The sequence below is a fragment of the Arachis hypogaea genome, chromosome 14, assembly GCF_003086295.3.
Source record: "Arachis hypogaea cultivar Tifrunner chromosome 14, arahy.Tifrunner.gnm2.J5K5, whole genome shotgun sequence".
NCBI lineage: Eukaryota > Viridiplantae > Streptophyta > Magnoliopsida > Fabales > Fabaceae > Arachis > Arachis hypogaea.
Window position 1 is genome coordinate 23,536,079 of NC_092049.1, and position 72,089 is coordinate 23,608,167.

Sequence of the window (72,089 nt, forward strand, 5' to 3'; positions counted from 1 at the left end):
CAATGATAAAAAATATTCTGTATTAATGCTAAAAATATTTTAATGGGCTTGCTGTATTATTTCTTTTCTTTTCGGCCCAATTGCAAAAACCTGCATAGCGAAATTTTTTCAATTAGCTCATTTGAATTAAAATCAAATTAAATAATTTTGCAACTAATTGTTTTAATAATGTTTGACCATCATTAATTTAAAATAGAGTTTTCCAAACTCATCAATCTCCCCCTTGATGACAAATATTATTAAAAAATTGAAGAGATCAAAGAATTAGAGTACTCCCTTGAATACTTGGATTCCTTCCTTTCTAATTGTTACATGGCTCCCTCTTAATGTATGCTATTTTACCAAGGGAAGCTTTACCTGTAACTTTTGAAATCAAGCTTAAGGCAACTATGTTATTCAACATATAAAATTCTGCAATGTTGAATGGCTTGATTTATGAGCAGAATTGGAGTGATAAACAAAACTTATTTTTTATCATAAAATTGATTTTCTGCTTAAACTAAACAATCAAAAAAAATAAAGCATGCTTGAGTATCTTAGAGTACTTTTCAACATATATTCAAAACTCAACATACTTTGGTTCAAGATAATTTCTTGTAAAAAGCATTTTCTTGCCAAAAAGGGTTTGCCAAACAATAATTTACACTCTATGAAACTGTTTCAGGTCATCATCCAAACTGAATAAAATTTGCAGATTATTAAACTAAAATATCAGAGCTTAAACAAATTTATCACAACAAAAAAAAATCATGATAACAATAACCTGCAAAATTAGTATCAAAAAATAAACCTAAAATAGAACAACACAATCAGAACATCACATGTACATGGGTAATCATGAATCAACTTGATTTCAGCCCCTGTTTTTTTTTTTTTTTTTGTTCTAGCTACTTTTCAAGCAAAGTAACCTTAACCTTTCAATTTTTCAGCTTTTCCTCCCCCTTTTGTCATCAAAGGGGACCTGCAAAGAAAGAACATGGGTATGCAAAATATCCAAAATATCACAGTAGCAAAATAACAGAGTATTACAGATCTAAAGTATCACAAGTCTAAAGTATCCATAACAGCCTACAATAGTATCAAAATAAGCCAAAACAAGCCAGAAATCACCAATAAACACAGTGATCAATCATCAGATAAATTGTACTCAGAGCCATATGCATCTTCATCACTGGCAGCCCCCATCTCTTCTTCAAAACTCTGCAGCATTAGACCCACCCTGTCTTTGCATTTTATCCAAGCCCGTTCGTTTTCAAAAGCTTGCTTGCGGGCTGCCTTGTATGATTGTACCATTAGTTTGGACATGTTGGAGAACTCAGTAAGAATTTTTTTGATCGATTCTGCTGTCTTGGAAGACTTAGGTGGCCGACTCTCAAACTCACTGTCAGAGGGTATTGATTTTTTTCCTTTGGTGCCTTTCATAACTCCTCCTCCCTTAATGAGTGAAACCTTATTCTCTACAGCTTCATTTGTTAGATCAATTTTAAAATATTCAAAAATGCTGGTGAGAAACATGCCATAGGGTAAGTTTACCTTTTTAGTACTTTTAACAGATTCCCACATATGCTTTATCATAAGGTATCCAAAAGAAATGGGAGAGGAAGTAACAATAGAAAAAAGTACAAGAGATTCAGAAACAGTTACTCTGTTGTGTGAACCACTTTGAGGAGTTAGAATATGAGTGATGATTCTGTGCAGCAATGAGTTTGTGGGATTGAGGGCCTTGTGGGTGGAGATGGTGCCATCCAAGCCAGACAAGTTCTCACAGATTTGTTGTAGGGCTAGCTTGTATGTGACCCCAACCTGAGAGTCCCATTTTTCAGTCATGTACGCTCTTGGATACATGTATACCCTCTTGGATACATGTACGCCTAGGGCAGCGCTGATTGACTCCGAGTTCAGAGTCATGTATACCCTCTTTACGTAGGAATGAATGGTACCATCGATCAGTCTCATATTAGCATAAAATTCTCGTACCAATCCAGGGTAAACATGTTTAAGAATATGGAGCAGAGGAGTCCATTTCAGATTCTCAAACAGAGGAGAAAAGTTGATTCATTTAGCTGTCAGTGAGTCCAGATTCACTAGGTATGAGGCACATAAGTGGTGTTTCTCCAATACTTTCTTCTGGAACTCATAAGAGGCACACGAATTGAATCTTGCTGGATCAAAGTGTAAATGAGATTTGTTGAATTTATTTTTGAATTCCAATGATTCCATATTGGCTGATTTTCTCGTGTTGTGTAACACAAAGCTTTTGGTCTTCTGTGAACTGCGTCCAGGGGTAGCCTTCTTCGGCGGTGATGGAGGCGATGAGGTGTGGGACTCCTCTTCCTCTTCAACCACGGGTTCCTTTTTTTTTTCTTGAGGAAGTCTTTGTTGCTATCACCTTTCTCCTCATGGTGTCCGTTTGCTTAGAAGATTAGAGGGTGATGATGAAGATGTAGAATTAATGTGTATATGAGTGTGGGTTTGAGGGGTGGAGGATTTTTTGGAGTGAAGGATTCGTTCACTTTTTCTTGGAGCATTTTTCTTTTTTATGATATTAAAAATGGAGAAGTTGAGAGAGAAGATGAAGAGAGAACCGAAGTGAGTGGAAAGATGTGGGAGATTAGAGAAGCATTAAATGCTAATTGGAGAGAGAAGTGGAGTAGTTAATATCCATTAAGGCGCAGTTATTAACCAGGGAAAGTTTCTTTTTTAAAATTAAAACTGAAAGGTTGGCTCCTTGAATCAAGGGATGAGAGAAAAAAAAAAGATTTGATTTGACAATAACTTCTCCTGTGTCTTGCAATGAAAAAATAAGCAATGAAAACCAATGAAAAAAATAAATAATGCAATTACATTGATTTTATCTTTTTTAACTCTTATCTGAGGTCTTTTACATTCTTTCCTGTGTCTTGCAGGAGAATAAGTGGGGTCTGTCTATAATAAGCTCAAGTCTTTTGAGCTTTTCTAATGTGCACAAAACATAATTTATAAATATACCTCATATGGGGGTTAATAATAATAACTATTTTTATACATTTACCCCAAACATTTTTTAAATTCATAAAGTGAAACCCTAATTCCTTTTTCTGTAAAGTGTAAACTCACCGCACCCTCCACTCCGTCCAGAACTATCACCACCCCACTCTACCCTTCTCTTGTTTCTGCCCTCGCCGTTGCCGTCCAGCCAGCACTCGCTGCCGGTCTCATCTCATCTCCCGGCGTCGTTCCTAGGCTCGCTCTCCCCGTCTCCTCTTCTCTCTTCTCTCTTTTCTCTTCTCTCTTCGAGTCGTCGTCAGTACCGTGGTGCTTCGTCTTCCCCTTCATCCTCCACTTCCAGAGATCCAATGTAACCTCAGTCTCAGGTATGAATTTGCTTAATAGATTTCATTTTTTTGTTCCAATACAAATTAAGAATGATTGTGTATATTCATGAAGCATGCCAAATTATTTTCCAATAACACAGTGAGTACCTATTAGTCTTCTTCGGTTCTTCCTCTCTCGTTCCGTTTCTTCCATTTCCTCTCTCCAGATCCACGATTTTCCACTTTTTCTTTTGTTAAATTATGATTACGATGGAATCTGTAACCTAGAACAGTGAATAATTTAAGATTATGAACTGGAAAGTATGTGGGAATTAGAAAATGTTATTTTCTTCCGTTGCTTATTTAGAGATTTTGTAGATATAAGATTAATGCATTTTTTAAATTAGTGGTTCATGAATGATGACAACTAAAATAAAATGGTCTCATTAATTTTGCTTATTTGATTCTGGAGTTTAACTATGTGGAGTTCATCTCTTTGTTTTAACAAGTTTTGAGAATCTTTCGTATAGGAGAAAAATAGGACCTATCAATTTGTTTATACGTTACACTCTGAATTTAGAAATATGTAATATTGAGTTCTTCGAGCAATCTTTTTCATTATTTCAAGCCAATGTGGACTTAACGTGAAATTTGTATAGACATCAAAAACATTTTTAATTTGAAGGCCTTGACTAATAGCTCATACTTCTAGGTGAAGTGATTCTCAAAAGTATAGGCATGAACTTGAAAATGCAATTGATATGTGACACTCTTTTGTATATACAGCCTTTGGAAAAGCTTTATTTCTTTATACCTGAAAACTGCATATGTACCTAAAGGAATCAAAATTGCACTTTTTGAAATCTAATTAGTGGTGTGAGCACTGAGCAGTGTGTTCATGTTATGGTTACTTTATATCTTAGGTTTATTTCAGACTTTGGAGTTCTTATTGACTTTGTAATTTGGGAATTTTGATAGTTTTTAGTTGTGCATGAATTATTCTTGAAAGGATATTACTATGATGTATATCATATATTGATTTTGATAGAGTTTAAGCTACCATAAGAAAATTTAGAAATTAGTATTTTGATTCTTTTTGAAAATTCAATGGTCATTGGTTAGTTTTGCTTATTTGATTATAAAGTGTATCTAATTTTTGCTTATTTGATTATAAATTGGTTAGTTTAAGGAAATGTCATCATATAATATCTCAATACCTTGTTAAAGTTTATCATCATTATTTGACATCTCCCATAATTAGATGGTTTTAATTTACCTCTGCAATTGACAGACTATAAACAAAAATTGGGTTTATATGCTCACTTATAAAATCTGTATGCCATGGGTCATATGCTCATTTATACTCTAATGCTTACTTGTGTTTCTCCTTATCATCGTTAACTTTGGATTTTAACAAATCTTGTCAGGTAACCAACTCATGGGAAATCAACTCCAAATTGGAAGGCTTTTGGAGTTCCTATTGTGTCTAAGCATTGCAATGTTACAAAAGGATCTGATCTCCGTGATCTCTATCTAAAGCTGCTAAATTCATTTCAAATTTCAACTGAAGGGTCCTTAGAAAATTTAAATTTGAATAACAAACTGGAAAGAATGGCAGAAACGGAGGGGACGGAATCACCTCATTTAAGTTCAAGTATGAATGGGAAAGATTCTTCTTTAGATGGAGGACTGGAGTTTTACATAACAGATGAAAAAGGGATTGTTAAGGATTCCAAGATATCAATGAATGAGCCACTGGAAATAAAGATACTTAGCTAAAATAATATACATGACAGTAGTTCATGAAGTTCTATCTTTGTTGGGGGGAAGCAAATCAAAGCAATTACTAGCAACCATAGTTTCTTTTTCTTTTCTATTTTTAATGTGTATTTTGCTGAGGAATTAGGGAGAATGAAGTGGAAAAAAAGAAGTTATCAGAAGTATGGACCATGTTTCCAATTTGGGGTTAAGGTGTGCCAGAACTCCTCTTTGATTGTTGTACTAATAGTAGTTAATGCAGCTTTAATCTAGCACAGGACCACTTTTCAAATTCTGCTCAACACTGGTTCTCAGTTGTAACCTTTCTTATTTTAATATCAAATAACCTGAACTGCAACTAAATATTTTGAAAACTAGTTTCAAATAACATAAATTGCAAAAAGCTCATCACTAATCAAGAACGAAGAAGCACAATATTATTATTGAATTAAATTAAATAGATTCAAATTCGGACGTCTAAGGCATGAATCCAAGTGGCCATAAACTAATGAATTGGATTGTCCATATCTTACAGGCCTATGAAGTAGACTTCTCAGCCTATATTACCTTTAATTCCCCTAAAACTTAGCCATCCTTACAACGCATGCAAGCAAAAAATAACATACATGTATACACTCTTACATGTACGTGATCACTTGTATATTATTGATTGATAATGAATGAGTAGTGGCAAGTGTGGATAGCATTGAATTGAATTGACAAGTGAGGTTGATGAACACTTATATATGCTAAAGACACAGGACAGTACCTATTCACAAAACAAATTTTTTAAAATTCATAGAAATTCTAAACACAAGCGGCCCCACCCCCTCTCTCCCTGTCTTTATTCCTTTTCAGTTATTCCTTTTATGGAATGAACTTTACAAACCAAGCAAGTGGCCATGAAAAAGCTGCAAATAAAACACAATATCCCCATTGAATCTATGTTAATCTCTCTGTATCAGCAAACTTCCTCAGGAATTCCACCATTGCAATTTGAAGAACAACTGTAATCCCAACAATTCCAAGGAACAAGTGATTTTTGTGAATGCCTCTGAACACATTTTGTTTCTCCATACTCCTAGCGTTAAACTCATTGAAAACTTGGCACAGAACAAAAATATTGAAAAGCATTAAAACTACAACAAAGTTCAAATTTTATTCATTTTATTGAAGGATTCAAATGCTTCAAAGAAATAACTATATGCAATTTTATAATCCTTCTCCTCAGCATGCAGTAGTCCACTCTGCAGATCTATGGCACCTTGCTGTGCCGGCGGCACATGAATAGCATTTGCAGCTGTTCTTGCTGCTGTGAGTGCAGCTTTTGCCTTTGGAAGGTTCCTTAATGAGAAGTGTAGCTTGCTTTCTAGCAAGTTTATGTCTCCAAGTAGAAGCTTGTCATCTAATCTTCTAACATCTTTGACCAAGCTGGAGAGTAAAGTCAAAGCTTCTGAAAACTCCTTATTTTCCATCAGAAGTGCTGCAAACCTTGCCTCAACTCTCTGCCTCAAAAACGTACGCTTCTCAGCACGAGTCCATTGCACCATTTCTTTGCAGAGTGCAATTTGAAGAGAAAATGTCCCTGGAATTTTAGCAACTGGACAAGAGCTGCAAAACACACATACACAGTGTCTTCCACATTAAAAACCACCAAAATGGTGAGATTGAAAATCCAATATCAGTAATGTCACTATCTCAAATTACAAGCTAAGATCCATTTCCAAAAGCTAAAGGAAACAATAATAACATACACAATTAGTATTATTGCAACTACTGAAAACCCTAAAAAGAGAAAGCTCACCGAGATAGATCTATCCAAAGAATGCGCCACAGATTTTCCAACTGATACGGAACTTGTTCCCAACTGGAGGCTCCATTAAAGGTCATCCTCTTTTGACTAAAACCCTAAAAAGGTTTGGGAAATTTGAGAAGAAAAACAACACACGAGCAACAGAGTTTGAGCCATGACTTGAAGAAGTAGGTCATGTAGTCGTTGTGGAAGAAGGCAGAGGACAGTGGATAGAGGAAGAAGCAGAGGGACATCGCGAAGAGGAAGAAGGCAGACGTAAAGGGGGTAGAAGAAGAAAAGGAAATTCATCGTGATGTGGAAGAAGGCAGAGGATAGTGGCTGGAGGAAGAAGCGGAGGAACGTCGCGAAGAGGAAGAAGGCAGACGGAAAAGGGGTAGAAAAAAAAATGGAAGTTCATCGTTTGGCGAAGAAGACAGAGATTCTAAAATTTTATAGTGGGCAATTGTAAAATATCAAAATAGTTATTGTGTTTAAGTGTAATTTTTAATAAATTATTAATAATTTAAATATAAACCATTAGATTATTTGTCATCTAATCTAACGCTTCAAATTGAATGGTGCATCAGATAAGCTCATAAGAGATGGGCTGATTTTAGACTGACCCGAATAAGTGATGCAACATATTTTTTTTATTCACTATGGTCGTCCCTAAATCAAAACCAATGAAAAATTTACAAGTAGAGAGAAGAAGCAAGTGATATACTTAGATCAATGTTGTCTTCCATCCTTATTTCTCATCCAGCAGCATCTTCTATTTTACATTTTATAATCTTTCTCTATGATTATTCATTGTATAACTCCTTTTTCCTTTTATGCTTTCTGGTCATTAATTATTCTTCTCTATGTTATTCTTTATGCTTTGTTTTTGTTACGGTTCATTTGTCTTTTTTCTCTTTTTATTCCATTCCCTTCCAAATTGAGTTAGATTAGTAAAGTTAGCACAGAAATTTAAACTTTTTCAAAAATTCCAAAACAAGGTTTACCATATTTTTATGATAATTATTAAAAGACTCTTATTCGATTAAGATTTTAACTCTAGTTTAATTAAGTTAAATTATAGTTATTTATTGGGTTAAACATAAACCACATGTTACCATATAAGGATAAAGTACACCTTGGATAGAAGGGTTTTAGCGTGTTTGCCTTTTTACAGATAAAGTATTGTATTTACAAATAGTAGCCACTTATATAATGATATTAAAAATATTTTTTTTTAAAAATATTTTTTAATAATTAAAATTCAACACATATAATTAATTAAATTGTATTATTTTTATTAAAATTAGTTAAAAAATTAATAAATTAAATTTTAAATTAGTCTAAATTAATATTTTTTTATAAAAAATAACTATAATATTTCTATTATAAAAAAAACTAAAATACTCATATTATATATATATATATATATTTATTTATTTATTTTGAAAATTCTAAATCCTAACCCTATGACGACAGGAAAGAAAAAGGCTAAAATTTAGGATTCTCAAAATTAATATATATAATAGGAGTATTTTAGTCATTTTTTATAATAGGAGTATTATAGTTATTTTCTATAAAAAATAATATTAATTTAAATCAGTTCAAGATTTGATTCACCATTTTTTCAGTCAAATTAATTTATCTGGCCTAATTTTGATAAAAATAACACAGTTTAATTGATTATATGTGTTAAATTTTAATTATTAAAAAATATCTTTAAAAAGAGACGTTTTAGGCATCTTTATCTGAGTGGATCCCTTTACAAATTGGGTTTTAAATTTAATTTTAAAGTTTAAAACTAGTTTAGATTTCTCATAAGATAGAGTAGTATACATTAAGTTCTAGACCTTGATTTATTTATTGATAAACAATTATGATTTTTGATGTATAATTTGTTTCTCTCTTAAAATGTACATAAAAATTAAAGACACAGATTAAATGGATGAAAATTTGATGAATACAAGCATGATGCAAGGACAATCTACCACAAAGCCGCCACACTTTGATGGTACAAACACCATTGAATGGAAAGAGTACATAGATATTTTTTCAATCAGTGGACTTCAAACTTTGGTTAATCATCAAGAATGGACCAAAGATTCCAAAAAAGATAGTAGGTGGTGTAGAAATAGAAAAATCTGAAGATGAATTTGACGAGGAAGACATGAATAATATGGGACTAGATTCAAGGGCAAAGTATATGTTATATCGTGCTGTGAATCCGGAGACATTTAAGAGAATCTCAAAGTTCGAAACAGCCAAAGAAATGTGGGATGAGATTCACAGGTCAAGCATTGTTTTATGTTATTGTTGATATATTCCAATTAAAACTTGTTACATGAATTTGTTTTCATTTCTCTTAAAATTATTTATAGTATTAATTTTTGCACTATAAGTGAAGTAAATCCATTAAATAATATATAAAAAATACTTAATTAATTAAATAATTAATTAATAATACTAAAATACTAACAAAATTTATTATTTTTGACTAATAATTAGTCAAAAATATTTAAAAGTATTGACTAAAAATATATAATTAAATTATTAAACTAAATATATTAAGTTGTTGACTAAAAATATTAATTAATATAAAATAAAATGATTGGTTCTTGAATTTTTTATTAATTAATTCATATATTGTGTGCATTTTGAAATTTGTTTATTACTAGTGCATATTACTTGGCTTTATTTGGCAGGGAAAAGTAGCAAATGTTGAAATGAAGTCAGCGACTCGTCCCCAACCAAACAACATGGCCCCCAATTATAATCAGCACGACTCTACAATAGATGATTTTCTACAGGATACAAGTAACGCATTACTCTTATCCCTCTCTCCAACTTGAAAATAATGCTATATTTAACACTCTTCACGTGCAAATATGTCAGATCTTACTGAATCTTACATGCATGTTCATGTGTAGTAGACTGTTAATTGTCTAAATAAAAAGAAAAACTATTTGGGAAATAATATACATTAGTCTAAAATAATTAAAAAAATATTTTATATTCATTAATTGTTACTATAATAATAATAATAATAATAATAATAATAATAATTTTAGATATAATAGGAATGTAATTATATATGTTATTGTTATATATACAAAATTATAAATATTAAATTAAATAAAGTAATTTTAAGTTATTATCTTCCTAATATTATTTTAAAAAATATATATAATATTTTTGTTTAAACTTGTATTAAGAATATAAGTTGGTAAATTATATGGTAAAGATGTAAGTTTATAAATTTTTTTTTATGAAATGAAAAAGAGATTAAAAAAGATAAGACCCACACTTTGAATAACAATAAAATAATAAAAAATAACTATAAAAGAAATTTATTTTCTCTCTCTATACCACTTTAATCTATATAATAGAGTGTCCCATATAAGTTTGGCACACATGGCATATGATTGCTATAGAAATGTGATTAAAAATTTTCATAATCAAGTTTTGCGTGTAATTTTATTCATTAATTTAGTCATAAAATTATTATTTTAATATGTATTCTATATAAATAGTTAATTTAATGATTGTTAATATACACGGATTGAATTTAATATCTCATTATTACAAATATATCAGATTGCATTAAGTAAAATATCATTAAGTTTAATTATGGGGACCGAATAAGATATGACACTAAAAATAAAATATAAATAATAAAAATACAAAAATTAATATTCTTATATTTTATTTGATGATAAACTAAATAAAAAATAAATAAATTATAAAAGTTTAATTTATTATTTTTTTTATACAAAAATTTTATGAAAAAAAATATAATAATAAAATATATAATTACAAAAAAAATAAAAAAATAAATTATATCCAATCCTTAATTAGTATTTCTATGCTTTTTCTATCAGAAAGAACACAAAATACACTAATTTAAAACCTTGGCCCTCACATATACAAAACAATTCAAAAATCCTATTAAGTTTGTTTATTAAGATAAACTAATTTAATTACATATTCAATTAATGCCTTCAAAAAAAAGTTTACAGATTCAACTAATAATTTTATTTTGTGAGCATGCCTAAGCATGAGTCTTAAATTTTATTATTATGGAGAGAATAACTAAAATTATCTTATTTAATTTGACATCTATAATTTTATACATGTAATATACATAATTGTAAATTTATTACTTTTAAAATTATTCTAACAAAATAATTTGAGCTGGTTTTCTATTTTGTTTCGCACATTATTGTAAACCTTTGTGTATCTAAGAAATTGGTCTGTTTTGATTTTGGCTTTGTGAAGGGGAAGCAATGAAAGGTTTCTTCAACCTGTGCGTTCTCCTTTACAAGCATGCACCGGAAGACAACTAGGAAGAAGCCAAGCTCATCATAGCTAAAGATGATAGGTTGAAATATGCAGCCATAGCAAGCGGGTTGTCTACAGTGCATGGATTCGGAGTTGGCGGAGCTTAGAGGAGGGCTTGGAGCTGCCCCTCTTCAGTTAGCTGCATTGCAAGGAAAATGTGACATGACTCTGTTTCTTTATAACATCACCAAACGAGTTTTAAGAGAAGATGACTTGCAACTATTGTTCTTCACTTGTATCAACACTGGCAACTATGGTATGCATCATCTTCTATGCATTTAGATCAATATTCTTGAAACTTTAACGGATTGTTTCAAATTAAATTACATTTTTAATACTTTTGTGAAACTAAATATACCTGACTCTGCCTATAGCCTATTAATAAACTTGCATGAAAAAAAAAACACTAGATTAGTCTGTTGGTATAAAATAGGACAATTTACGTAAATAAAACGATTGAAGAAAACGTTTACGCAAATATAACATTGGCGATTTCCAGACGCAAATGCAACAAACACAACTATATATAATCCGCTACACCCTGCACCGGAATTTAATTGCACGTAATCCGCTACAGGGTCTCGCGGATTACGTTCAGGGCGAGGTTACTCATAAACCGCTACACCCTGTAGCGGTTTATGACCAAGTGGCGTTTATGCATAATCCGCTACACCCTGTAGTGGATTATGTGTATAGTGGTGTGTCTATATATACCGCGTGAGGCTGTAGCGGAAATCATTTGAGTTATTTTGGAAAGAAAGTTAGGGAGAGAAAGTAGAGAGAAGGGAGAGAAAATTTAAAATATTTGAGTGGTTTGGAAGAATGGAGGATGAACGGCGGTTGTACCGGCTCGACGGCGTTGCTCACGTAGCCGGAACCATCGATGCAGAGGTAAGTATCTGTATTTCCGAACACTATTTTAATAAATGTATATTTTATTCAATATTAAGGAAGTAATTCATTAATTAGATAGATAGAGACTTAGTTTAGGTTTTGGTTTGTAAATGAAAATTTGAAATATAAATTTTGACATCTAACATTTAATAGTGAAGGTAGAGAGGTAAATTAGTAATTTCAAAACCCAAGTAGCTTAAGACTAGAGATACAAGCTATAGTTTGGTTGTTGATGTTATTGTTAGAAATTATTTAAGGTGTTCTTTATTTCTGAAAATGCAGCCAACCCGATGTGTGTATAGCGTCCGTAGGCAACAGAATATGCCGTTACAGGATAGGATCATACCTTACTTAGAGAGGGCTGGGTTGTACCACCTGGCTAGGCTGAACGCGCATTGGTTCTGGTTGGATGAACCTCTGGTCAGCGCATTTATTGAGAGGTGGCGGCTTGAGACCCACACTTTCCATATGCCATTCAGAGAGTATACTATCAGATTGTTTGGGAGCCTTACGCTTCGCTGGACATACTGGCAGTCATCCATCCGGAGATACTGATCGAGGAGCACAGCCAGTTATGGCGGGCTGTCACCAGCTTGATCTACTTTGCAGTTATTGAGTGGCATCAGGTAGACAGGGTCTTCTCACAGCTAGGGGGCATACAGCATTTGCCTGAGCCAGTGCTCAACATAGAGTATCTTCAAAGTAAGGACTGCAGGGGTGGACTGGCGCTGGCTAGATGACATGATGCAGGAGGAGCACGTTGGTGGTGATGACGGAGGCCAGGCAGATCATCGCCTTCGTCGATCTTCTGCTAGACGACGGGCTGCTCGTGGTGGAGGAGCACCTCCCGTCCACCACGATGACGAGGCAGGATCGTCCCGTTAGCACCCTACAGACGCTCATGCTGGTGGCACCGCAGAGGCTAGTATGGGTGGTACACTTTTTACCCACGTATCTAGCTCTCAGGTACTACATGGGTGTAGCACACAGCTGTTAGCCGATCTTGCTACCACTTCTTTCACCATGGATTTGGACGATCAGTTGGGTGGACCCCAGTTCTATGCGGATTTTGCTGAGATCATACGGGGTGACGACGTTCATCAGTACCAGAGCCCGATTCCAGGCGGCCCTTCAGACCCTACGGAGTATAGGCCACAGCCAGCGGATATGGCTGAGACCCAGGTTCCTGAGACCCAGCTCCCGGTCGACTTGAATGAGCCTGCAGGCAGCCCGTACGACACTTGGTTCGGGATGGGGGGACGCCACCATCTGCATTTGGAGTTGGGGCACAGGAGGCTCGGCTGGGAGATCGACGAGCGGCTAGGGTTAGGCGTCCGACTCGATGTGGCACAGTCTCGCACCTACTTGGTCCATTCGGAGGCGACCATGATGTTGACGGTGACCAGCAGTAGCGTCCGACTCTCTTAATTTCCGGCAGTTATCCATGTATGAATTATGACTTATTTATTTTCTGTTAGGGTTAACGACTTGTGACAGTTATATCTGTATTAGTTATGTAGTAGTTATACTTGTATTATTTTTGTACGAGTTACTGCGAATGACGATTGTATTTTGTATCAATTCGTGCTATTTACATCATGGGTTTAAACCCTAACATAAAAACACCACTATACACATAATCCGCTACAGGGTGTAGCGGATTATGCATAAACGCCACTTGGTCATAAACCGCTATAGGGTGTAGCGGTTTATGAGTAACCTCGCCCTGAACGTAATCTGCGAGACCCTGTTGCGGATTACGTGCAATTAAATTCCGCTGCAGGGTGTAGCGGATTATATATAGTTGCGTTTGTTGCATTTGCGTTTGGAAATTGCCAATATTGTATTTGCGTAAACGTTTTCCTCAATCATTTTATATGTGTAAATTGCCCTATAAAATATAGGCAGCTATTCCAAAGATGTCAAAAACATCTTCTTTGATCTTTGTTTAAAAAATGTGACATATTTGTTTTGTCACATTTTTATAGTATATGAAAATCAAGCCCTATAATCTATCATTCAATGGTCAAAATAAAATATCTTTATATAAAGATAATTATAAAATCTTCGTAAGAGTATCCACCTAAAATATATCTTAAAAGACAAGTATTGAAGAGTGTGTAGTTAATTTTTAGAGTACATATAGTCTTTTTCTATGAAGTATGGAACTTCGTTGAGTTGTTGTGTCTGTATGTCGGACACATTTAGGACACGACATTTACTGACGCTCGCCGACATGCGTGTCAGGCTGTCAGCTGTGTCCAACCGTGAGTATTTTAAAAAGTAAAAAATTCTTGGACACACCTAATATCATCTCGTGTCAGCATGTCCAATCTTATTCTTAACATATATTCTTGAAAATAAATTTAGATATAGTATATATTATTATTTATTAAAGCAAAAAATATTTTAAATATTTGATATAATTAAAATAAGACGTTAAAAATAATTAAAAAAATTAATTTATATTTTAATATCAATAAAATATCATAATATCATTACGATTTATATAAAAAATACTTTATATTTTATATGTATGCGTGTCCCCGTGTCTTATAAGATTTTAAAATTCGCGTGTCAGGGCGTCCCGTGTCGTGTCCTTGCATCATAGGTCTTTTTTATTAATAAAATAAAAAAATAAGGAAAAAATCCTCTAAAGTGACAATGTTAGTAAAGTGGTAAAGTGATGCTTTAATCACCTTTGAATTTGTAACATTTATTATGTGTGAGTCCCACTATCTTAATTTAATGGTAATTAATGGTGTACTTTTTTCTCTAAAGTGACAATACAACTTTAGAGGATCCAGATCCAAAAATAACAAAAATATAATGTACACACAATTATAATACTATTTCTTCCAAAGTTTAAGCAAATTGAAACAAGTAATTAATATGAATAGTTATATCTCTAATATGCTCTTTTAAACAAGAGGTTTTTTTTGTTTGCTTGATTTTTATATAGATATTCTTTTCTTATTTTATTTATCTTATGCTCTGATATTATGTCATGATATTATTTTTTTTAAAAATTTAAATTGACTGGATGAGATAACATAAATAGATATATCTTTATTAATACACACAAAAAAGTAGCTATTATATATTTATGTATAAATATATATAATATAATTTATTTTTAATGTATATTTTATATTTTAATATATATTTTATACTAATAATTGATTTTAATGACTAGTTTTAACGTATATCTAATATATTTAAAAGAATAAATTATCACTTTTACAATGAAATATTTGCACGCCAATCAAAATAGATAGTTCGTTGATTAATTTTGTTAAACTCACCCAATTTATAATGCATATCAAGTTAGGTTTATTGGTGCTCAAATTTTAATAATTTACTTTTAAAACTTGTTTTATGAGTTTCTGAAGACAAAAATATAAGCTTTTAGTTACGTATTAGAAGGCGAAAAGAGAAGTGAAATTATATTAATTTAAAATCTGAACTTCTAAGTAAGTAGATTTTTTAATTATAAAGTCCTTATTTTCATTTTTTTTAGTTCTTTGCTGATGTGATTTTTTTTTAAAATCCGTGGTCGTAAAATTGCATTTGAATTTTCAAAGGAAAAATATTAGGGCAGCAACTTTTGTGATTTGTAGCCATCAAATAGCCATCAATAATGGTTTTAATGGTGTGAGATTGGTGTGAGATTTCATCCAATAGCTCACTTTTCTTTACTGGTTACATGCTGGCCAAAATTTAACAGAGCTCCCCTACACTTTTTCTTTTCAAAATTCATCAATAATTTTGCAGGTTTAGCCTTAAAAATGGCGAAAAAAAAACCAAATGCTAGCTTTTACAAGGGACGAGAACGAAGAAACAGCTTTGCATCTGTTAGCTAGAAGCTCCTTGGAATCTTGTTGTCAAGGTTTAGAACACCAAGACCACATTATCAACCCTGGTAAATCCTTATAAATATTGAAAATTTAATTACGACAATGTAGATAGGTTCCAGTGTTGTTTAGTTGTTATTTTGAACAACATCACTTTATATCACAGGCATGAAGCGACAAGTGATTTTTCAGCTAGTTAAATTTCTGTGGCAGACGTTTATCTTCGAGAGTTCTTCAAAAGATGAGATATTCGAATTCATAAGAAACCCTCCTCATTTGTTATTTGATGCTGTAAAAGTTGGTAACTTTGGATTCTTATAAGAGCTTATTAGTGCGTATCCAAGCTTGATATTGGAAAAGGATAGCAGAGACCAAACTATAATTCACGTAGCAGTTACGAATCGCCATGCAAGCATCTACAATCTCATTCGAGAGATTGGTTCTCAAAAGGACATCATAGCAACTATGACGGACACAGAAGGAAATACTCTGTTGCATTTGGCTGCTAAAAGAGCACCGGAAAGTCAACTTGAATTGGTATCTGGAGCAGCATTCCAAATGTGCCTTGAGTTAGTATGGTTCAAGGTATTAGTAAGTCAAAACATTTACAGTATGTTTTGCTATTTTATTTTGTGACGCCTAAACTCCGGAAATGATATTTTAAAATTTGTATTATCCAAAAGAAAAAGTCTAAGAGAGAGCATTTTTATTAAAATTTGACCAGTATTTAATTATAAAAAAAAATGAGTAATTTTATACTATTAGATATCATCTCACATCATTAAAAATATTGATAATGACTAATTATTTTATTTTTTATAAATAAAAAAAGTTTGTATTTAATGAACAACATATATTTGATAAAATTTTTTATACCAACATGTGAATAATTATTTAAAAGACACACAAAAAATTATAACAAGGTGGAGCAAATTATAACAGAATTTAGTTTATCAAATTTTTTATTTTTTAAAAAAAGTCATTTATAATATTTTTTTTAAAAAAATCATTTAGTATAAAATTATTAAATTTTAAAAATAAAAATTTTTTATTTTTCTAATAATATTTATAAAAAATTATATCAAATTTAATTTTTATTTTTTAAATTATATGTAATATCTAATTATTTTTAGGGCAATTTACGCATCTAAATTGTTTGATCCCCAATATTACGCAAATACATTGTTTCAGTTTTTAATACGCAAATGCATTGTTTCTATATTTTATGTAAACCGCTACTGGCAGTAGCGGTTTACGTGTGAGTGTGTGTGTGTGTAAACCGCTACTGGCAGTAGCGGTTTACGTGTAAGTGAGTGTGTGTAAACCGCTGCTGCCAGCAGCGGTTTACGTGAGTGTGTGCGTGTGTGTAAACCGCTACTGGCAGTAGCGGTTTACGTGTGTGTGTGCGTGTGTGTAAACTGCTACTGCCAGTAGCGGTTTACGTGTGTGTGTCTGAATGGGGCTGCCTATATAAACCATAGAGGGACCAAATGTGAAGAAGTAGAGTGTTATTCACAAATGGAGGGAGAGGATAGTTTTGTGGCTCTGGTTCACTGCTCTGGAAAAATTCAAAAGAGCAAAAGACATGGTGTAAAATTCACAGATAGAGAACCGCTTAGTGTTTTTATCCGATCTTCGAATACGTTGGCGGAGATTAAGCAAAGCATATTACGGAAGCTCGGTGTGTGTGGGACGAAGTGGGTAAAAAAATTATTTTACAAGATTCCCATTGATGTTGTCTCAACTGGTGTGAGATATGAGACTTTCGTGATCGGGTCGGATGAAGACTTGCATGTCTTGTTTCACTGCAGGCGTAGTTTTCCGGAGGTGAGGGTAACTGAGCTGTTTGCAAAGTTGGAAGATGGTGTGGATAGCTCAGGGGCATCGGCCCCTAATCCTCAGTCGATCCCAGCCGGTGGTGCTTCAACATCGATGCCTGTGGTAGCAGTGGCAGTTCCGAATCCGGAGCCCGAACGTGCTGGGGCTGTTCATGCATATGTTGGTCCTGTTGTTCCTGATTTTGAATGCGATGCCGGACCGGATCGGGTTGAGAATGCACTGTTTGACGATGATTTGGATGAGGAGCCTGTCGATATTGGTGGGGACAGTGATGATGATATTCCAAGAGGCGGACGTTCAGCCCATGGATGTTCCGGTTCTGCAACACAGGAGTACCCTCCCCACCTCTCTTCTTTGAACTTGGAAGCCATCGGCCAACAGCAGAATGTTGATGCAACATTCGAGGGGCAGGGGATGCATGATGGGACAAATATGTCTGAATTTCAGATTGGCCAATCCTTCCAGAGTAAAGAGGAAGCCGTGTTGAGTGTGAAGGATTACAGTATTCGGCGTGGAGTTGAGTACAAGGTTATGGAGTCCAACAACCTGAAATACCAAGGGAGATGCAAGGAGTTTGGTAACGGGTGCACGTGGTTGATTCGGATAGTCATGCGAAAAAGGAAGGGCACATGGGAGGTTAGGAGGTACAACGGTCCGCACACGTGTATGGCCACATCGATATCAAGCGACCACAAGCAGCTTGATTATCATGTTATCTGTGCGAGAATCTATCCATTGGTTCGAGCTGATGCGTCGGTGTCTATTAAGGTGTTGCAAGAGGCCACGGAGGCGACTTATGGATTCATGCCTAGTTATCGGAAGGTGTGGTTGACGAAGCAGAAGGCAGTAGCGCAAATATATGGTGATTGGGAGGAGTCATATGCAGATCTGCCTCGGTGGATCCTTGGAGTCACATGCACGATGGAAGGTTCGATTGCTCTATTGAAGACGTCCCCAGTTAGGGTGGGTGACCAAGTTGACGAGGATAGAGTTTTCTTTCATCGGATGTTCTGGACGTTTCCTCCGTGTATTGAGGCTTTCCGCCACTGTAAGCCGCTGATAAGCATCGACGGCACACACCTGTATGGCAAATATGGCGGGACGTTGTTGTTGGCGATCACACAGGATGGTAACTCAAACATTTTGCCTGTTGGGTTTGCACTCGTGGAGGGAGAGAACGCAGATTCTTGGTCGTACTTTCTATCGAACCTTAGAAGGCATGTCACTCCACAGCAAGGTATTCTCGTGATCTCTGACAGACACAACGGCATCAAGGCTGCATTAGAGAGCCCCGATAGTGGTTGGCTACCCTCGCATGCTTATCGGGCATTTTGTATTCGGCATGTTGCTGCAAATTTTGCCCTCACTTTCAAGGGGCAGGATGCGCGGAGGTGGTTGGTAAATGCCGCGTATGCGAAGACGGAAGCAGAATTTGACTATTGGTTTGATATAATGAGGACGGAGAACCCGGCTATGTGCGAATGGGCAAATAGAATGCCTTATGAGAGGTGGACACAGCATAAGGATGGTGGGAGAAGATACGGTCACATGACCACCAACATCTCTGAGTGTGTGAACTCTGTCTTGAAGGGCACAAGAAACCTCCCGGTGACGTCTTTGGTTAAGTTGACATATCTCCGGCTGGCCGAGTTGTTTGTTGTCCGTGGGCAGACGGCAGAGGCACAGTTAGGGTCCGGGCACCGGTTTTCACAGGCAGTAGTTAAGGCCATTGAGCGTAATCTGAAGGAATCGAGGTGCTTCACGGTGACAGTGTTTGATAGGCATCAGCTTGACTATACTGTGGCTGAGACGACTCCCACCGGGAAATTCTCTTTGGGTAGCTATCGGGTTTCTCTGAGGGATCGCACCTGCGATTGTGGATACTTCCAGGCGCTGCACTACCCCTGCTGCCATGCCCTCGCATGCTGTGCGCAGTCACGCCTAGATTGGGCAACTTATGTTGATGAGGTGTACACCATGTCTGAGGTCTTTAAGGTGTATGAGATGTCCTTTTCACCATGTATTCCAGAGGGGCTTTGGCCACCATATGACGGGCCGACGGTTATACCCGATCCGGGCATGAGAAGGGCTAGAGAAGGACGACCACGGTCCACCCGCATCCGCAACAACATGGACGAAGCCGACACCAGCCGACCTAAGAGGTGTGGTCTGTGCAGGCAGCCCGGTCATACCCGACGGGTTTGCCCTCAGCGAGGATCTAGTAGTGGGATGTAGATTTATCTTTATGTATTTCGTTTATCAGTTATGAGTTTTTAGTCTTTTTGTTTTATCTTGTTAATGATAATATCGGTAGTTGTGTTTCACTTTTCTAGAGATATTGTGCTTAATTTCCATCTTAGCTAATAGATCGATAAAGAATAGACTGTCTCAACATAATCATAAGGTAAAAACTGAACAATATAAAAGTCCTTCCAACAAGACTAAAAATAAGGTCCAACGGGCATAAAACATAAAGTAACAAGTACCCAAAATAACAGTCATCCAAATATAAAAAACATAAAAGTCCTAAATCAGAAAATAAACTACATAGCGAGAAATAAAAAACAACAACACATGGTGCTAACCATCGCGATCATCCCTCGCAACATCATGAAAGTCACCAAGGAGATGAGATCCTGTCCCACATCGAGCTGGACGTCTGACTCGAGTCGGTCGGGCTGCCTCCTGTCCAACATCATCACGTGGAGGGTCTAACCCGAACGCGGACTGGGGGGTGCCCCCCATAGTGAACCAAGTATCCAACGGACTACCTGCAGGCACGTTCAGATCTACCCCATACTGACCCTGATAATCATGTGGCTGGGAATGCATCTCCGTCATATGTGGCTGGTAAGCTCCGGTCTCCATCTGCACATCCGGCATCTGCTGCTGGTAAGACTGGCCACCAAACTGCACATTCGACGTGCCAGCATCATTCCCAATCAACTCAGCAAAGTCTGCATAAAACCGTGGACTGACCAGCTGATCATCTAAATCCATAGTCATGGTCGGTGTGAACTCCGGCATCTGAGAATAAGCTCTGCTAGTGAATGTATCCCCTCCAGCCTCAGTCGCTGCGGTCCCACTAACTCCGCCTGCGTGCTGTGTATCATCCGGAGTTCTCCCACGTCTGGCATTAGCCCGACGAACACGGTGATCGACCTCAGCTCTAGCATCTCCGCCTGCGTCATCCTCCTGCATCGCATCATGTAACCACCTCCACTCTCGACCGGTGTCCCTAGTCCCAACACGACGGTGTCTCTCAACACGACGGTTGTCCGGCATATCAGGTAGCTGTGATCTGCGTGGAACCTGGGAGGATCCTCTCTGATATGCCTCCGGAGGTATCTGGGTGCCTCTAGGATCGGCAAATGCAGCCCCAGGGCTAAGGAACCGCTGAGCCTCTCCGTACCACCAATCTAGGTAATCTGCAGATGGGCCAGGATCTGCCACTCGCTCAATGGAAATGACGGCATCAAGTCGGTTCTCCCAATGCTCATGCCATTTCTGATAGTAGTGGGGAAACCACCTATCGCCACCCCTACCGTCCTTAGCATGCAGCCAGTCTACGTTCAAAGCATCCTCGGGGATATGTTGTACTCCACCCAGCTGTGGAACAACCCTGTCAACCTGATGCCACTCGATGACCGCAAAGTATATCAAGGCAGTCACGGCTCGCCACATGCGACTGTGCTCGTCTGTAAGTATCTCTGGATGGACCACGGCAAGTACATCAAGCGCGGAGTAGGGCTCCCACACAATCTGAAATTTAAGAACTCATCAAGGACTACGATAACAAGTATATATCTAGTCACGAATAGAGATCAAACAAAAATTAAAACTCTTGCTGCTATAAAACTTACATCACGAGCGGTCAGTCGATCCAATGCAAGCCGATACCTAATGACTCTCTGCTCCTTTCCATCATTCGGAGGTAAGTAGGCAGACCACCTAAATTTAAGTCATTTGAGACACAAAATTTAAAATATGCCCAATAAATTTGTTAAACTTAAAAAAGCATAACCCATACCTTGATGCCAGCAGGAAAGAGAAAACCTCAAACCCGGCCGGCCTAAGAGACGGAAACCGCCAGAATATCCAACTCTGAAGTAACTGGAGCGGGCCCGCAAGATTAGTCACATTTCTGTTTGCTACTCGACACATACATCGGTACAGCCACGCCAAAGCGGCCGAACCCCAGCTATACCTCCCCATGCCATCAAGGTTTGCCGCAAATGGCAACCATCGTATATGAACCCAGTTCGCACTCTTGTCCCCAAATAACTGAGTCGATAACAGCATCATGATGTAGGCCCGTGCGTATATGCGGACAGTCTCCTCGCTCGCATCTGGTGGTAGCACCCTAAACCTCTCGTGGAACCATGTAAAGTGTACTGTCATCTGCTTGACCTTATTCGGTGGGGGCCGCTCACCGAATAGGTCCTCAAACCACTCCCAAGCTGGTCGGCCACCCTCCATGTATGTCTCAAACTCACCAAGGCAACCACTCACAGCCTCCCCATCCACAGGAAGCCCTAGCTGAAATGCCACATCCTGCAATGTCACTGTGCATTCTCCGAAAGGCATGTGGAACGTATGCGTCTCAGGACGCCACCTCTCAACGAACGCACTAACGAGTGGCTCATCCAACCAGAACCATTGGCTATTTAGCCTAGCCAAATGGTACAATCCAGCCCGCTCTAAATACGGGATGATCCTTTCATGCATGGGCATATTCTGTTGCCGCCTCACACTGTATATACACCTATTGGGCTGCACAGAACAACAAACGAAAACAGAGTGCAATTAAATTCTCCTATCCTTAAACAGATTTCCATATCTAACCGAATACGAATACCTTAAACCATCAGCAAATTCTCGTATATAATATTTAAAAAAAATTTCCTACTCACGATAGGGAAAATAACAACACAAATAATTTACTTATTAACATCCAGAAATTTTAAAATATTGTAAAGATTTAAAATTTAAAACTTCATATCATACAAATATCCTAAACAAACTATAATAATTCACTAATGTCAACTATCCCGTTCCCTAAACTAAACCAACATTAATTAGCGGGCATAACATTCATTGAATGGAATTAAATTTCAGGTAACTAGGCATATCTATAACTAACCAAGAAAAACTAAAAACACTAAACCAAGATTAGTGAACTAACATCCTAGCATGCGAACCCTAAATTCAGGATACAACGACTAATCTATAAATTCTAATTCTTCTACCTAACCTACCGTTTTTCTAACTAAGATATGCAAAGACTAGAAAAAAAAATAAATATTAACTAACCTCGTCACCAATAGAACCGGCAATATGCGCAACGCCGTTCAGTCGGTACAGGTTCCTGCCTGCCATGATAACTCGCCAGAAGTCGCCGCTGAGGAACCTCGGGCCCGCTCACAACTTGCTCTGACTTCTCTCTACAATTTTCTCTCTCTAGAAAACTCCTCAAACCTTCTAAACACATAATCCGCGGCTGCAACCACGGTTTATATAGGCAAACCATCACACGTAAACCGCTACTGGCAGTAGCGGTTTACACACACGCACACACACACGTAAACCGCTACTGCCAGTAGCGGTTTACACACACGCACACACTCACGTAAACCGCTGCTGCCAGCAGCGGTTTACACACACTCACTTACACGTAAACCGCTACTGCCAGTAGCGGTTTACACACACACACTCACACGTAAACCGCTACTGCCAGTAGCGGTTTACATAAAATATAGAAACAATGCATTTGCGTATTAAAAACTGAAACAATGTATTTGCGTAATATTGGGGATCAAACAATTTAGATGCGTAAATTGCCCTTATTTTTATTACGTTTTTAAATTTTTTAAAAATTTATTTGTTCGTATTTTTTTTAGTTATTAACATTTGGATACACATTTTGTGGCCTCATTAGGCAATGGCATTAATTAGGGATAATTACTACATGTGTGTTTGGAAACTCGTTGGAAGGGAAGCACGTTTAGATTTTTTGAAAACTTCAATTTTTGATATCACATTTACAAGAAGCAACTAGTTTTAGATTCTGTATTTTCTTAATGGGCTCTTAACTATAAATACTAACAATTTATTTATCTTTTACTAACTTTATCCTTTATGTATATTATTGTATGATTTATAGAATTTTTGTTATTTCTATTTATATGAGTTCTATTTTTTTCATTATTTATTATTTTTATTTTTTTTAATTATTTGTTTGATATTATACACTTTTATAATTGTGATTTTTGTGTATTATATTTGTTATTATCTTTTTATAATATGATTTATTGATTCTATTAGGTAAAGTAAATTAAACAAAAATTTAACTGTAAATAATAATAATAATAGTTAAAAATTATAGCATACTAAAAAAATATTAAAAATACTGAAAATATACTATATAAAAAATCATCAAGAACTTTCAAAGGGGCCACTCAGATAAAGACGTATAAAACGTCTTTTTTTAAAGATATTTTTCGGTAATTAAAATTTAACATATATAATCGATTAACAATAAGATTATTGAAAATATTAAAATAAGAGTACGATGTAAAAAATATTAAAGTAACATTCTTATGTTAATACTTAATAAATGTAACATATTTGATTAAATATTCTTTTACATATATATATATCTAAAATTTATATTTTTTAGTTTTATTTAAAAATATATTTTGTCTATTTTTATATATTATTTTTATTTTAGTAAGTAAATATTAATTTTATTATAAAATTAACTAATAAGATCTATTTAAATATCTAAATTAAAATGATAGAATAATATAAAAAAATTATTTAAGTTGATGTCCATTTTAGTAATTTTTTATCTAAAAATGATTTTAAATGGTATAAGTCAAACAACATTTATTTTACTATAATCGATCTTGATACAAAAATTATCAAACATAAATCACTTTAATACAAACTAATTTTTATCAAAATCAAGTTTGCAAAATCAATTTTATGCAAACTCCAATTTATAAAACTCCAATCTATAAACTGTAATCCAAACACACACTACTTCATGTAATAGGAGGTCCAGAAAATAATGTCACCACCGTTTGTGAAGCTGAAAAACTCTGAAGAAAGAACTGCTAGTGATTGTTCAGAAGAGAGCACGCTGAGTTGAGAAACGATGCGGAATCTTGGATGAAAAGCACAGCTCAAAATTGTATGCTCATTTCAACCGTCATTGCAACAGGCGTGTTTGCTGCTTCAATAACCATACCAGGCGGTCTCGATGATAAATCAGGGAAACCAAACTACTTGAAAAAGCCACCATTCTTGGTGTTTGCGATCTCAGATGCAGTTGCGTTTATCTCATCGGCAGCTGCAATATTAATATTCTTGTCCATTCTTGTTTCGCGTTATGCTGAGTCTGATTTCTACAAGTCACTGCCCTTGAAGCTCATATTTGGATTGGTGGCGTTGTTCTGCTCAATAAAAAGCATGATGCAATTGCCTTCTTTATTACTTACTACTATGACTCAAATCGAGTCCCAATTTTCGTTTCTGCATTTGCCTTTTTGCCAATACTTCTATTCATAATTTTGCAATTTTCATTATGGTGCAACATAATGTATTCAACTTTTTATTGTAAGAATATTTTTAAGCCAGACAAAAGTATTCTTTATGTACTAAAGAATCAGTGGAAATGTAAAAGAAAAAATATTTTTGTTAATATTACTTAACACTTTAGACTAATATTTTATTTTTGTATTATTAAAAAGATAAATATACTTTTTTATTTATAATATCTTTAAAAAATTTTAAAAATATTTTTAATATTTAATTTATTTTAATTTTGTCCTTAAAATTTTAATAAGTTTCAATTTTGTTTTTGTTGTTAATTTTTTGATGGTCAATGATCAGTCATTTTTTTTAGTTTTATCCCTAATATTTATTATCATCATTATTATTATCATCTTCTTTATTTTTCTCTTTCCATTGTTACTATCACAACTACTCACATTAGGTGTCACCCTTTCACTACCATCATTATCTATCATCACCATCATCCCACTATCCCTTACACTTCACAGCCTCCATCCATTACCAGCACACTTTACAAGCCCACTCTGACCTCATCTGAACCTTCCACTCTTGCCACCATCACATAGCCAGTTCCTTCTCACATGTAATCTACCACCACCACCACCACCAACAATAATACTAAGAACAACAACAATTACTCATAAACATATTTTAAAATTAGATTTAACATAGAAAAAAGATTATTTTAGAAGAAAGAATTTTTTAACAAGAGAATTCAATAGCCTCTGTGCTTGTAAAGAAGGGGATTTGAATGAGAGAAAGATAAAACAGAGAAAAAAGAGAGAAGAGAAGAGAAAAAGGAAGGAGAAGGAGACGGCGACGACAGAGAGAGTAACCGCCAAGAGGTTGAGACAGAAATAGAACACGAGAGAAAGAGAGAGGAGGGAGGGAGAACTGACCACGTAGAGGTGGAGGTGGCTCTGCGAGGCAGATCTGGAAGGTGACATAGAGGAGAACCAGTCACACAGAGGTGGAGGAGATGCCAAAAGACAGAGATTCAAAAAAGGCACAAAAATGGAGGTGGAGATAGGGGCACAAAAAAGGTGGTGGAGGTGGTAGCGCAAAAGTACAGGAGAGGCGACAGTGGCAACGCTAAACTGGAAGACGAGAAGCGAATGGAGAAGCAAAATTGGGGGGAGGAGAAGGAGGCAAAGGTAGAGGCATGAGGAGGAGGAAGCAATGGCAAAGGTAGTGGCGATGGTGTGTGGAGGGGACAATGGCGACAGCGACTGAAAGATGAGGAGATAATGATGGTGGTCATGCTGCTATTGTTTCTGGATTTGGATTTGGTTTTAGTTTTGGGAGAGACTGAGTCAGTAAGGGGTGGGTTGGGGGAGGAAGAAGGAGAAGGTAGGTTTAGGGATAAAATTGAAAAATAAAATGTTGACTAACAGTTGACTGTAACGGATTAAGAACAAAATAGAATTAAAATTTATTTCAAACGTTAAGGATAAAATTGAAACAAATTAAATATTAGAGATATTTTTAAAAAAATTTGAAAATAGTAGGAACAAAAAATATATTTAACCCTTATTAAAATTTAAAGTGTAGAGTTAACCAAATATTAACAAAAAAAATATAAATTTTATTAGTCATACAGTATTATTTAATATAAAAATAAATTTTATTATTGGTGAATACTAGATACGGAATTGTCAAATGGGTCAGTTTAGTCCGTTTAACTCCAATTCGCCTAAATCTATGGGTTAAACGAGCAAACTCATTTAAGTCAGTTTTATTTACGGGTTATAATTTTTCAGCAAGGACTATTTATGATTAACTCGACAGAATAAACAGATTACCCATTTACCGTTTTATTTTATTTTTTGAAAAATATTTTTACAAAAAATGTCACTTTTTGGTAAAAAATTTTAAACAGAAAATATTTTTTTTTGTTGATGGGTCAAATTTAATTTGAATCAAATCTGAGAAAATATTAGCCGAAAAGTCTAAGTTTTTTGAAAAATGTCAAAAAAAAATAAATGGATCGCCCATTTAGTCTACAAGCTGGCTCCTTTAACCTGCCATTTTTTAGTTTAGTTGGACTCAGTATGTTTAACCAGAAATTTAAAAGACTTAATTTTAGCAGTAAAAACTAAGCCATTTAAAATGGTAAATGAACTAAGTTGACAAATTTCATCCGTTTTAGTTCTAACTTAATACTCTCGTACGTGGAGGAGAGTGAAAGCATTTTCATTTGTTAATGAAAGGGCCAAAGCCCAAAGAAAAAAAAACTGCACTAACAAAGTTTTGTGGGCAAGGGTTCCCCATTAGCATCATCGAGGATATAAGCTTTTAAAACAGGTCCATGGAATGCCAATTGAGAGATTAAACGCAGAAATAGCTAAGACCATTGGAAATCTTATCGAAATTGTGGGATAAGTAAAGAACCCAACGAAGGACGATAACCTAAAAAGGAACTATGTAAGATTTAGAGTAGCTATTAATATAACTCAAGCCCTTTAAATCGGTTTCCAACTTAAAAGAGAAAATAATTCCAAAAATCTGAGTGAGTTTCCAATATGAGAGACTTTAAGACTGCTACTACTTCAAGTGCGGAGTGATCGGACACGAGAAGAAGTGTAAAACTCAGAAAAAATGGTAAATAATTAATAAATTAAATATAAATAAATAGGATAAGAAATTAATAAATTATAATATGGAGATTAGCTGGTAGAAATTTAAAGGAGAAATAAAATTTAGCACGAAAATATAACTAAGATTAAGAGACTAAAAATTATAATTTGGGGAGTAAAAATAATTAGAATACAAATTAAAATACTAATTTTAAAAGTTTTAGTCCAAAATTAGATTAACGGACTAAAACGAGTGAATCGGGCCCAAGTAAGCCCAAGTCCACACTTATAAAATCCTTTTCACTTAACATTTCAGCACTCCATCCTCACAAAAGAGAGAGACACTGGTTGAGAATGAAGAGAAGAAGAACCAAAGGTTTTACTATTCACTTTCAATTTCAATTGATCATAACTTTTGATCCGGAGTTTCGATTGACGAGTTGTTTGCAGCCACGCGTTATTTTTTTCATCATCTTCAATTCTCTCTAAGTATTATAGTGAGTAACTTGAAATTCTTAGCCCAATTTTGTTTCTTTCTTCCAATTCGCGTTTTCGTTGTGGATGTGTTAAGATATTGTGATTTTGGTTCTTTTGGGGTACTTTAACATGGATTCCAAGTGGGTTCCACCCCAATTTCGAGTGGATTAAGGTTAGAAAACTTTTACCTCTTTGGATTTTTCAATTCTATGAAACCCTAGGTTGAGAAATTGTGAAATTGTTGTGTATAGCTTAATTGTTGAGAGCTTGGAGTAGCTTGGTTGATTTGGCGCATAATTTGGACACTTGGGTCGATTGAGAAATATTAGGTGAAGGTTTGGAGAATCGATTGAGGTTTGGATCCATCCGGGGAGGAAACTCAAATGTTAGGAAACTGCCGTCATTAAGGTATGTGTTTGAGTTTCGGGTAGAAATTGTGTAAAGTTATGTAAATGTCTAGGTTAATTTCTCCTAGGATAGATTTGAATAAAATTGTATGTATTTGTGATTAGTTGGGTGAATGATAATTGTTACTAATTGTTCAGAATTATGAATTCAATGTTATTGAGCTTGGAATGAGCATATATAATTGAGATTGGTTGTGATATTATAATATGAATGGTATTTATTGAATTATGATAATAAATTGATGAGTTGGTGAATTTTAGGCCAAAGGCCATGATAGGTAAGTCCGGGTAAGTGTGATGGATTGGAATGTGTGAAGTTAGTGTGATTGATGTTTGAATTGATAATTACTGAAATTGGTGATTGTATGAGTAGGAATCGATGAACGGATTGATAAATTAGAAAGTCAACTGTTAGATGTTGAAGGGTTGAGAGGTAATAGAAGGGAATTTCGTAATGTGTATAAATGCTTGGTATTGAATTTTGGTATGGTTGGTTTGGTTGGAATGAGAGTTTTTGAGAACTAGAGGAATTTTGGTAAAAACATATTTTTAACCAACTTCAACGGGCCAAAACTTGGTTTCCGGACCCTCAATTTTAGTGAAACTGGTTTTAAATAAAAAGTGGGTCCGTGTAGTTTATGACGTTCAGACGGAAAATGATTTTTTACGAAAATGTTATGCGCATTTGAAGATTGGATTCAAAAACTAAATTTCTGCAGCATAGAAGTTTTTTGGAAAAACCTGTATGCTCATGTACGCGGAGATGTCATGCGACGCTAGCAAACTTCTCTGTCCCATATCCTTGCGTACGCGGAAGAAGATCACATACGCGCTCCTGCCACTTTTTAAACCCTCGCGTACGCGAGACCTTGTTTTGCTGAAAATGTAATTTTTGAGTTTTCAAGCTTTCTTCTAGCTTTCTAAACCTCCGTAACTATTGTTTAAGATCTCCTAGCTAATGTTTAGGATTTGGGACGAGTGAGAGTGTACGGGGTGAATTAAAAAGGGTGAGATTGAGATATGATGATGATGGTTTATGATTAAGGTATAATGAGGATGGTTATGAGATTGAGAGAATGATTATGATTAAAATATGATGAGGATGGTTATGAGGTTGAGATGTGCCTGCTCGGGTAGATGCAGTGGCATGATTGTACTTGCTCTGAGTTAAGGTTTGAGCTTTTTGGGTAGATGCGGGCATGGTGGTTTTATCCCGCCCACGGTGAGAATGGGGGTGTTATCCCGCTCACATGTCAATGGAGTTGGTTAATTTCTAATGAATTAAGGTTAATAACTGATAACTGATTGCCTGGGTAGTATGCAAGGGTTAGGCCTTGTCCCACTTGTTCTGGGTTAAGTGAGGACAGTGGTTTAATCTCACTTGTGGAGTAATGAATTTGATGGATTAATAAAAGAACCATGTTGATATTAGACACCTGGGTAGTATGAAAGGGTTGTGGTTCGTCCTACTTGCTCCGGGTTAGTATTTGGAATACCTGGGTAGTACGCAAGGGTTGTGATTCGTCTTACTTGCTCCGGATTAATGATTGAGACACCTGGGTAGTACGCAAGGGTTGTGGTTCATCCCACTTGCTCCAGATTAGTATTTGAAACACCTGAGCAGTACACAAGGGTTGTGGTTTGTCCCACTTGTTCCGAGTTAATGATTGAGACACCTGGGTAGTACGCAAGGGTTGTGGTACACCCCACTTGCTCTGGGTTACTATTTCAGATGCCTGAGTAGTACATAAGGGTTGTGGTTTGTCTCACTTGCTCTGGGTTGAGTTTGTAAACACCTGCCTGGGTAGTATGCAAGGGTTGTGGCTTAGTCCCACTTGCTCTGTGATGGTGTTTTATGTCCAGGTTAGCTACCGGATGTGTTGGGTTCTGGCAAAGTAACCGACAGGTGAGCTCATACCCAGTAGGACAGACATGCATCATATGCATTTGATTGATTTATTTAGGTTTGCTTTTTATCGTGGCTTATCTACTTGTACATATAAATGACTATATGCTAATTATTTACTTGCATTTACTTGTGTATTACTTGTTTGTCTTGCTTGTGTTTGAATATCTGAGAGGTCCTTTATGCTGGTGTCGGTTGATGTTGAGGGCTGTTTTGTTTGGAGATTGTTACCACTACTGAGCAGATGGTTAGGTTATTAAATTTGCTGAATATGAACTATTGAGTTAATGAGAGAATTGAGGAGTTGTACTAGAAAGAGTTGAGAACTCGAAATCACTGTATATGCTGAGACTATAAATTTGAAAATAAAACAGATACTATTAAGATGAGTTTTGGGCTTGATAATGACTTACTTAAAACACATTAGATTAGGGATTTGGTATAGCTGAGATTAGCCTTTCTACCCGGTTCGGAAAAGAGAGAACCTTAGGCTTGGATCTTGTCTGATGGAGTTTAGGATTGTCTAGTGGGTTCGTGTAGTCTTCATATCATTTCTATTTGGAACTTTTGCCCTGCTGAGAACCCTGTAAAGGATGATGTTTTCACCCATTTTGAAAATTTTTACTTTATAGATACAGGACGTGACACACCTTGCTTAGCGTGCAGGATCTACTTTTGGAAAGCGAAGAATACTTTTGGGATTTATATTATGTACTTAGATTATATATATTTTCTCCACTTTTGTATATTTACTTGGATATCCCTCTTAGAGGTCGAGTTTAGAGAACCAGGATTTATGTTTACTGTTTATCATACTTTTGGGTTTGTATATATTTGTCTAGTTGGCCTTTTCTTTGTAGGTCAAAACTAGTACTACTTATGTATTTATATTTCAAATTATATATATTTTTCCTTATCTCTTTTATTTTCTCAGTTATGCGCTTTTACTCTCAACGCTTTGCGAGTGATACAGGCTTCTTTTGATTATTCTTTCTTTACAGGCTCCTATAAACAAATATTTCTTCAAATACTTTGTATATATTTTATTTTTAGAGGTTGTAATACTTCACCACCTTTGATTTACGACTTAAGCATAAAGCTCTGCAAGGTAGGGTATTACAATAAGAATTGTGACAAACTTATAGCCATGGCGTGTTGGGACCCTTCAAAGCCAAGATATGGTACCAGGCTAGAAACAGAAAGATCAAAACCTCTAAATGTAGGAAGGGAAGAAGATTGTTAGGAGCGAAATCTCAGTGAAAACAATGATGTGCATGAACAACAAGCACGAGGAATTGAAGATGGGAACATATACAATTCGGAGGAAAATGCCGAAAACTAGCGGGTAATAAATCTCTTAGAGATAGAGGTTACATAAGAAAAAAATAAGGTTTCAAGAGATAGAAGAAAATGGCGGCAAAAAGAAGGATGATGTGAGAGTAGCTATTCCACTGCCACAAGAAAGGTGCTTAGAAGATTGGGTCTTGAGCCTCCTTAATCTCCAGAAAACATCTACATGAAACCTACAGGAAATAAAAGGAAAAGGGGTTACAAGAAGAAAAGAGACACAAAAGAAGAAGCTGATGGATAATGAGGATAATATGCCTTCAGAGGAATGGAACTATGCTGGGCCAGCCAAGTAGGCAAGGTCCATTCCCACTCACTCCAAAGGAACAAGGCCTTCAAGAAACAAAAAAGCATAAGGAGGCTACTAAATCATCACTACATAAAAATCTCTCAAGTGGACTGGAAGCATTACTAGCCCTTCTTCTCAGTGATCAAAAAATGCACAAGACCCCACAAGGTAACAAAAACCAAACTAAGCTTTTCCAGAATTACCAAACAAGGTCGTGGAGACAAGATGAGAAAGGAAAAATGAAGAATGACAAGGTTCTAAACTTAGAGGACAATAATAAAGATAGTCTGAGATGGGTTATGAGAGAAGAAATAGGGAAGTGGATGGTGCAGATTTTGAATACCACAAACTAACAGGCAAGTGTACCGGGTCGTACCAAGTAATAACTCAGGTAAGAGAGTGTCGATCCCACGAGGAATAGTTGAGTGATTAGGCTAGTTAGACAAACTAAAAAGAGTGGTTTCAAGTTCATATAGCATAAAACAGTAAATCAGAGAATGCAAGAAAGCAAATGGTGAATGGTTGGAGAAAATAGTATGAGAAAATAGTTAAGGCTTTGGACATGTTTAAATTTCCGGATTAATAATTCTTATCAACTACTTTAATCATGCAAAGATTCAATTCATAGCAAACTTTAAGTGATTAAACCCTAATTCCTTAGTAATTTAATCTCATCTAACTCAAACAACCGCCAATTCCTTGGTCAGTTAATTTAAATTAGAAGATTAAGTTTAATTCTAGTTTATGAGCCACACAAACCCTAAGTACTGAAAAATGAGGCGATTATATATCACATATCACGTTAAATTCAGATAATTAGAGAGTTGTGAGGAATTGATTTCAAGTTGTAATTCTAGTGATATAACTTTTCCATGATTCAACAAGAATTCAAATAGAAAAAGATTTATCTTCCAATATACTCTAATTCCTAGGATGAAGAACGAAATCAATCCTTGAACTTAAATCAGTGTATTGATTAAGAGTAGAATGACAATGGTATTAATCCATTAAAATAAACAGAGCTCCTAACCTTAATAATGGAGGTTTAGTTGTTCATGGCTCATAGAAAAATCTTGAATTCTAAAAAGTGTAAATTGCGAAATATGGAAGAAGAAGAGGAAGAAGAGAATCCGAAGGGCTGAATCTTTTTTCTTTTTATATCTAATTCTAATTATTGCAAAATAAAATTCTAAAAACCCTAAAAATTAGATTTTCTAAATTTAAAAATTAAATTAAAACCCAAAGAAGTCTTCCATGGAATTTTGAGACACGGGCCAGGTGCCAAACGCTGAGCAGTGGCGTTTAGCGCCACCGAACAGAATGCAACTCCAACTCTTCAGGACATCTTCACAAGTTACGAGGCATTTAGCACCACCTTCACAGCACCATTGCACAAGTTACGAGGCACCTGGCACTAGACGCTGGGTCGTGGTGTTTAGCGACAGCTTCACAGAATGCTTGCATGAAGTACGAGGCTTGTGGCGCTAAACGCCAGGTAGTGGCGTTTAGCGCTAGCTTGACAGCAATAATTTTCTCCTTTTTCTTCTGCACGAACTCTGTCAAACTCGCCTAAATTTTACCTGAAATCAACAAAATAGAAGTACAACTCAAAGTAGCATTCATGATAGCCTAAAATACCAAAATGTCATAATAATTCATCAAATTCACATCTAAATTACTAGAAAAAGATAGGAAAGATGCTCACGTATCAGTGGACAAAAGAGAAAAATCAAAAAGAGAAATAGGCATAACTTAATAGGAAGAAGCATACTATGTAGAATTGACATCTGATAAGTAGAATGTTGAGTCAGAGGCGAGCAACCAAGTGAATAACAACTTGAAAATTTGGGAGAAAATCTTGAGCATGGGAACGAAATACAACCTGAAGATTAAGCATAAGATAGAAGAATTAGGAACCACGAAGCTAACTAACTTTAGCTAGGAAGAGGATCAAGAGTCTAGAATCAACTAAAGGAGCAAGGCAGAATGTAACACCCTAGTATTTTAAAACTAGGCCTAAGCCTTATTTGGATTATATTGGTCGTTGATATTCAAACATTTGTGAAAATTTTAAAAAAATATAAAATCTTTATATAAAATAATATATATATATATATATAAATAGTAAAATACTAATTTTTTATTAGAATTGTTACTAGTTGCAAAATATAATGGATCTAGAGATACTATCATGAAAAACAGGCGTGCTAAACTATAAAAGCACAATTAATGACAAACTTTACTCATATCAAATAATCATAAAAGAGAAATATTATAGCCATGATGAGTTGAGAATTGGTGTCGATTTGGAATTTCTCTCAAAATAAGATCACTTCGTTGTAAGCATAGCCAAATCAACAACTAACTCTCAACATCAAATTTAAATCCTAAAGATAGTCACAACACAAAATAAATTATAACCGAGAGTATTTGACTCCCGGGTTGTCTTCCCTAGGAGTTGCTATGAAATGCTCTGTTATTGGCTAGGAGAGAATTGAGGGTTGGGAATGCAAAAAAGAGCAAGTACTATAAATGGCAAGAATTTAAAGTGAAAGAAGGTAACTTAGCATGCAAGAAATTAAAAGTCAAAGCAATTAAAGCAAGAAAGGGAAATTAAATGCAAAAAAGAACTCTTGGTAAGAAGTGGGTAATTAAGGATTCCTATCTTAGTTGTGGACCACAAACATGGTAATTGTGTGTGGATTAATCCCAATTAGTCAACTCTACATCAAGGATAAGTCAACTAGGCATAATTAATCTCAATTTCTAAGTCCTAAGTCAACACTATATGGTCACTTAGAGTCAAGGGAAACCAAATTAATTAACAACCCTCACACAATGTGGAATGGACATCCACCACTCAAGTTTACCCAATTATCCAATTTCTCAACCAAGAGTGTGAAAAACTAAGCAAAAACCCAACCAAGCATTTTGTCAAACACTTGGTGGGCTGTAAATAAAACATGGTAAAATGACAAGAAATAATAAATGCTACAACTACCAAGGAAGGAAAGTAAAGATAACAACTCAATAAAACAATAAAAGGCATGAAAATATAAATTTTATTAAATGTAAATTAAAATAACAAGAGTGTTCTTAAACATAAAAGTGACAAAAATGAGAAATTAACAAGATAACTTAAGAAAATTAAGACAATAGAACAAAGAAATGTAGAAGAAACTAGATGAAAACAAGAATTAAAACTAGAAATTACAAGGAAATTAAACTAAAAACCCTAGGTTCTAGAGAGAAGGAGGAGCTTCTCTCTCTCTAGAAAATGAACTACATGACTAAAATCTAACCCTAATTGCTCCCCCCTTTCACATGGAGTGAGGCTTTGCTTGATATAGGAAGAATCAACTTCAGAAAGTCCAAAAACTGGGCTCTGGAGGCCCAAAAATCGCCCACAGCGATTTCTATTAAGTGAGTCACGTGCTAGGACGTGTGCGTATGCATAGGATGTGCGTACGCACACATAGCTGTGTGGTTCTTGTGCGTACGCACGAGGGGTTGTGCGCACGCACACTCCAATGTGTGCTTCTCCTTTGTTTTCTCCATGTTTTCTCCCTTTGTACATGCTTCCTTCCACTTTTACCTTGCCAAATTTGCCTCTAGGATCTGAAATCACTCAACAAATATGTCATGGCATCGAATGGCATAAAAGTGGGATAAAAGTCACTAATTTAAGCACAAAATAGCATGTTTTCACATCTAGGCTCAATTTAGGGAGAGAACACAAAAGCATGCTATTTGGATGAATAAATGTGGGTTTAAGTGATGAAATCTACTCAAATCAAACCAAAATATACCGGAAAATATGGACTCATCAATTTTCCCACACTTAAATAATAGCATGTCCTCATGCTAACCACAATCACCGGAGAATGATCAAAGGATAAGCAATTTATTCAATGCAACTAACTACATGCAAGAAGCTATGCTAAATGCTATCTATATATATGTACACTATGGTTCTTATTTAGTTTGGCACAAAACAAACAAGAGATTCCAATTAATCCAAAACAAGCCTTAGGGCCAAGGCAAAAAGTCAATACACTATGATCAAAGTCCAAAGAATTGAATTGAGATTTTTAAAACTAACCAACAAGCAACTTGCAAGAAGATACAATATAAGGCACATGAACATAGAATTGAGCGATCGAACCTCCTCGGATGTGTTACTCAATTCGTTCAGTGTTTAGGGCTTAATCACTCAATTCTCTTTTAATCATGTTTCTCAAAGACTTGCAAGTCATCTAACAATCAACAATTATTCAGTGCATACATACAAATATCAAGAGGACTCATCCATGGATTGTAATGGGGTTAGGGTCAAGGAAGGGTGCATATGGTCAAGTGGACTAGAATTTGAATCTTTGATTAACCTAAACTTCCCACCTAACCTATGATAACCTATACAATTCAAAACTAATCTAACTACCCATTCTTCACTTTTTCACACACTCATGTATTCTGTTTTTGATCACCACACATATGCATTGATTCTTATTGAACTTCACTTTGGGACATTTTGTCCCCTTTTATTGGTTCTTTTCTTTTTCTTTCTTTTTCCTTTTCTATATTTTATTATTTATTTATTTATTTATTTATTTTTTATTTTTTTTCAAACTAAACTATATACAAGAGCACCAATGCATATAGTTTAACATAATTCATACATGAATATGTACCCAATTCCCAATATTTTGACAAAAATATAAAAGCACCATTTTATCCCAACCAATGTTCCCAAACTTCTCACACTTGAATTAAAAATACACTCACTAGTCTAAGCTAATCAAAGATCCAAACAAGGGACATTTTATTGTTTTTCGCTTTAAGGCTTGTAATGTGCTAAAATTAAGAACAAATATGTGTTTAGCATATGCTCAAAGTTGGCTAACAATAGAAGAAAAAAAGTAGGCTATTTAGGTAAGTGATCTTTTTGAAACAATGGCCTCAATCATATACATGCATTCATACACAAAATAATGGACATATAGAATCAAAAATATCAAAGATTACAATCATAAAAGGAGTTTATCACACAAGAACAACTTCTATGGTTGATTGAGAATATGCAACCATCAATTAAGGCTCAAATCTCACAAGGTATATTGTTCTAGCTCTTTTTCTATGTTTTATGATAAAGGATTTTTCAAGCAAGTTGAAAAATAATTTTTCAATTCAATCAATGGCATGCCCTAAAAGGGATTTCATGAAAATATCTTGTTGTTTTACTAAACTTATTCAATCTAACATGCACATGCAAGTATTTACTACCATAATACTATAAGCATTAAAGAAATATATACAAACAAACCAAACCAAACAAAGTGCAAATAAGAACAAAATTGCAAAAAAAAAAAAAATTGAAGAAAAAGAACAAAAAGGATATTGCAAAGTGTCTAAGAGAAGGATTTTACCCCCTCGAAGTTGGCGATTCTCCCCCACAGTTAAATTGTGCACGGTCCTCCGTGCATGCACATGATCCAGGGGATGAAGGACTATGAGGCTCCACCTTCAGCTGCTGGGCTCCGGGGGCTCCGGTTGCTTTGTAAACAAATAAACAACAATTGAGGAAAAGTAAGATGTGTGTGGTATCATAAAAGGCAATGTGTGTATTCTAAATGCGCGCACAATTTAGAACACAAACATTGGTGGGGTAAAAACAACAACCACCTATTCAAAAGAAATAGCATGCGTTCCTCAATTTAGTATTCTAGGTTGCAAGTGAAGCATAATCAAAACTTAAGGCACAAGCAACCCTAGGTAACACAAAAGTGAATTGAGTATTTGATATTGGTTATTGAAATTGTGCATGTGAAAGTGCAAAATTGGTATAAAATAGCATAATAAACAACAACCAATCCATTAATGAACGAAAAACTACTTATTCATCACACTGCAATAGTCACAGGAAAAGTACTTGTTACAAAAAGTGATAAGCGTGATAAAAATCAAGTTAAGTCACTCAAACAAATGCAAAGCATTACCAAGGAACAAGTATCGGACATGTGATAAATTTGATATGAAAATCATGATGAACAAGTAATTTCAACCCAAATCACTTAATTAAATGTACTTATATAATTTGTCCTAGTTGTACAATCAAAACATGAGTATTCAAACCTACTAGGTACTAGTAAATTAAGACAAAGTATAAGTGCATTGGTGTAAAATTTCAAGCAAGAAGCAACCCAATCAAGCATCAACCAAACACTTGTATCTTATTTAATTAAAAATAACTAATGCAAAGATGAACATAATTACTAAAAGAGAAATAAAATGCAAACAAAACAAGGTAAAGAAAGTGGAGAAGAGGGCAAAAGCAAGAGAAGATATGGGTGGAAGGAAGAAGAAGAGAAGTAGAGAGAAGAGGAGTAGAGAAGTATAGTGGTAGGAAAACAGGGGCGTGCGTACGTACAGGTATGTGTACGTACGCACACTAGGTGAAACAGGGGAGGTGTGCGTCCGCACAAAGTGTGCGAACGCTCCAAGAAGAAGAGGAATTAAGAAGTGTGTGCACACACAAGGGTGTGCGCATGCACGGGAGGTAAAGAAATGGAGGGTGAGCGGACGCACAAGTGTGTGCGAGCGCTCTGAACAGAGAGGGGATTAAGAGTGTGCGTACGTACTAAGCTGTACGCACGCATGGAACACTTTTTTTTTAAGGAAATGGTCATGTGTGCGTATGCACATAGGTCCGGGCGCACGCACAGAACGCGAAAAGAGAAGGGATTCACGCGCACAGGCTATGCCAACGCTCCCAATAGAGGGGATGCAAGTTGGCGTACGGACGCACAAGCCTGTGTGGCCACATAGAAAGCGCGGGAAAAGGGGTGTGTGCATACGCACAGATCAAGAAAAAACAGGGGAGCTCCCACGCACAAGTCGTGCTGGCGCTGCAAGCAGAGGGCATAACCTTTAGTGTGCGTGCGCACAGGTTGGTGCGCACAAATAGGACTCATAAAATCAGAGTTGTGTGCGCCCGCACAAGTGTGTGCGCATACACAGATGCCCTTCAAACATTCAAACATTCAAAATTTCATGATCACATACAAATTTACCTACTAAACTCAAAATTAAACTAATCTTAAGCAAACCAAAATAAGCAAAAAATGCAATTAAGCTAAATTAAAAACAAAGAGAGGATTGAAACAATGTTACCATGGTGGGATGTCTCCCACCTATGACTTTGGTTTATTGTCTTTAAGTTGGACTTATGGAGAGCTCTCATCAAACCTCTTTGAGTTCCCACCCAAGCTTGTATTTTCCAAGGCTTTTGAGACTCCAAAGCTTTTGCACCCACATTTTGTTGTCAATTCCTTTCATTCCATGTAGGTAACAAGCAATTGGAATTCCTAATTCCTATAGTACAATAGCAACAAAACTAACAATGCAATGGGTGAGAATTCATAGGATAAAAAGAAAATAAAAACCAAAGATAATAAGAACAAATAAGATGAACTCCTAAAACTAGCAAAAACAAGCAATCAACCAAAATAAGCTATTTATATATTAACATATCTACAATAGCCAAAAATAATACACCATTGCAACTCCTCGGCAACGGCACCAAAAATTTGATGAGTTGAGAATTGGTGTTGATTTAGAATTTCTCTCAAAATAAGATCATTTCGTTGTAAGCATAGCCAAATCAACAACTAACTCTCAACATCAAATTTAAATCCTAAAGTTAGTCACAGCACAAAACAAATTATAACTGAGAGTATTTGACTCCTGGGTCGTCTTCCCTAGGAGTTGCAATGAAATAGTCTATTATTGGATATGAGGGAATTGGGCGTTGGGAATGCAAGAAAGAGCAAGTACTATAAATGGCAAGAATTTAAAGTGCAAGAAGGAAACTTAGCATGCAAGAAATTAAAAGTCAAAGCAATTAAAGCAAGAAAGGGAAATTAAATGCTAAAAAGAACTCTTGGCAAGAAGTGGGTAATTAAGGATTCCTATCCTAGTTGTGGACCACAAACATGGTAATTGTGTATGGATTAATCCCAATTAGTCAATCCTACATCGGAGATAAGTCAACTAGGCATAATTAATCTCAATCCCTAAGTCCTAAGTCAACACTATGGGGTCACTTAGAGTCAAGGTAAACCAAATTAATTAACAACCCTCACACAATGTGGAATGGACATCCACCACTCAAGTTCACCCAATTATCCAATTTCCAAACCAAGAGTGTGAAAAACTAAGCAAAAATCCAACCAAGCATTTTGTCAAACACTCGGTGGGCATGTAAATAAAGCATGGTAAAATGACAAGAAATAATAAATGCTACAACTACCAAGCAAGGAAAGTAAAGATAGCAACTCAATAAAGCAATAAATGGCATGAAAGCATAAATTTCATTAAATATAAATTAAAATGACAAGAGTGTGCTTAAACATAAAAGTGACAAAAATGAGAAATTAACAAGATAACATAAGAAAATTAAGACAATAGAACAAAGAAATGTAGAAGAAACTAGATGAAAACAAGAATTAAAACCAGAAATTACAAGGAAATTAAACTAAAAATCCTAGGTTCTAGAGAGAAGGAGGAGCTTCTCTCTCTCTAGAAAATGAACTACATGACTAAAATCTAACCCTAATTGCTCCCCCCTTTCACATGGAGTGAGGCTTTGCTTGATATAGGAAGAATCAGCTTCAGAAAGTCCAAAAATTGGGCTCTGGAGGCTTAGAAATCGCCCCCAGCGATTTCCATTAAGTGAGTCACGTGCTGGGACGTGTGCGTACGCACACATGCTGATTTCCTCTTGTGCGTACGCACGAGGGGTTGTGCGCACGCACACTCCAATATGTGCTTCTCCTTTGTTTTCTCCATGTTTTCTCCCTTTGTACATGCTTCCTACCACTTTTGCCTTGCCAAAATTGCCTCTAGGACCTGAAATCACTCAACAAACATGTCGTGGCATCGAATGGCATAAAAGTGGGATAAAAATCATTAATTTAAGCACAAAATAGCATGTTTTCACAATTAGGCTCAATTTAGGGAAAGAACACAAAAGCATGCTATTTGGATGAATAAATGTGGGTTTAAGTGATGAAATCCACTCAAATAAAACCAAAATATACCGAAAAATATGGACTCATCAAGCCACAATTGTAATCACTTAATAAAGATAAAATTAGACACGCAAAAAATCTTAATTCTCTTAATTTTTATATCTATGACTAAAACAATCGCCTATTCTTCCTCCTTAATATGAATTTGGGTAAGTTCTTAACGTTTTGTATCTACGTTCTTGATATCTCACTCCTAATAGTGCACTCGTCTTTTCACTTCAATCAAACAATGTATTGCTTTATACTGCGTCGTTTCTGAAGATGGTACGAAGTGAGGGGTGAGAAACAAAAGTTTCTCAGTAGTTTATCTAAATGGTATCATCGTATTCATCCCAACCACTCCCAGTTTTAAAATAAAAATAGTGATGATGCAATATTATTCAATTATTATTTCCAAAAGTCTTTGTTAGTCAGAGTGGTGTGACTTTTAGATGCTTCTCATTTACTTATGTTATAACATATGTGACACATACTAAATGCCTATAGCGTTAAAACATATAGAATGCAAAATCATCAATAATCTTGATTTAATTTTCTTGTAGGTCATAAAGCAAGGTAAAATAAATAAGAGATGATGGTAATCAGTGGCTAAGAGAAGGGGGGTTGAATCTTAGCCCCTTTTAACTGAATATTAATTTCTGATTTTTCAAAGGAACTTCAGGAGATTTTTCTGCTTTTGTCTCATGCTGTGTTGAGAGACACTTTTGTTTTTTCTCGTGCCAAGTTGAGAGATATTTTTGTTTTCTTCTCTTGATTAATAGAAATAGAGAAAGGAGTAGAGAAGAAGAATTGACACCAGATATATCCTGGTTCAGCCAATAGGTGCAATGTGGCCTACATCCAGTCTCCATCACAATAATTATGGAATTTCACTATCTCTTTTTCAAGATTACAAACACCAATTCTCCCTAGGATCTACCCAATTCTATCTGAGACAAGTTCAGATTCTAACCCAACCCAACCTGAACTTGACTAGGATTCACCCTAGCTTTCAACAGCAAAGTGCTCACCCAACTTGCAAGGGAACAAGTCCAGATTCTAACCTAACCTGAACTTGACTAGACCTCAATCTAGCTTTTAACCGCAAAGTGCTAACCCAACTTGCAAGGGGATCTCCTCAGGATCATGACAATAAAACAGAAATACATACAAAGAATTTCGTCATAACTATGGCTTTTTCTTTAACTCTCTCCCTTTTTTCACTCATTGGTTTTTTCTTACAAAACCTCACATTTTGCCTTTTACCAATGAAACACAAACAGACTAAACTGAGAAAAAGAAATATCTAATGAAAGCCATGAAGGAGAAGAATAAATAGCTCAAAGAGCTACGGAAACCCAAACATGTGCTTTCACTCTTTGCCTCAATCCTTGGCCGTTCTCCCTTATTATAGAAGGGGAAGCTTCCAAGGTTGAAACCGGTTCAACCAACCTAGTAACTTCTTCTCCAACACAGACTAAGTCACGATTTGAACAAAAAGAAGAGAGAGGGAAAACCGAAACTACATGCATGTACTTCTCTCAACCTCTTTCATCCATTTTCTTCAATCTTGACCATTGATCTTGACTTTGGCCCCAAGAATTGATTCTGACCATTGATGACCTTCTGGCCTTGGACAGCTTCAAGCATTCCATTTTTGCTTCTATCTATTTGAGACTCAGAGGCTATCTTTTTTCTTTGATAAACAAAAATGGAAGTGAACTTTTGCAACTGAGATCTTTCTCTCTGACAGAGGCGGATTACTTCTATTTTTGACAAATAAAATCTTGAGTCCCTTCTTCAAATTATGCCTTCAATGGCAAAAATCTTGCTTTTGTTTTTTCAGATCTTCACCTTTGAAGAGAGATCTTCCGTAGCCCTTCTACTTTATAGCCTTTTTCTTCATAGGCTTCTAATAACTTCTTCTTGCTTCTATCTTCTTCTCTGACAAATGATATGACCGAATGCAAAGAGAGAGGAGAGAGAAGAGACAAAGCTTTCAAAGGAAGCATTCAAAGCACATTAAACTCAATTGAAATCTTACTTCCATTTTCCAAGACCAAAAGTAACGTATAAGGCTTTCAATGCAATTAAATCAAATTGAATTTTTACTTTCAGTTACCAAGACACGAAGTCACGTGTTAGGCTTTTGGTTACTTGAGGAATGTAGTAAATTGAGTTGAGATTTGGATTCCATGTGACCGAAGCATGCATGAAGTCCTTGGGCCAATTTTTAGTTTCATTGCCTTTTAGCCACTTGAAGTAATTCTTATTGGGCTAAACTGGGCTTTCATCACTTGGCTCAATTTTGGATTTCAGCCACTTGAATTAATTAATTTTTACACAAGGCTGAATGTTCCAATAGGAAACTAATTTCTTTCCTGCATTTAAAAAAAAACATCAAACAAACTATTGGAAGAAATTTAAACAATTAATAATATTTTAATAATTTTTTAATTTATATTTTAATAATATTTGCTCATCATTTCAGTTTTCCAAACTCAACAATCTCCCCCTTGATGGAAAACATTATTAAAACTGAATCGAAAAAATTAGGGTAGAAAACTTCCCTTTGAAGATTTGCAAATTTCTCCCCCTTTCTTTTGTTCAATGTGCTTCCCCTTAATGTGTGCCTGATTCAACAAGATATTCAAGAAAGCAAAGAACTGTATACAAGCTCCAAAGGATTCCTAAAGGATAGAGCATGAAACAATCAATGGATTAAAACAGAGTGCTAAAAATAGATTAAATTAGAGCATGAAACAGAGCACTAATCAATGGAATAAAACAGTTTCAATTTAGCACCTTTTCTCCCTTTTTCATTTTTCTCCCTCTTTTGTCATCAAGGAGGGACACATCATATGTCAAAGTTTGCAAGGCTCTTATCAATTTACAAAAATCATCGGCCAGCCTTGAAACATGCATGAATCAAAGCTAAACTAAATATTAATTAAAAGCTATTTATTTAAGCAGATGCTAAGCTATAAACAATATTCACAATTGGATCAAACTGCAGATTTTTAAACACAAATTCAAATACTAAACAGCAGCTTCAAACATCATCATCATAGATAAAAAATAAAGACAAACAACAACCTCTCAATTCATTTTTCTTTCTCCCTCTTTTATCATTAAGGAGGGACACCTGCATGGAAAAATAGTTCACCATATATGCAAAAAAAAAATGTAGAGTAGGTAAAAGTGTAAAGATTAATTTACAGTAACCTAATAGATTTCAACAACTAAAATCCAGAGATAGAACAAATACTAATAATAAGCCAATGCTTTAGAAACAGTTTTTTTCAGCAGCAATATTGTGAGCAGCCTTAATCAAAAGCTCAGTTACCAAAACCAAATAAAAGCAATATTCACAATCAGAGCAATATGCATGATCAGAGCTGCATGAAATAATAGTGTAAAAAAAATTGTAGCCAGTCTCAAGCATCATAAGTTCAACTGTTTCACTGAAACTATTTCAATTTATTTTCATACAATGCTTACTCCCCTTGTTGTTATTAAGAATAGTAAAACTGCATACAAAAATAGTTCAATATGCAATCCAGAAGTGCAAAACAGGTATGAGTGTTAGTGTCAACAGAAGTTGTAAAATGTATCATAAAAAAAATAGATTATAAGAAAATAGATGCATGAAATTGGGCTAGACATCAGATCCCTCATCTTCGATTGTAAGAGGATCTCTGTTCCGAGGGTTACCTGAAACTGTAGGTCGATCTCGGATGAGATCTTCTGTGCTGATCGGCGCTGACGTGTTCGACTTGTAAGTGGTGGCCGGAGCTATCGCGTCCGATTTGTTGGACTGGTGGTGATGCTGATCCTTTGTTACCGGAGGATGGTGGTACCTGCAAGGGACTCCGATGCTTAAGTTAGCAAAGGTATTAAGCAGGTTTTTAGTAGAATCAGAGTATAAGTTATACCTGGGTGCTCCAATATATTTATAATGTTTTTAGAGTGATCTTTCTGGAGATAAGATAGTTATCTTATCTTATCTTTGAGTGAAGTCATCTTATCTTTAAGGGAACCGCCCTTATCTTTCTACGCTGTTCTCGCCTTATTCGTGAAATTGTTCTTTCAATTTCAGGATTGAATATTAGCAAGCGCGGATCAGGAAGTGAACGTGTCATTCGACGGAAGAAACATGCAGCTCATAGTAGCAAAATTAAATAAAATGCAAATAAATAAATTCTAATTAATAAAATTAGCACTCTATTGCAACTCCCCGGCAACGGCGCCAAAAATTGATGGGAAGCAGAAGATGGTGAATTAAAAATTTATTAAAATGGTTATGTTACAAGTATAGTTCTTAACTCACCGAAAATCTGCCTATCAATTTAGAAATATGTCATAGAGAGTTTAAATTAAAATTACTGGGAGTTTTAAGTCCCAGGTCGTCTCCCAACGAGTTGCAGAAAAGTGTGCTGTTTTATTAATCAGATGTTCCAAGAAGTTGAGCTAAGTAAATTGGAATTTAAATTGAGGAATTTTAAATAATATAAATAAAAGCCTTGACTGGGAATTGATTGGTTAGAATCTCTATCATTGATGGAGTGATTTTTAAGATTGATTTATAATTAACGGTTACTCTGTTTGGTTATCCTTTACTAGGTAAGGGAAAGTCAAACAAGTTGGAATGCCAGATCTGTTCACAAGTTGCAACCCACTTAGTTCAAAGGGATTGGCGTTGGTGACAGGATAGCAATCCAACATTTAACCCAACTACAAATTCTTTCCTTCAATCCTTCCAACTCAAGAGTTCCTTTTAATCAACTCCCCATCAAGTAAGGAAACTACTCACGCATTGTAAATAAAGAATCCATAGCACATGAAAGGGAATTAAAAGAAGACATGATTATTGGAATTGAAATTGAATTAAAAAGAAATAATCCTTGCATTAATTAATCATAAAAGTATCTGAATGACAAAATTGAACATAACAAAGAACATGGAAGAATAAAACCAAGTTAAGAGAACAAACTAGAATGATGAAGTCTTGATGAGGAAATAACTCTTCTCAATGTTCCAATGCTAAGGCCAATTGAAAATTGAAATCCTAAAAACTAGAGAGAAAAACCTAAGAGAGTGAAATTAGATCTAAAAACTACTGAATGAATCTGTTTTGTTTCTGCATGTTCTCTGACTCTAGTCTGCTGTTCCGGGCCGAAAACTGGGCCAAAATGGGGTCCAAAATCGCCCCCAACGAATTCTACAGATTATGCAGATCGCACATGTCACGCGATCGCGTCATCCATGCGGACGCGTCGCTTGCGCTTTTTCCTCTCCACGCGTTCGCGTCGTCCACGCTACCGCGTCGCTTGCGCTTTCCAATCCACGCGACCGCGTGAGCCATGCAGCCGTGTCGCTGCGATTTGCTCTCCTTCGCGCGGTCGCGTGAGCCATGCGACCGCGTCACTTCTCGCTGGTTATCTCCTCAAATTCTTGTGTTCCTTCCATTTTTGCTAGCTTCCTTTCCAATCTCCAACTCATTCATGCCCTATAAAGTCTGAAACACTTAACACACAGATCACGGCATCGAATGGAATAAAGGAGAATTAAAAATAAATAATTAAAGTCTCTAGAAAGCAGTTTTCAAACATGTAATAAATTTAGGAAGGAAATCTAAATGCATGCTAATTTAATGAATAAGTGGGTAAGGATCATGATAAAACCACACAATTAAACACAATATAAACCATAAAATAGTGGTTTATCAACCTCCCCACACTTAAACATTAGCATGTCCTCATGCTTAATTGAAGGAGATAAGAAAATAAGTATGAACATGTAGAAATTCATGAAATGCAATGCAAACCTATATACATATAAATAAATGCAACTATATGATTCTTGTCCACTTGATCAAAAGTAAATAAGCTCTTCAAAACAGTTACAAATCAAATTCCACTAATTCTATCACTATACAATAAAACCGATAAAGGTGCAAGAAGATAGCTTATGAAAGCAGGAAACATGAAAATTCAAGCATTGAACCCTCACTGATAATGTATGTACGCTCTAATCTCTAGTGTATAGGGTAATCACTCTATTCTTCTCTAGTCATGTTTTCTAACTTTTGTTTTTCTCCTAACCAATCAACAACAGTTAATATACCAATGCAAACATCATGAGGTCTTTTCAGGGTTGTAATGGGACCAAGGTGCAGGTAAGGGTATACATATGGCTAAGTGAGCTTTATAAATTGAATCTTTAATTAACATAAGCTCTAACATAACTTGTATACACTTAATGTAATCTTTAAAGTTCATACCTAGCTACCCAGAGTTCTCTTTTTCAATCCATACTCATGTATCAACTTATATTTTGGTTTTATCATATGTGCACTGATCTTTGAATTCTGAAATTAACATTGGGGTAATTTTGTCCCCTTATTTATTTGTTTATCATTTTTTTTAATTGAAATGAAATAAATAAAGCTTATCAACGCACATAGATTTTTTATTCTTATAGTTTCACATGAATAGGTATCCAAATTCCCTTTAAATTTTCATGACACATCCCCTTAACAACTTTTGTTCCCACAATTTCCCATACTTAACTAGCACACACAATTCTATCTTAAGCTAACCAAAGATTCAATTTGGGATATACAATTATTTTTCGGCTTAAGGTTAGTAATGTGGTAAAATATCGAACAAATGGGAATTAAAGGCTCAAAGTGGTTAATAAAGGTAATTGAAAAGGGTAGGCTTAATTTAGATGAGTGAGTTTAAACAAATAATGGCCTCAATCATGTGCAAGCATGCAAATATAATAACTATTGGACATATAAGATAAAACAAAATATAGATTACAATCATAGAGAAGTAAACACACAAGAATGAAATAATTATGGTTAAATAATGTAACCATTCATAAAGGCTCAAATCTTCCACAGGTTGTGTGTTCTTTAACTCAAATATCATGTTCCAAATACAACTCAAGCAAATTTATCATAAGAATTTTTGAAAAATTAGTGAAATTTTGTTCCAAAGATAGATTTTAAAAGAAACTTATTGTCTTTTCAATCAAGTAGAACATGCATGCAACTATCCTAACCTATACAATTTATTCTATTCTATAAAGGAAAGAAAAATCTAACTAAAATATCCTAATTATTGGTGCCAGAGAAGAGAATTTACCTCCGGAAGTCAGGTACTGACCGACCTCCCCACACTTAAGGCTTTGCACCGTTCTCGGTGCCATTTGTCAGAAACAGGGGTGGGCTGGTAGCAGTATCTCCATCATCGGGACCGTCATGGATCACTGTGCTAGTAAAGGAAGTGGAGTCCGGGGTGTCTGAGTCTCTGAAGCGTCCCTTGAGTAGCTCCTTGAGGTGTTTGAATCAGCGCTCGTTACGGCGCTCTCTCATCTTTGCTTTCTGTCTTGCCGATCCAACCGTTCGATTATCTGCTAGAGCAATTTCTCAGTTGTAGATGCTTGTGGTGTTGAAGAAGGATTATCTTCAACTGGAGCAGTAGGAAGGCTTGTAGTGGCTGCAGAGAGTCTGAGGTATTTCCCGTTAGGGACATATTGATCATTCCGTGGAAGCATGGCTTTGGTGTCCCCAGCTCTATAGGAGATTCCGGCTGCTGAGACAAGATCTGAGACCAAGGCGGGGAAAGGTAAGTTGCCCGTAATTTGTACGTGTTCCATAGCATTCCGGATATGTCTTGATAGATTCAGAGGTTGGTCTGTAAGGATGCACCATAGTAGAACAGCCATGTCTGCAGTGAAAGAGGACTCATGAGTGCTCAGAAAGACGTAATGGGACATGATCTGTGCCCATACGCGAGCCTCCAAGGTAAGTGCTGAAGCCAAGATTCCCTTAGGGCGGGTACGGTGGTATCCATAAATCCAACGGCTGCCAGGTAATGCGATGACTCCGAGAACGGAGTCCCAGTCGAATTGGTATCTCTGGCGCTGAAGGGCGGCTTCTTGAAAAGCGTCAATTCCTGCTGGAATATGGGGAAGACTCAGAGCTTTCAGAATGGCCTCTTCTGTGATGGGGACTTGCTTCTGCCGGACATAAACAGACTGCAGGGTTGGTGGTGCGTAGAAATTGTGATTACACTTTAATTATGTAAAATTCATCGCTCTTTCTTTCCCTGGTAATGGCGCCAAAAACATGATGCCAATACCATGGTTCACAACTTTGCACAACTAACCAGCAAGTGCACTGGGTCGTCCAAGTAATACCTTACGTGAGTAAGGGTCGAATCCCACGGAGATTGTTGGTATGAAGCAAGCTATGGTCACCTTGTAAATCTCAGTCAGGCGGATATAAAATAATAATGGAGTTTTCGAAAGTAATTAATAAAATAGGGATAGAAATACTTATGTAAATCACTGGTGAGAATTTCAGATAAGCGAATAGAGATGCTTTCGTTCCTCTGAACCTCTGCTTTCCTGCTATTTTCATCCAATCAGTCTTACTCCTTTCCATGGCTGGCTTTATGTAATGCATCACCATTTTCAATGGCTACTTTCGGTCTTCTCTCGGGAAAATGATCCAAATGTCCTGTCACGGCACGGCTAATCATCTGGAGGCATCACCCTTGTCAATGGTTTACATCCTATCCTCTCAGTGAAAATGGTCAACGCACTCTGTCACAGCACGGCTATTCATCTGTCGGTTCTTGATCATGCTGGAATAGGATTTACTATCCTTTTGCGTCTGTCACTACGCCCGGCAATCGCGAGTTTGAAGCTCGTCACAATCATTCAATCATTGAATCCTACTCGGAATACCATAGACAAGGTTTAGACTTTCCGGATTCTCTTGAATGCCGCCATCATTCTAGCTTACACCACAAAGATTCTGATTAAGAGATCTAAGAGATACTCATTCAGTCGAAGGTAGAACGGAAGTGGTTGTCAGGCACGCGTTCATAGGGAGTGATGATGATTGTCACGTTCATCACATTCAGATTGAAGAGCGAATGAATATCTTAGAAGCAAAATAAGATGAATTGAATAGAAAATAGTAGTACTTTGCATTAATCTTTGAGGAACAGTAGAGCTCCACACCTTAATCTATGGAGTGTAGAAACTCTACCGTTAAAAATACATAAGTGAAAGGTCCAGGCATGGCCGAATGGCCAGCCCCCTTGATCTAAGAACCAGGCATCCAAAGATGATCAAAGGATCAAAAGATAATCCAAAGATGTCTAATACAATAGTAAAAGGTCCTATTTATAATAAACTAGTCACTAGGGTTTACAGAAATAAGTAATTGATGCTTAAATCCACTTCCGGGGCCCACTTGGTGTGTGCTTGGGCTGAGCTTGAGTGCTGCACGTGTAGAGATCCTTCTTGGAGTTGAACGCCAGTATTTGTGCCAGTTTGGGCGTTCAACTCTGGTTTTGGATCCTTTTCTGGCGCTGGACGCCAGAATTGGGCAGAGAGCTGGCGTTGAATGCCTGTTTGCATCATCTATTCTTGGCCAAAGTATGGACTATTATATATTGCTGGAAAGCTCTGGATGTCTACTTTCCAACGCAATTGGAAGCGCGCCATTTCGAGTTTTGTAGCTCCAGAAAATCCACTTTGAGTACAGGGAGGTCAGAATCCAACAGCATCAGCAGTCCTTCTTCAACCTCTGAATCTGATTTTTGCTCAAGTCCCTCAATTTCAGCCAGAAAATACCTGAAATCACAGAAAAACACACAAACTCATAGTAAAGTCCAAAAATGTGAATTTAACATAAAAACTAATGAAAACATCCCTAAAAGTAACTAGATCCTACTAAAAACATACTAAAAACAATGTCAAAAAGCGTATAAATTATCCGCTCATCACAACACCAAACTTAAATTGTTGCTTGTCCCCAAGCAACTGAAAATCAAATAGGATAAAAAGAAGAGAATATACTATAAATTCCAAGCTATCAATGAAACATAGCTTCAATCAGATGAGCGGGACTTGTAGCTTTTTTCCTCTTGAATAGTTTTGGCATCTCACTTTATCCATTGAAGTTCAGAATAATTGGCATCTATAGGAACTCAGAGTTCAGATAGTATTATTGATTCTCCTAGTTCAGTATGATGATTCTTGAACACAGCTATTTTGTGAGTCTTGGCCGTGGCCCTAAGCACTTTGTTTTCTAGTATTACCACCGGATACATAAATGCCACAGACACATAATTGGGTGAACCTTTTCAGATTGTGACTCAGCTTTGCTAAAGTCCCCAATTAGAGGTGTCCAGGGTTCTTAAGCACACTCTTTTTTTTTGCTTTGGACCTTGACTTTAACCGCTCAGTCTCAAGTTTTCACTTGACACCTACACGCCACAAGCACATGGTTAGGGACAGCTTGGTTTAGCCGCTTAGACCAGGATTTTATTCTTTTAGGCCCTCCTATCCACTGATGCTCAAAGCCTTGGGATCCTTTTTAATTGCCCTTGCCTTTTGGTTTTAAGGGTTATTGGCTTTTTGCTCTTGCCTCTTGGTTTTAAGAGCTTTTGGCTTTTTCTGCTTGCTTTTTCTCTTTTTTTTTTCGCCTTTTTTTTTCTGCAAGCTTTGTTCTTTGTTGCTTTTTCTTGCTTCAAGAATCATTTTTATGATTTTTCAGATTATCAAATAACATGTCTCCTAGTCATCATTCTTTCAAGAGCCAACATATTTAACATTCTTAAACAACAACTTCAAAAGACATATGCACTGTTCAAGCATACATTCAGAAAACAAGAAGCATTGTCACCACATCAATATAATTAAACTAAGTTCAAGGATAAATTCGAAACTCATGTACTTCTTGTTCTTTTGAATTAAAAAATTTTTCATTTAAGAGAGGTGATGGATTCATAGGACATTCATAACTTTAAGACAAAGTTACTAACTACTAATGATCATGCAATGAAGACACAAACATAGATAAGCACTTAACATAGAAAACGAAAAATAGAAGAAATAAGAACAAGGAATGAATCCACCTTAGTGATGGTGGTGTTTCCTTCTTGAGGAACCAATGATGTCCTTGAGCTCTTCTATGTCTCTTCCTTGTCTTTGTTGCTCCTCCCTCATTGCTTTTTGATCTTCTCTTATTTCATGAAGCATGATGGAGTACTCTTGATGTTCCACCCTTAATTGTCCCATGTTGGCACTTAATTCTCCTAGGGAGGTGTTGATTTGCTCCCAATAGTTTTGTGGAGGAAATTGCATTTGAGGCATCTCGGGGATCTCATGGTGATGAGCTTCTTGCGCCTCTTGAGCTCCATGAATGGGCTCTCTTGCTTGCTCCATCTTTTTCTTAGTGATGGGCTTCTCTTCCTTAATAGGAATGTCTCCTTCTATGAAAGCTCCAGCTGAGTAACATAGATGGCAAATAAGATGAGGAAAAGCTAGCCTTGCCATGGGGGATGACTTTTCGGCTATTTCGTAGAGTTCATTAGAGATGACTTCATGAACTTCTATTTCCTCTCCAATCATGATGCTATGAATCATGATGGCCCGATCCACAGTAACTTCAGATCGGTTGCTAGTGGGGATGATGGAGCATTGGATGAATTCCAACCATCCTCTAGCCACAGGCTTGAGGTCCAATCTTCTTAGTTGAACCGGCTTGCCTTTGGAGTCAATCTTCCATTGAGCTCCTTCCACACATATGTCCATAAGGACTTGGTCCAACCTTTGATTAAAGTTGACCCTTCTAGTGTAGGGGCGCTCATCTCCTTGCATCATAGGCAAGTTAAACGCTAACCTCACATTTTTCGGACTAAAATCTAAGTATTTCCCCCGAACCATTGTAACATAGTTCTTTGGATCCGGGTTCTTACTTTGATCATGGTTCTTGGTGATCCATGCATTGGCATAGAACTCTTGAACCATTAGGATGCCGACTTGTTGGATGGGATTTGTTAGAACTTCCCAACCTCTTCTTTGAATTTCATGTCGGATCTCCGGATACTCATTTCTTTTGAGTTTGAAAGGGACCTCGGGGATCACCTTCTTCTTGGCCACAACATCATAGAAGTGGTCTTGATGGGCTTTAGAGATGAATCTTTCCATCTCCCATGACTCGAAGGTGGAAGCTTTTGTCTTCCCTTTCCCCTTTCTAGAGGATTCTCCGGTCTTAGGTGCCATCAATGGTAATGGAAAAACAAAAAAGCTTATGCTTTTACCACACCAAACTTAGAATATTGCTCGTCCTCGAGCAATAAAAGAAAGAATAGAAGGAGAAGAAGAAGATATGGAGGAAAGGGGGAAGGTGTTGTATTTCGGCCAAGAAGGGTATAGGGGGGTTGTGTTGTGTGAATTTGAAGAAGAATGGAGGGCTTTATATAGGGAAGGGAGGGGGGAAAGGTTTCGGCCATATGGGTGGGTTTGGGTGGGAAATTGGTTTTGAATTTTGAAGGTAGGTGGGGTTTATGAGGTAGGTTTATGAGGAAGAGTGGATGGATGTGAGTGGAGAAGAGGTGATGGGGAAGAGAGATTGAGGTGATTGGTGAAGAGTTTTGGGGAAGAGTGTTTATGGGATTGTGTGAAAGAGGGGTGAGAAGAAGTGAGTGGAGGCAGGTGGGGATCCTATGGGGTCCACAGATCCTGAGGTGTTCAAGGATTTACACCCTTGCACCAAATTAGGCATGTAAAATGCCTTTGCACACAACTCTGGGCGTTCAGCGCCAGGTTGGTGCCCATTTTGGGCGTTCAACGCCTATTTGTTGCCATTTCTGGGCGTTCAGCGCCCAGATGCTGCCCATTTTGGGCGTTCAGCGCCAGAACCATGCTCTGTTCTGGCGTTGAACGCCAGGCAGATGCTCCTCCAGGGTGTGATTTTTCTTCTGCTATTTTTGATTCCGTTTTTAATTTTTTTTGTTTATTTTTTGACTCCACATGATCATGAACCTATAAAGACATATAACTAAGAAAAATATAGTTAGATAAATAAAAATTAGGTTGCCTCCCAACAAGCGCTTCTTTAATGTCAATAGCTTGACAGTGGGCTCTCTTGGAGCCTCACAGATGTTTAGAGCATTGTTGAGACTCCCCAACACCAAACTTAGAGTTTGGATATGGGAGTTCAACACCAAACTTAGAGTTTAACTGTGGGGGCTCTGTTTGACTTTGCTTTGAGAGAAGCTTTTTTTGCTTCCTCTCCATGGATGCAGAGAGAGATCCTTGAGTTGTAAACACAAGGTTGTCCTCATTTAATTGAAGGATCAATTCTCCTCTGTCCACATCAATCACAGCTCTTGCTGTGGCCAGGAAAGGTCTTCCTAGGATGATGGATTCATCCTCTTCCTTTCCAGTATCCAAGACTATGAAATCAGCAGGGATGTAAAGGCCTTCAACCTTTACTAACACGTCCTCTACTTGTCCATAAGCCTGTTTTCTTGAATTGTCTGCCATCTCTAATAAGATTTTAGCAGCTTGCACCCCATAGATTCCCAGTTTCTCTATTACAGAGAGGGGCATGAGGTTTATCCCTGAACCAAGGTCACACAGAGCCTTAAAGATCATGGTGCCTATGGTACAAGGTATTATGAACTTTCCAGGATCCTGTCTCTTCTGAGGCAATGTCAGTTGATCCAGATCACTTAGTTCATTGATGAACAAGGGAGGTTCAACTTCCCAAGTATCAATGCCAAATAATTTGGCATTTAGCTTCATGATTGCACCAAGAAACTTGGCAGTTTGCTCTTCAGTAACATCCTCATTCTCTTCAGAAGAAGAATACTCATCAGAGCTCATGAATGGCATAAGGAGGTTTAATGGGATCTCTATGGTCTCTAGATGAGCCTCAGAGTCCTTTGGTTCCTCAGAGGGAAGCTCCTTATTGATCACTGGACGTCCCAGGAGGTCTTCCTCCTTGGGATTCACGTCCTCCTCTCCCTCATTGAGTTCGACCATTTTGGTTATGTCAATGGCCTTGCACTCTCCTTTTGGATTTTCTTCTGTATTGCTTGGGAGAGTGCTAGGAGGGATTTCAGTGATCCTTTTACTCAGCTGGCCCACTTGTGCTTCCAAGTTTCTAATAGAAGACCTTTTTTCATTCATGAAACTCACAGTGGCCTTAGATAGATCAGAGACTAAGTTTGCTAAGCTAGATGGGTTCTGCTCAGAATTCTCTGTCTGTTGCTGAGTGGATGATGGAAAAGGCTTGCTATTGCTAAACCTGTTTCTTCCACCATTATTAAAGCCTTGTTGAGGCTTTTGATCCTTCCATGAGAAATTTGGATGATTTCTCCATGATGAGTTATAGGTGTTTCCATAAGGTTCACCTAAGTAATTCACCTCTACTATTGCAGGGTTCTCAGGATCATAAGCTTCTTCTTCAGAAGATGCCTCTTGAGTACTGTTGGATGCAGCTTGCATTCCATTTAGACTCTGAGAAATCATATTGACTTACTGAGTCAATATTTTGTTCTGAGCCAATATGGCATTCAGAGTATCAATCTCAAGAACTCCCTTCTTCATAGGCGTCCCATTATTCACAGGATTCCTTTCAGAAGTGTACATGAACTGGTTATTTGCAACCATGTCAATGAGTTATTGAGCTTCTGCAGGCGTTTTCTTCAGGTGAATGGATCCACCTGCAGAGGTATCCAATGACATCTTAGATAACTCAGACAGACCATCATAGAATATATCCAGGATGGTCCATTCTGAAAGCATGTCAGAAGGACACTTTTTGGTCAGTCCTTTGTATCTCTCCCAAGCTTCATAGAGGGATTCACCTTCTTTCTGTCTGAAGGTTTGAACATCCACTCTAAGCTTGCTTAGCTTTTGAGGAGGAAAGAACTTGGCTAGGAAAGCCTTGACCAGCTTATCCCAAGAGTTCAGGCTATCCTTAGGTTGAGAGTCCAACCATACTCTAGCTCTGTCTCTTACAGCAAAAGGGAAAAGTATGAGCCTGTAGACTTCAGAATCTACTCTATTAGTCTTAGCAGTATCACATATCTGCAAGAATTCAGTTAAGAACTGAAAAGGATCTTCAGATGGAAGTCCATGAAACTTGCAGTTCTGCTGCATCAGAGAAACTAATTGAGGTTTCAGCTCAAAGTTGTTTGCTCCAATGGCAGGAATGGAGATGCTTCTTCCATGTAAATTGGAATTTGGTGCAGTAAAGTCACCAAGCATTCTCCTTGCATTGTTGTTGGGTTCGGCTGCCATCTCCTTTACTTGTTCGAAATTTTCAATCAAGTTGTCTCTGGATTGTTGTAATTTAGCTTCTCTTAATTTCCTCTTCAGAGTCCTTTCAGGTTCTGGATCAGCTTCAACAAGAATGCCTTTTTCTCTGTCCCTGCTCATAAGAAAGAGGAGAGAAAAAGAAAAGAAGAGGAATCCTCTATGTCACAGTAAAGAGGTTCCTTATTGTTAGTAGAAGAAGAGAAGAAGAGAAAAATCTGAACTCAGAAAGAGAGAGAGAGGGTTCGGATTTTTGGTGGGTGAGGGAGAGATGTTGGTAGATGAATAAATAAATAGAATAAGATGAGAGAGGGGAAATTTCGAAGATAATTTTTGAAAAAGAGTTAGTGATTTTTGAAAATAGTTTTTGAAAAAGGTTAGTAGTTTTTTTTCGAAAATTCAAAATAAAAATAAAATAATTAGTTAATTAAAAAGAAATTTTTGAAAAAGGGGGAAGATATTTTCGAAAATAGAGAGAGAGAGAGAGAGAGAGAGAGAGAGTTAGTTAGGTGGTTTTGAAAAAGGTAAGAAACAAACAAAAAGTTAGTTAGTTAGTTGAAACAAAAATCAATTTGGAAAATATAAGGAGTTGGGAAGTTAGAGAAGATATTTTGAAATCAAATTTTTGAAAAAAAGATAAGATAAGAAGATATTTTTGAAAAGATATGATAGAAATTAGTTTTTGAAAAAGATTTGAATTTTTAAAATCACAATTAATGACTTGATTCACAAGAAATCACAAGATATGATTCTAGAACTTAAAGTTTGAATCTTTCTTAACAAGCAAGTAACAAAATTGAAATTTTTGAATCAAAACATTAATTGTTATTGTTATTTTCAAAAATATGATGTAAAATTAAGAAAAATATTTTTGAAAAATATTTTTTAGAATTTTCGAAAATAACTAAAAAAATGAGAAAGATTTGATTTTTGAAAAAGATTTTGAAAAAGATAAGATTCTCAAATTGATAATTTGATTTGACTCATGAAAACAACTAGATTTTAAAAATTTTTGAAAAAGTCAAATCTAATTTTCGAATTTGATGAGAGAGAAAAAGGGAAAGATATTTTTTTGATTTTTGAATTTTTTATGATGAGAGAGAAAAACAAGAAAAATGATGCAATGCATGAAAGTTATGGATCAAAACAATGAATGCATGCAAGAATGCTATGAATGTCAAGATGAACACCAAGAACACTATGAAGATCATGATGAACATCAGGAACACAATTTTGAAAAATTTTTAATGCAAAGAAAACATGCAAGACACCAAACTTAGAATTCTTTAATGCTTAGACACTAAGAATTCAAGAATGCATATGAAAAACAAGAAAAGACACAAAACATGCAAATGCAAAGATCAAACAAGAAGACTTACCGAGAACAACTTGAAGATCATGAAGAACACTATGAATGCATGATTTTTTTTCGAAAAATGCAAGATGCACATGCAATTGACACCAAACTTATAACATGACACATGACTCAAACAAGAAACACAAAAAATATTTTTGATTTTCTAATTTTTTGGATTTTTATTTTATATTTTTCGAAAATTATTTAGAAAAGAGAAAAATAAGGATTCAAAATTTTTAATATGAATTCCAGGAATCTTATGCTCTAAAGCTCCAATCAAAGGGTCAGGCATGGCTTAATAGCCAGCCAAGCTTTAGTATGTAACTCAGACATGACATGTCTAACATGCCCTACAGTCGTATTAGACATGGCTTTACAGCCAGCCATACTTCATGAAACACTAGAATTCATTCTTTAAAAATTCTGAAGAAAATTACATTTTTGAAAACACAAAATTTTTTTTTTCGAAAACAAAGGAGAAATTTTTGAAAGATTTTTGAAAAATTTTTGAAAACAAAACAAAAAGAAAATTACCTAATCTGAGCAACAAGATGAACCGTCAGTTGTCCAAACTCGAACAATCCCCGGCAACGGCGCCAAAAACTTGGTGCGCAGAAATTGTGATTACACTTTAATTATGTAAAATTCATCGCTCTTTCTTTCCCTGGTAATGGCGCCAAAAACATGATGCCAATACCATGGTTCACAACTTCGCACAACTAACCAGCAAGTGCACTGGGTCGTCCAAGTAATACCTTACGTGAGTAAGGGTCGAATCCCACGGAGATTGTTGGTATGAAGCAAGCTATGGTCACCTTGTAAATCTCAGTCAGGCAGATATAAAATAATAATGGAGTTTTTGAAAGTAATTAATAAAATAGGGATAAAAATACTTATGTAAATCACTGGTGAGAATTTCAGATAAGCGAATAGAGATGCTTTCTTTCCTCTGAACCTCTGCTTTCCTGCTATTTTCATCCAATCAGTCTTACTCCTTTCCATGGCTGGCTTTATGTAATGCATCACCATTGTCAATGGCTACTTTCGGTCTTCTCTCGGGAAAATGATCCAAATGCCCTGTCACGGCACGACTAATCGTCTGGAGGCATCACCCTTGTCAATGGTTTACATCCTATCCTCTCAGTGAAAATGGTCAACGCACCCTGTCACGGCACGGCTATTCATCTGTCGGTTCTTGATCATGCTGGAATAGGATTTACTATCCTTTTGCGTCTGTCACTACGCTCGGCAATCGCGAGTTTGAAGCTCGTCACAATCATTCAATCATTGAATCCTACTCGGAATACCACAGACAAGGTTTAGACTTTCCGGATTCTCTTGAATGCCGCCATCATTCTAGCTTACACCACGAAGATTCTGATTAAGAGATCTAAGAGATACTCATTCAGTCGAAGGTAGAACGGAAGTGGTTGTCAGGCACGCGTTCATAGGGAGTGATGATGATTGTCACGTTCATCACATTCAGGTTGAAGATCGAATGAATATCTTAGAAGCGAAATAAGATGAATTGAATAGAAAGCAGTAGTACTTTGCATTAATCTTTGAGGAACAGCAGAGCTCTACACCTTAATCTATGGAGTGTAGAAACTCTACCGTTAAAAATACATAAGTGAAAGGTCCAAGCATGGCCGAATGGCCAGCCCCCCTGATCTAAGAACCAGGCGTTCAAAGATGATCAAAGGATCAAAAGATAATCCAAAGATGTCTAATACAATAGTAAAAGGTCCTATTTATAATAAACTAGTCACTAGGGTTTACAGAAATAAGTAATTGATGCTTAAATCCACTTCTGGGGCCCACTTGGTGTGTGCTTGGGCTGAGCTTGAGTGCTGCACGTGTAGAGGTCCTTCTTGGAGTTGAACGCCAGTATTTGTGCCAGTTTGGGCGTTCAACTCTGGTTTTGGATCCTTTTCTGGCGCTGGACGCTAGAATTGGGCAGAGAGCTGGCGTTGAACGCCAGTTTGCATCGTCTATTCTTAGCCAAAGTATGGACTATTATATATTGCTGGAAAGCCCTGGATGTCTACTTTCCAACGCAATTGGAAGCGCGCCATTTCAAGTTCTGTAGCTCCAGAAAATTCACTTTGAGTGCAGGGAGGTCAGAATCCAACAGCATCAGCAGTCCTTCTTCAACCTCTGAATCTGATTTTTGCTCAAGTCCCTCAATTTCAGCCAGAAAATACCTGAAATCACAGAAAAACACACAAACTCATAGTAAAGTCCAGAAATGTGAATTTAACATAAAAACTAATGAAAACATCCCTAAAAGTAACTAGATCCTACTAAAAACATACTAAAAACAATGTCAAAAAGCGTATAAATTATCCGCTCATCACAGCATGTAGAAGTTGGAGTAGAACTCAACTACCCAAGAAAGATTGACCTGCCTTGGCTATTTTCATAGGAAACCCCATTGTCTTCGTTCAATTTGCGGCTCAACAAAGGTAGCAATATTGGACGGGAGGATAAGAAGGTATTCATTGTTGTAGTTCCTTTCTGCTAGGATAGGGAACATCTGCTCACAATAGCGATTGGAAAATCGCGCAACGTCCTTTGTTGGAAAGGCTTTCTCCTTTTCGTCAACCTTTATTATCCTCTTGACTCGTTTTGTTGAGGGCTTGACTTCGGTTGAAGAAGGCTCTGCCACTAATGCTCTTTTAGTTCCTCTTCTTGCTGGTGGTCTGGAAGTTGCTTTTTCCTTTCTTTTCTTGGTGGCCATCCTGAAAGAAGGGAAGAGAAAGAGAATTAAATTTAAAGAGAGATACAGCAAGGAAGGAAACGGAAAAGAGGGTGAATGATGCACAGTAAAATGTAGATGACATTAACACATGCTCTCGAGTACATATGAAAAGCCATCAATGGGAAATAGCTAGTGCATAAAAAGACAAGTGAATGCAAGGTGTTTATTGGCATGCTGGCAAAGGGCATGAGTAGCATAGACTAAGCATTACTTTATAACAAACCATCACGTTTGTATTGACAATTGAATTCAATTAATAAAATAATAAGGGAAGGTTGTGAAAAGCAAGCATTGAATAGTATAGTAACATAAAGAAGTGCATAATGCCACATGGGCTTTTTCACAAACACATAGCATGCATGGTGAATAGGGTATAGAAAATATGAAGATGAACATGCAAGCAATTCCTTAAATGGGAGAAAAATAATTGTCAAATAATATGCAATAATCCACAAGCATATAATGAGGGATGATGACTCAAAAGGTTTCTAACACCATGTAAAGAAAAGAAAGAAAGAAGAAGAAAAATAAAAATTTGAAAAGAAAAAGAAAAGAAAAAGAAAATAATAATATATATACATAATGTAATAAGAATGATAGAAAAGAGAAGAAGGAAGAAGAAGGTAAAACCTTGTTAATGGAGGAGAGAGAGAGAGAGAAAGGTGAGATAGAAAGGAGAAGGGAGAAAGAAGAAAGAAGGAGGGAAAAGAGAAATTAGGATTTGGAGGAAAGAAAGATAAGATAATTTGGCAACTGAGGTTGAGCTGTGCGACGCATGCGACGCGGCCGCGGAAGGCACGCGTTCGCGTGGTTGCGCTCCAGGTAAGGTGACGCAATCGCGTCGGTCACGCAGTCGCGTGACCTATGTTGCGCTGCTGGCGCGAGTGCAGCCTCGCTCCAGCACAACTCTCTGTTCAATTTATTTTAATAGCCAAAATTGGGTGACGCGATCGCGTGGGTCACGCGATCGCATGAGTGTGCGTTATAAAATGGGTGACGCGGCCGCGTCAGCGACGCGGTCGCATGACAAGGATTGTGCTTCCAGCACCAATCCAGCATCACTCTCGCACAGAATGCGACTGTGCACCCTTTTACGTCGAAAACTCAGGGCACGCGGGCGCGTGGGGCACGCGGTCGCGTGGGGTAATTTGTGCCATTGGCACGACTCCAGCGCTGCTCCTGCGTAACTTTCTGTTCATTTTTATTTTTCTTTACTCCCCCTGCCACGCGGACGCGTCGCTGGTGCGATCGCGTCGCACAGCGAAATTTTTTTTTTTTAAGGAAAGATAAAGACATGTAATTGAAAGAGCACGAAAGCACTAATAAAGAGAAGAGTTATTAAAGAAGAAAAACTAAAAGTGAAGAAAAGAACGATCATACCGCGGTGGGTTGTCTCCCACCAAGCACTTTGCTTTTACATCCGTAAGTTGGACGCTCCAATAGCTCAATCTGCTGCGATGTAGGGGCCTTCCTAGCGGAAGATCTCAAGCTCCTTATTTTTCTGCACCTTCTCACCATGGTATAGCTTCAGGCGTTGTCCATTAACCTTAATAAGTTCAGAGCTTGAAGGATGGCTTAGGTGATAAGCTCCATATGGTTCAGCCTTCTCTATTCTGTATGGACCTTCCCATTTTAATCTCAACTTACCGGGCATGAGCCTCAGTCGAGATTTGTAAAGGAGAACAAAATCTCCAAGTTGGAACTCTCTCTTCTTGATGTTTTGATCATGCACAGCTTTCATCTTTTCCTTGTATATTCTGGAGTTCTCATAAGCTTCCAGGCGAAGGTTCTCCAGTTCCTGCAGTTGCAACTTTCTTTCAGCTCCAGCATTCTCAATTCCCATGTTGCACTCCTTAACTGCCCAGAAGGCTCTGTGTTCTATTTCAACTGGGAGATGACAAGCTTTTCCATAAACCAAGCGGAAGGGACTCATCCCAATAGGTGTCTTGTATGCTGTTCTGTATGCCCACAGTGCATCTTGTAGCCTGGTGCTCCAGTCTTTTCTATGAGGCTTTACTATCTTTTGCAAGATACGCTTAATTTTTCTGTTCGACACCTCAGCTTGCCCATTAGTTTGGGGATGGTAAGCTATTGCAACTTTATGGATTATCCCATGCTTCTTCATCAATCCTGTTAGTCTCTTGTTACAAAAATGGGTGCCTTGATCGCTCACGATTGCTCGTGGTGACCCAAAGCGACATATAATATGGTTTCTCATAAAGGAAACAACAGTGTTAGCATCATCAGTGTGGGTAGGAATTGCTTCCACCCATTTGGAAACATAATCCACAGCTAACAATATATAAAAATATCCACTAGAATTTAGAAATGGACCCATGAAGTCAATGCCCCAAACATAAAAAATTTCACAGAAAAGCATATATTGTTGAGGCATCTCATCCCTCTTGGATATGTTACCAAATTTCTGGCATGGGTGACAAGATTTACAAAACTCAGCAGCATCTCTAAAAAGAGTAGGCCACCAGAATCCGCAGTCTAAGATCTTTCTAGCTGTTCGTTGAGGGCCAAAATGTCCTCCACTCTCAGATGAGTGACAGGCCTCTAAAATGGACTGGAATTCTGATTGAGGCACACAACGTCTAATTATCTGGTCAGCGCCACATCTCCATAAATATGGGTCGTCCCATATATAATATTTAGACTCACTTTTCAGCTTGTCTCTTTGATGTTTAGAAAAATGTGGAGGAAATGTGCGGCTAACTAAATAATTAGCAACAGGTGCATACCAAGGGACTACCTCAGATACTGATTGCAGGTTGTCAAAAGGAAAATTATCATCTATAGGAGTAGAATCATCCTTAATATGTTCAAGGCGACTCAAGTGGTCTGCTACTAAATTTTGATTACCACTCCTATCCTTTATTTCTAAATCAAATTCTTGTAACAGCAATATCCAACGTATAAGTCTTGGTTTGGATTCCTTTTTAGCTAATAGATACTTTAGAGCTGCATGGTCCGAATACACTACTACTCTAGTACCAAGTAAATAAGCTCAGAATTTATCCAGAGCAAAAACAATAGCAAGTAGCTCTTTCTCAGTAGTAGTATAATTGGACTGGGCAGTGTCTAAAGTCTTAGACGCATAGGCAATAACAAAAGGATCCTTACCTTCACGCTGAGCCAGCGCTGCTCCTACTGCATGGTTGGAAGCATCGCACATGATTTCAAACGGCTAGCTCCAGTCTGGTCCTCTCACAATTGGGGCCTGAGTTAGAGCGGTTTTCAGCTTATCAAACGCTTGTTTGCAATCCTCACTGAACTCGAACTCAATGTCCTTCTGCAGTAATCTGGATAAGGGAAGTGCTACCTTACTAAAGTCCTTAATAAATCTCCTGTAGAAACTTGCATGGCCAAGGAACGAACGGACTTCCATCACAGAAGAGGGGTAAGGTAAACTAGAAATAACATTCACCTTTGCTGGGTCTACAGAAATGCCATTATTAGATACCACATGTCCTAATACAATCCCTTGCTTTACCATAAAGTGGCATTTTTCGAAATTCAATACAAGGTTTGTATTAACACATCTATCTAATACTCTAGATAATCCATCTAAGCAAAGGTTAAAAGAATCACCATAAACGCTAAAATCGTCCATAAAAACTTTCATACAGTCCTCAATAAGATCAGAGAAAAGACTCATCATGCACCTTTGGAAGGTGGCTGGTGCATTGCACAAGCCAAAGGGCATTTTCTTATAAGCATAAGTCCCAAAAGGACATGTGAAAGTAGTCTTTTCCTGATCCTCAGGAGCTATATGAATCTGGAAATAACCTGTGTAACCATCTAAAAAGCAATAATGTGATTTACCTGACAGGCGATCCAGCATTTGATCAATGAATGGAAGTGGGCAGTGATCCTTACGGGTAGCTTGGTTGAGACGCCTGTAATCAATGCAGACTCTCCAAGCATTCTGAACTCTAGTTGCTATGAGCTCTCCATGCTCATTCTTCACGGTAGTGACTCCGGACTTCTTGGGCACCACTTGTACTGGGCTTACCCATTCACTGTCTGAAATGGGATATATGATACCTGCTTCCAATAGTCTGGTCACTTCCTTTTTGACAACTTCCAAGATGGTGGGATTCAATCTTCTTTGTGGTTGATGGACAGGTCTTGCTCCCTCTTCTAAAAATATTCTGTGCTCGCATACTTGAGGGTTAATTCCCACTATGTCTGCCAAACTCCACCCAATTGCCTTCTTATGCTTCCTCAGTACATCAAGTAACTGCTCTTCTTGTTGAGGAGTCAGTTCCCTTGCAATAATAACCGGAAGCTTCTGCTCATCCTCAAGATAAGCATATTTGAGATGTGGAGGGAGAGGTTTCAATTCTAACTTTTGATCATGGGCAGGCTCTGGATTATCTGGGGCTTGTGAAAATGGCGAAGTGCCCTCATTGTCAGTTAAGAGGGTCCCCACACTTGGACCTTGTCCAGCGTGCCTCTCTTCAAACTCTTCCTTTTGAACTTCAGCTACACTTTCGTCTATGACATCACACTGGAAGATAGAACGATCTTCTGGGGGTTGTCAATGACTCCATTCAGATTGAAGATTACTATGCGGCCATCTATTTCAAAGAGTATGTTCCTGAAAAAGCATCCAATTTGAATTTTGATGTCTTCAGGAATGGTCTTCCAAGTAGGATTGATGATGGCTTATCTGAGTCATTATGGGGCATCTCCAAGATATAAAAATCGGTGGGAAATGTGAGCCCTTTAATGTTCACCAAAACATCTTCAGCAACTCCAGCCACTGTAATAATGCTTTTATCTGCTAACACAAAACGAGCTGCCGACCTTTTTAAGGGAGGGAGCCTCAAAACATCATATATGGACAAAGGCATTATACTGACACATGCTCCTAAATCACACATGCAATCATAAATTACTACACCACCAATAGTACAACTAACTATGCAAGGACCTGGATCACTACATTTTTCAGATAATCCTCCCATTAAAGCAGATATAGAACTACCTAAAGGAATAGTTTCTAATTCATTAATTTTGTCTTTATGGATACATAAGTCTTTTAGAAACTTTGCATATTTAGGTACCTGCTGAATAACATCAAAAAGGGGAACAGTTACCTCAACCTTTTTGAATATTTCTACCATTTTAGGATCAGGTTTCAGCTGCTTCCTGGGCTTCCTTGCAAGTTGTGGAAATGGAATGGGAGTAGTGTTTTCTGTGGTGCCTGCGCCTTTTTGTGCTTCTTCCTGTGGTTGAGCTATCTCTTCTTCAGCTATGTCCTGTATATCCTCTTCCTCTTCAACATCTTCGATTTCTACCACCCCTTCAGCTGAGGCATATTCTGGTGAGCTTGGTTTCTCCTGATTCCTCTCCTGCAGTGTGGTTTCGGACCTTAGGGTGATGGCATTAATGCCTCCCTTTGGATTGGGTAACGGTTGAGAGGGGATTCCAGTGGTGCTTGAAGGTTGGTTGCTGGAATTTTGCGTTGAACCAAGCTGTGTCATAAAAGCTTGCAGAGTAGAGGTGAGACCATTCAGACTGGTGTTAATAGTGTTCACGATGGTACTTTTCATGGCCAGTTGTCTTTTCTCAAAAGCTTGTAATAAATCTTCATTAGAAGATACCGAAGAATGAGTAAATTGAGAGGTTTGCTGCTGATTGTTCGGTGGTCCTTGGTTTTGCCTCAGGTGAGGTGCTCGGTAAGGTTGATTTTGCTGCCTGTTGTTGTTATTATTCCACCTCTAATTTTCCTGATTATCTCTTCCCCCCTGTTATTGTTGTCCCTCCAATTCTGGTTTGAATTATCCTGCCATCCATGGTTATTATTTCCACTTTGATTGTACCCTTGGTTGGGGCGGTCATAAAAGTTGTGAGTGGATGCCACCATGTTGTCTTCTTGTTGGAGCTGCGGGCATTCATCAGTGTAATGGCTATAATCAGCACAAATTCCGCAAATTCTTTGTGGGACTAGTTGTTGGTTTTACTGCGGTTGAGTTTGCTGAGCTTGTTGATTCAACTGCATTTGCTTCAGCAGGTTGGTCATCTCACAGATGCTTTGAGTTAGAGCAGCAGTCTCTCTGCCAGAAGATACTTCTGCAATGGCTTTTGAACGGCCTTGCTTCTGTCTGTGGTTCCGAGTAGATTCAGCTAAATCACTGATCAATTGCCAAGCTTCATCAGTGGTCTTGCACTTCTTCATAGACCCATTGCTGGCACTTTCCAATGTGGTCTTATCTTGGGGCCTCATACCTTGTGTGATATAGCTGAGTAGCACGATCTTGTCAATCATGTGGTGGGGGCATACTTCCAGAAGATTATTGAAGCGCTCCCAGTATTCAAAGAGAGTCTCATTGTCATCCTGAACAATTGTAGAGATATCCTTCCTCAGTTTATCAGTAACTTTAGATGGAAAGAATTTCTCTAGAAACTCCTTTCTGAGTGTATCCCAGTTGGATACATTTGCTATAGGTTGAGTGTAGTACCACTCTCTTGCTTTTCCCTCAAGGGAGAACGGAAAAGCTTTCAGCAGAATTGAAGTTTCATCAGTGCCATCACGCCTGACAGTAGAACAGGCTGCCTGGAAATCTCTCAAGTGCTTGATAGGCTCTTGAGCAGGTAGGCCATGAAACTTGGGCATCAAATTTAACAGTGCGGTCTTTATTTCAAAATCTGTAGCTATCGCTGGATGATGCACTTGAAACGGTTGCATTGTAAAATCAGGAGCTCCTTCCTCCTGAATGGTAACTCTTCTAGCTGCCATGTTTTCTGCACGTAAAACAACCGAATAAGTAGAACGGGGGCTGGTTTCTTCCTCAGATTCACTTTCAGATCCGCCCTCAGAGCGGGCTAACCTACGCTATTCTCGCCTTATTCGTGAAATTGTTCTTTCAATTTCAGGATCGAATATTAGCAAGCGCGGATCAGGAAGTGAACGTGTCATTTGACGGAAGAAACATGCAGCTCATAGTAGCAAAATTAAATAAAATGCAAATAAATAAATTCTAATTAATAAAATTAGCACTCTCTTGCAACTCCCCGGCAACGGCACCAAAAATTGATGGGAAGCAGAAGCTGGTGAATTAAAAATTTATTAAAATGGTTACTTTGCAAGTATAGTTCTTAACTCACCAAAAATCTGCCTATCAATTTAGAAATATGTCACAGAGAGTTTAAATTAAAATTACTGGGAGTTTTAAGTCCCAGGTCATTGATGAGCGGATAATTTATACGCTTTTTGACATTGTTTTTAGTATGTTTTTAGTAGGATCTAGTTACTTTTGGGGATGTTTTCATTAGTTTTTATGTTAAATTCACATTTCTGGACTTTACTATAAGTTTGTGTGTTTTTCTATGATTTTAGGTATTTTCTGGCTGAAATTGAGGGACTTGAGCAGAAATCAGATTCAGAGGTTGAAGAAGGACTGCTGATGCTGTTGGATTCTGACCTCCCTGCACTCAAAATGGATTTTCTAGAGCTACAGAACTTAAAATGGCGCGCTTCCAATTGAGTTGGAAAGTAGACATCCAGGGCTTTTCAGAAATATATAATAGTCCATACTTTGGCCAAGAATAGACGACGTAAACTGGCGTTCAACGCCAGCTTTCTACCCAACTCTGGCGTCCAGCGCCAGAAAAGGAGCCAAAACCAGAGTTGAACTCCCAAACTGGCACAAAAGCTGGCGTTCAACTCCAAGAAAGACCTCTACACGTGCAACACTCAAGCTCAGCCCAAACACACACCAAGTGGGCCCCGGAAGTGGATTTATGCATCAATTACTTACTCATGTAAACCCTAGTAGCTAGTTTATTATAAATAGGACCTTTTACTAGTCTTTTTGACATCCTGGATCCTGGATTGTATTCTGATCCTGTGATCACGTTTTAGGGGGCTGGCCATCTCGGCCATGCCTGGACCTTCACTTATGTATTTTCATACGGTAGAGTTTCTACACTCCATAGATTAAGGTGTGGAGCTTTGCTGTTCCTCAAAGATTAATGCAAAGTACTACTGTTTTCTATTCAATTAATCTTATTTCACTTCTAAGATATCCATTCGCACCCAAGAACGTGATGAAGGTAATGATTATGTGTGACGCTCATCACCATTCTCCCCTATGAACACGTGCCTGACAAACACTTCTGTTCTACATGCAATAAGCTAGAATGAATATCTCTTAGATCTCCTAATCAGAATCTTCGTGGCGTAAGCTAGAATGATGGTGGCATTCAAGAGAATCCGGAAAGTCTAAACCTTGTCTGTGGTATTCCGAGTAGGATTCAATGAATGAATGACTGTGACGAGCTCCAAACTCGCGATTGCAGGGCGTTAGTGACAGACGCAAAAGGATAGTAAATCCTATTCCAGCATGATCGAGAACCGACAGATGAATAGCCGTGCCGTGACAGGGTGCGTTGACCATTTTCACTGAGAGGATAAGATGAAGCCATTGACAAGGGTGATGCCTCCAGACGATTAGCCATGCCGTGACAGGGCATTGGATCATTTTCCCGAGAGATGACTGAAAGTAGCCGTTGACAATGGTGATGTATCACATAAAGCCAGCCATGGAAAGGAGTAAGACTGACTGGATAAAGATAGCAGGAAAGCAGAGGTTCAGAGGAACGAAAGCATCTCCATTCGCTTATCTGAAATTCTCACCAATGAATTACATAAGTATTTCTATCCCTATTCTATTAATTATTATTCGAAAACACCATTATCAATTTATATCTGCCTAACTGAGATTTGCAAGGTGACCATAGCTTGCTTCATACCAACAATCTCCGTGGGATTCGACCCTTACTCACGTAAGGTATTACTTGGACGACCCAGTGCACTTGCTGGTTAGTTACACGGAGTTGTGAACCATGGTACTGGCACCACGTTTTTGGAGCCATTTCCAGGGAAAGAAAGAGCAATGAATTTTACATAATTAAAGTGTAATCACGATTCCGCGTACCAGTCGTCTCCCAACGAGTTGCAGAAAAGTGTGCTGTTTTATTAATCAGATGTTCCAAGAAGTTGAGCTAAGTAAATTGGAATTTAAATTGAGGAATTTTAAATAATATAAATAAAAGCCTTGACTGGGAATTGATTGGTTAGAATCTCTATCATTGATGGAGTGATTTTTAAGATTGATTTATAATTAACGGTTACTCTGTTTGGTTATCCTTTACTAGGTAAGGGAAAGTCAAACAAGTTGGAATGCCAGATCTGTTCACAAGTTGCAACCCACTTAGTTCAAAGGGATTGGCGTTGGTGACAGGATAGCAATCCAACATTTAACCCAACTACAAATTCTTTCCTTCAATCCTTCCAACTCAAGAGTTCCTTTTAATCAACTCCCCATCAAGTAAGGAAACTACTCACGCATTGTAAATAAAGAATCCATAGCACATGAAAGGGAATTAAAAGAAGACATGATTATTGGAATTGAAATTGAATTAAAAAGAAATAATCCTTGCATTAATTAATCATAAAAGTATCTGAATGACAAAATCTTTTTCAAAATTCTTAGTTATTTTCGAAAATTCCAAAAATATTTTTCAAAAATCTTTTTTCTTATTTTTATATTAAATTTTCGAAAATAACAATAACAATTAATGTTTTGATTCAAAAATTTCAAGTTTGTTACTTGCTTGTTAAGAAAGATTCAAACTTTAAGTTCTAGAATCATATCTTGTGATTTCTTATGAATCAAGCCATTAATTGTGATTTTAAAAATCAAATCTTTTTTTCAAAAACTAATCTCTATCATATCTTTTCAAAAATATCTTCTCATCTTATCTTTTTCAAAAATCTAATTTCAAAATATCTTTTCTAACTTCCTAACTTCTTATCTTTCCAAAATTTGTTTCAACTAACTAACTAACTTTTTGTTTGTTTCTCAACTTTTTCAAAACTACCTAACTAACTCTCTCTCTCTAATTTTCGAAAATATCTTCCCTCTTTTTCAAAAATTTCTTTTTAATTAACTAATTATTCTTATTTTTATTTTTGATTTTAAAAATTTTTGAAAAATACTAACATTTTTCAAAAACCATTTTCGAAAATCACTAACTCTTTTTCAAAAATATTTTTCGAAAATTCTCCCTCTCCCATCTTATTCTATTTATTTATTCATTTACTAACATCTCACATCTCAACCCTCCTCACAGTTGTGTTTCTTCCATTACATTACATTCTTTATCTCCCCCTCTTTTCTTCCACTCACAAAGGGATCCCTATACTGTGGTATAAAGGATCTCTATTATTATTATTATTATTATTATTTTTCTGTGCCCTCTTCTTTGTCATATGAGCAGGAGCAAGGATAAGAATATTCTTGTGGAAGCAGATCCAGAACCTGAAAGGACTCTGAAAAGGAAACTAAGAGAAGCTAAAATACAACAATCCAGAGATAACCTTTCAGAAATTTTTGAACAGGAAGAGGAGATGGCAGCCGAAAATAATAATAATGTAAGGAAGATGCTTGGTGACTTTACTGCACCTAATTCCAATTTACATGGAAGAAGCATCTCCATTCCTGCCATTGGAGCAAACAACTTTGATCTGAAACCTCAATTAGTTTCTCTGATGCAGCAGAACTGTAAGTTTCATGGACTTCCATCTGATGATCCTTTTCAGTTCTTAACTGAATTCTTGCAAATATGTGATACTGTTAAGACTAATGGAGTAGATCCTGAAGTCTACAGGCTCATGCTTTTCCCCTTTGCTGTAAGAGACAGAGCTAGATTATGGTTGGATTCTCAACCCAAAGACAGCCTGAACTCTTGGGATAAGCTGGTCACGGCTTTCTTAGCCAAGTACTTTCCTCCTCAAAAGCTGAGCAAGCTTAGAGCTGATGTTCAAACCTTTAGATAGAAAGAAGGTGAATCCCTCTATGAAGCTTGGGAAAGATACAAACAGTTGACCAAAAAGTGTCCTTCTGACATGCTTTCAGAATGGACCATCCTGGATATATTCTATGATGGTTTATCTGAGCTATCAAAGATGTCACTGGACACTTCTGCAGGTGGATCCATTCACCTAAAGAAAATGCCTGCAGAAGCTCAAGAACTCATTGACATGGTTGCTAATAACCAGTTCATGTACACTTCTGAAAGGAATCCTGTGAGCAATGGGACGCCTATAAAGAAGGGAGTTCTTGAAGTTGATACTCTGAATGCCATATTGGCTCAGAATAAAATATTGACTCAGCAAGTCAATATGATCTCTCAGAGTCTGCATGGAATGCAAGCTGCATCCAACAGTACTCAAGAGGCTTCTTATGCAGAAGAAGCTTATGATCCTGAAAACCCTGCAATAGCAGAGGTAAATTACTTAGGTGAACCTTATGGAAACACCTATAACTCATCATGGAGAAATCATCCAAATTTCTTATGGAAGGATCAAAAGCCTCAACAAGGCTTTAATAATGGTG

At 36.9% G+C, this 72,089-nt stretch overlaps 1 protein-coding gene, 1 long non-coding RNA gene, 3 other non-coding genes and 1 pseudogene across 5 annotated transcripts; 4 read left to right on the plus strand and 2 right to left on the minus strand.

The window, feature by feature from the left end:
• The first annotated feature begins 2,962 nt into the window (after nucleotides 1-2,962).
• Nucleotides 2,963-5,425, plus strand: LOC112741836 (uncharacterized). The gene is made up of 2 exons (XR_003171643.2): nucleotides 2,963-3,353; nucleotides 4,721-5,425. It is a non-coding gene; the product is annotated as an uncharacterized lncRNA (long non-coding RNA).
• Nucleotides 5,426-6,191: 766 nt separating this feature from the next.
• LOC112741835 (26S proteasome non-ATPase regulatory subunit 11 homolog) lies at nucleotides 6,192-7,644 on the minus strand. The gene is made up of 2 exons (XM_025790967.3): nucleotides 6,856-7,644; nucleotides 6,192-6,662 (listed from the first exon to the last, which is right to left on the minus strand). The coding sequence occupies exons 1-2, from the start codon at nucleotides 6,939-6,941 to the stop codon at nucleotides 6,203-6,205; spliced, it is 546 nt and encodes a 181-aa protein (XP_025646752.1). The 5' UTR covers nucleotides 6,942-7,644; the 3' UTR covers nucleotides 6,192-6,202.
• A 5,355-nt stretch (nucleotides 7,645-12,999) lies between these two features.
• On the plus strand, nucleotides 13,000-26,666 carry LOC112742421 (uncharacterized; annotated as a pseudogene).
• Nucleotides 26,667-56,035: 29,369 nt separating this feature from the next.
• LOC112746490 (small nucleolar RNA R71) lies at nucleotides 56,036-56,143 on the plus strand. The gene has a single exon (XR_003174371.1). It is a non-coding gene; the product is annotated as a small nucleolar RNA R71 (small nucleolar RNA).
• A 10,806-nt stretch (nucleotides 56,144-66,949) lies between these two features.
• LOC112745727 (small nucleolar RNA R71) lies at nucleotides 66,950-67,057 on the plus strand. The gene has a single exon (XR_003173640.1). It is a non-coding gene; the product is annotated as a small nucleolar RNA R71 (small nucleolar RNA).
• A 4,440-nt stretch (nucleotides 67,058-71,497) lies between these two features.
• Nucleotides 71,498-71,605, minus strand: LOC112745800 (small nucleolar RNA R71). Its single transcript, XR_003173711.1, has one exon. It is a non-coding gene; the product is annotated as a small nucleolar RNA R71 (small nucleolar RNA).
• Nucleotides 71,606-72,089: the final 484 nt, after the last annotated feature.

Excerpts from the sequence above, each read along its gene's own strand:
- LOC112741835 (XM_025790967.3), bottom strand. The coding sequence starts at position 6,941 with ATGACCTTTAATGGAGCCTCCAGTTGGGAACAAGTTCCGTATCAGTTG. Across the intron at positions 6,663-6,855 it reads CTTTGGATAGATCTATCTCG|CTCTTGTCCAGTTGCTAAAA; the intron begins GTGAGCTTTCTC and ends TGTGTTTTGCAG.